Source organism: Passer montanus, unplaced genomic scaffold, assembly GCF_014805655.1.
Source record: "Passer montanus isolate IOZ18808 unplaced genomic scaffold, ASM1480565v1 scaffold29, whole genome shotgun sequence".
Classification (NCBI taxonomy): domain Eukaryota; kingdom Metazoa; phylum Chordata; class Aves; order Passeriformes; family Passeridae; genus Passer; species Passer montanus.
In genome coordinates, this window is record NW_024367596.1 from 2,207,193 (window position 1) to 2,279,281 (window position 72,089).

General features: G+C 42.2%; 1 long non-coding RNA gene across 1 annotated transcript; it reads left to right on the top strand.

Moving 5' to 3' along the window:
- Positions 1-36,275: 36,275 nt before the first annotated feature.
- On the top strand, positions 36,276-53,044 carry LOC120504338. The gene is made up of 4 exons (XR_005627996.1): positions 36,276-36,488; positions 49,414-49,516; positions 50,932-51,002; positions 51,794-53,044. It is a non-coding gene; the product is annotated as an uncharacterized LOC120504338 (long non-coding RNA).
- Positions 53,045-72,089: the final 19,045 nt, after the last annotated feature.

A 72,089-nucleotide genomic window follows, 5' to 3' on the forward strand; every position in this document is an offset into this window, starting at 1 on the left:
CCTGGGAATGGTCATCTCAGGGAGCTGGAAATGGGCCCTTGCCAGGAGAGATTAACCCTGACCTTTGCTTGGCAGATCAGCTCCATGGACAAGAGGACTTTGATCAGTTTATGCACAAGTCAGAGCCTCTCATGAGTTCACTTTGAAGCACTTCTTCAGCATGAACAGGGGAATAATCTCAATTTCTGCACTGCTCCTCCCTGTATTTTCCTCGTGTTGTGCTGCCCCTCACTGATATTTATATTTTTCCAAAAGCTCAGCTAATTGGGAATTGAACCAACAAGTTTTTTGGCATCGTCATCCTCCTCTGAGACCTCAGGGCACTCCAACATTCCCTGAGAACAGGATGGAGCCCTTCAGGTGTAGCTGTGACCCTTTTTTGCAGCTTTTTGCTGTTGATTCTTCATGCAGAGCAATTCATGAGGAAAAAACACCTTGGTTTTGATCTTTGGGGTGGTGCCCTGATTTTTGGGTTTTTTTTCCCTGTCTTTTGTGGTTTGCTGAAAAGGGATTGGTGGATGAAAGATGGAAAGGAGGACAGAAGGTGGTCAGGACAGTCATGGTTAGGATGTTTTCTTTTAAAAGATAATTTTATTATCTTTTAAATAAAAGAGGGGGAAATGACATGGCCACCACCACAAACTTCACCTAAAGCTGTGTCTCCTCTTCAGCTTCTTCTTGACCTGGGGCCTGTGAGATGTTTGGGAATGCATTTGCATCTGGCTGGAGTGGACCCGTGGACATGAGCAGGAATTATGGCATCACATGGAAGCTCAACTGATACAAAACAAACCCAACTCTTTCTTCCTCGAGCCAGAACACTGGAGAATTATGAAAATTGGTGTTTGAGACTGAAAGTCACTGGCTGAAATAAAAGGTCAGGTAAGGCTTGAATATTCATGACCCCTTTTCTACCTTGGTTCCCCATTAGGAGCTGTGGGAAACTCTTGGGATGGTTCCTAAAGGAAAAAGTGGTGAAAACCACATTTGTGCTCCTTGGGCTGCTGATTGCTGAAATATCCTCATTAAATGAGGCACACAATTACAGGGACTTCAGAAAAATGAGGCAAAACTCACCAGCAAGTCTTTGAGGGCTTTTCACTTCCTCTTGCATTCCTGTCAGTTTGGAGGGGTTTGTGCATTTTCACAGTTTTGGGGGGAATTGTTGTTAATGCTTCTTTCAAAGTGAAGATTAAATCTTCAATAATTCAGTCTTGGAATTTGAGTCTGATTGTGGTTGTTAAGGATGCTTCACCTCCTTTAAACAAGTTAAAACCATCACAAATGCATTTTTATACTGGAGTTACTAATGTTGCTAATGAAGTCATAGTGAGCATGATGAAGGTTGGGCTTGATGCTCTTTTCCAGCCTTAACAAATCCACGATTCTTTAATTATGGTTCTAGAAATCAGGCTATTCTCTGTATTCTCCTAAAACAAGGTTGTTTTGGTTTTTTTTTTTTCCTTCTAACCAGCAGTGTTTATCCCAAGATACATGTTTGGGCCTGGCAGCAAATAAAGCTGTTCCCCACCCTTTATGACCTGGGCTGGTTTTGGTTTCTCTACAGAAATCAAGTCAGATGAGGAAAGCTCTAACAAAGCCACAAAAATATGTGGAGCTCCCTCTTCCAGGAATTTCCAGGAAGATTTGGATGCCTCCAATGCTTTTGTGCCTTTGAAAACAGCACCCAAACAACTTTTAATTGAAGCAGAAATCCAGACGTTATTATCAGGGCCTTTCTCATCCTTTGTGTTCATAGGCAATAAAAGAACTTTCAACACCAAGAAAACAGCAGCAAATACTGTTTATTTTCCTGTCCTGTTCCTGTGACTTTTTCTATCAGTGGAGCTTCTAAAGTAGGGCAGAAAAATGAAAATTAGGGCCAGCATGGCTGATATTCAAAGCAACAACAGAAGACAGATTTTCTTTTCCCTTTCTTTTTTTCTTTTCTTCATACTTAGGCAATTTTTTTTTTTTTTGGAGTTGACATTGTGAGATCAGTCTGGCTAGTATGAAAGGGAATAATCCCTGCCCATGGCACAAATGAACAGCCACTGCAGGCAGATGAAGTTTTTGTGCTGGGCTGTTGGCACTGGCCTTTGTGCTCAGCCTCACCATCAAGTTGGAGCAAAGAAAGAAAGGTCTGGGGTGTGTATCCCATAAAAAAAAGAGGGAAAAGTTGAGAAGCAGGCACTCAAAAGTATTTGCTGTTTGTTTTTTCTTACCACCTCTCTGAAGAATCCTCTTTTTCATGTGAGTAAATCTGGTGGAGTTTGATTTAGTTTTTTTCTTAAATAAAAAATTCCTCATGTCATACCCATGGATAAACTCCTAATGGTGTTATGGGGAAGCACAGGAAAATTACAGTTGTGGTGTAATTATAAAGTGCATTGGGAAGGGAATAAAACAACAAGTTCAGCTTTAATTTTTGAATATTAATTTTTTTTTCAAATATTTAGTTGAGGAATAGTCTGACAGGCTAAATATTTATAATTAAACATACTGACTTTGCATTTGCAGAGCAAGGAGTGTAACGAGGACGATGTTTGGTAGATGTTGATGTGCTGGGGGTGTTTATTTGGAAAGTTCCTTTCCTGGGGAAATGGGAGAGTGAGGATTTCTCCATCAGCAAAAGGTTCTGTGTTTATGCATTATTTGTCTGTATTTCCATGAGCATGGTGAGCACAGCCCTGCTTGTTCCTTACACCATTCACAGAACAGTTCTGGGATCTCCAAACCTGTAATTAACACTCACATCATCAAAAGTAACAATTAGCTAAAGTTTCTTGAGCAATTTGTTGTTAAGGAGTTTTTTGCCACATCTTTTCATAAATGTATTTTGTAAACAAGACCAGATTAACAGTGGGCAGTTTTAGGCATTCCTGCATGTAGGTTTATGCTCATGAAATAATGTTTTTGTATTTTTAAAGATCATATTTGTCCACCTGGGATGTATCTTTAAGTTCAGAATTGACCTTTAACTCCAAAAATATAAAAATAATCAAATCTTGAGAGCTCCAGAAATGTGAATTCTCTGCTGCTGTAGGATATTTGTGTTTAGGTTTCCCACAATTTACCATGTGCCACTTGTCATGTCCCAAGGAACTGAAAGGAAGGAAGTGACAAGTTGTGGTGACAAGTCTGGAGTGAAAAGATGAGCAAACAAAAATAAATGCAGACATAGCTGCTCTTTTCTGTGCTGCTGCAGAGATGAAATCGTCAGGCTGCTGAGTTTGGGTTTGCTGGAAACCCAAATTGTGCCTCTGGATCCTGGTGGGCAGGGAGCCCTGGGGATGGGAAAGGCAGAGAGGATCTTGTTCAAGATCTTTTCAAGAGAAAAGAGGGTGGTGTAGATTTTACTGAAATTCAAAATGCCAGCAGAGCTTCTTCCCCCTCCCTCTGTGTCTTCCTCTGAAACTGGAAGTATTTGAAGAGGCAGTCGTTAGTTATTTTAACCATGATTTTATTGAAAACTTCTGTCTTCCTATGCAGAAATAACTGGAGAAAACATCAAAATATAACCTAAACTTAAACAATTGTAGTAAAAGCAGAATTTTCACAGAATCCCAGGATGATTTGGGTTGGAGAGGACCCTAAAGATCACCCAGAGCCACCCTGCCATGGCAGGGACACCTCCCACTGTGCCAGTGTCCAGCCTGGCCTTGGGCACTGCCAGGGATCCAGGGGCAGCCACAGCTGCTCCGGGAATTCCATCCCAGCCCTCCCCACCCTCCCACGGAACAATTCCTTCCTAATATCCCATCTAATATCCAATCTGTCCTCTCATTTCTGACATGAGTTTGACCTACAGTCACCTTGAAATGCATCAAATCCACCCTCACAAATGTTTAAATTTTCCTGTATAAAGTAGGATTTCAACTTAGAGGTGTAACATTTTATTAATTTATTATTAGGATTATTATTAACATTTATTATTAGGGTTCAAAGCTCCCTGCATCTACCCACAATCCCCAATGACAGAAGGAAAGAAAGCAAGAAAGGAAAAGAAAGTCAAGACAAGTGGAAGATATTTCATATAAGAGGATAGAAAAAACTGCTTAAAGCCATGTCCCAGCCTTTCTGACAAAATGAAATTAATTAAAAACAATTAATCACTTGAAGTCCAGTGTAAATTAATTGTACTTTGGGTTCAAATGACCCCAAAGTCACTCATGGGTGATGGTAAATAATGCATCCCTCAGCAGAAATCATGGATTCCTGCTTGTTCCAGGCATTTTGGGTCTATTTGGAATTATTTTGCAGCTGTGTATGTGGCACTTGCCCCTTGTGGATTTTAGTTATCCCCACCTCCTCCTAATGCAATTGTACATTACTGAAATGCTTTTTTCTTATCCAGTTCAATAGATCAGGAAGGGTAAGGTCACCTCAAGCTCTGCCTTACAATTCTTTCCAGGGTATAATTGAACATTTTGTTAAAAAATTGACATTTGAGGAAGGAGCAGCATTCATTTCACTCTCAAAACAGATACAATGTGAATTTATTTGGTTCTCAGGACTGTTCTTATCAATGCCTAATTCATTTCTCCACAATGTGGGAAGATAAAGAGAAGCTTTTTATTCTCAAGGTTCCACCTCTCCTAATTCATTCCAGCTTCCTGGCTTGAAGCAGGTCGTGTTTGCACATCCAGGGATTGATCACAATTTGTTAGAACAAGACAGAATTCCCACTCATCCCTTGCTGCTGATTTATAAATGGGTTTTATGGGCCCATCTGATCTGTGCGTGCTGTTCTTGCATTTCAAGAGGCTTTAATACATTTATTTTGACGGCAACTTTTTGTTTAATAATAATATGTCAGTCTCACATCCTGGCTTGCATAAATAATTCCTTCCAACAGCATGTTGCTCACACAAGAAAGTGTTCTTCAAATTATTCTTTTGTAAATGTCTCTAGAAATTCGTTTCACTCCACATGGAGAGCTCATCATGTGCGTGTTTTATATTTGAATTGTCTGTTAGGTGGGGAAATCATTTCATGTTCTCGTTTTGGGGCTGCTGACCTCTGATTCTGGGCACATTTGGGTCATGGAGCTTTTCTAAAAAATATAATATTGATTTTTTTCTTTCACCTGCTATTCAAACCAATTGGTCAATGGGTGTTGTCCACCTTTATTTAGGGAGCACAGAGAATTTTAGGTTATTTAGGAAACCTCCTTACCGATCCAACATTTTGACTAGACAAGGGAAAATAAACCCATGAACTGTAACACACCTGGCATCTGTAGAAGAAATGTTTCAGAAAATTCTGATCCCAGCTCTTCTGGTTTTAAGTGCAATTAAGAGTGCAAATATTTAATTACATAATTGTTATAATTTAAAACAGCTTTCAGCAATCTCCACCTTGCACTACAAGGCCATCTGAAGAGGTTGTTTTTTGTTCAGTGAATTCTTGTCTTTACTGTTTACAGGGTTTGTTATGCATAGTTCAGGGAGAATATATATTAAATAAATTTAAATACTCTGGTTACAGGGTTTATAGCTTGTGTTTTCTAAATAAACACAGAAAACCTGTAGTAGCACAGCAGAATAAGAACTTTTCTCTCTCAGAATGGCCTTTAATTTGATAACAATGAAATAATAATAATAATAATAAATCTCTCTCACTGCCATCAGTCACACTTAAATCACTGTGAATATTTTATTAAAAGGAAAGATTGCAACAAAGTAATTTTAAGGCAGTAGAATTGAAGTCAGTTCTTGTGGGAACGGACTACTGTTCTTTCCTTCAGCCTATGATTAATTTTTAAATAAATGAAACTACACAGGCATGAGACCTTAGAGGCTTCTGATTTTCTCCTCTCTGAAATGTTCTGATTAAACAGCAAGACAGAAGGATTCCAGAGATCCAGAGCTGAAAACTATTGTAAATATTGCAGTTTGTTTCACACTGGAAACGTGTGATCCAATGGGCCTGGGATGAATATTTCATTCCACGTTGGCATCAGGGCTGGGTGACGCCAGGGCCTGAAACTGGGAGGGTTTGGAGTGGGAGCTGGGGGTGAATCCAAGGTGCTGCAATACTGCAAATCTATCCCGTTTTCCTAAGGGGAATCCCAGGATCATTTAGGTTGGAAAAGCCCTCTAAGATCGAGTCCAGCCATCCATCACCCCTGCCCTGTGTCCCCAGGTGCCACATCCACACAGCTTTGAGATCCCTCCAGGCATGGGGACTCCACCACTGTCACCATGGCATTTTTATGAAAATCCTTTGCTAGGATTTTTCTCCTGTTCTAGCTGAGAAGCCTCGGAAAAGAAATGTAAACAATTAACTATCTGCTGGCTGTGGAATGTGGTCTGGACATGGTTTACCAACAGGTGCATCTTTGATTATTAAGTAAAAACAACTCACATGGACCAATCAAAAATACATCTGTTGGTAAACCATGTCCAGACTACATTCCACAGCCAGCAGATAGTTAATTGTTTACATTTCTTTTCTGAGGCTCCTCAGCTAGAACAGGAGAAAAATCCTAGTAAAGGATTTTCGTAAAAATATCTTGGTGACACACCACTGTCCTGTCTCAGCCCTTCTGCTGAATAGATTTTTCCAAATGTCCAAGCTAAACCTCTCCATGTGCAACTTGAGGCCATTTCCTCTCATCCTGTCCCTTGTTCCTTGGGACAAGAGCCTGAACCCACTCAGCTCCAGGGAGTTTTTGATGCTCACGCCCTCTCAGCCTCCTTTATACATTTCCTGGGCACATCCAGCCAGCACACCCAGCTCCAAATATCCAGAATAAACCCCTCTGCTGTTTATTAACTCGCAGAATGCAGAGCAAACTTGATGCTGTGTCTTTTTTTGCCTCCCTGTCCAGCCTCTCTCTGCTGTAGCAGGAGCTCTTTGTGCAGCACCATTCACGAGGGGGGCTCTGGGTTCATTTTTGGGGGCAGGTGAGGCTTTGATTTAAGCTCAAAGTCAAGACTTGGTGACTCACACTGGTGTCTGAGCTCTGTAAATTTAGAAAATGTAGTCCATAATCCTCAGCCCAGCAGCTGTTTACTCCATCTGATGAGAATCTCTGGTGCTTTGGCTGCAATAGAATATATAAAAAATACCTTAAGTGGCTTAGGTAATTGTGCCAAATCCTGTTTGATTAATGCACTTCGTCTCCCCGTTGCTCCACTTGCAGCTTTGGACCATTCTCAAAAAACAAATATCTCAACAGAAACTAATTTTAGTGTGGATGTGACATCTCCTGACAGTGGGTCCCTCACAGCCTCTTAAAGCTTAATTTACTTTCCTGTCTCAGAATATTTCTAAAATCTAAACCCCCAAAGTTTTCACAGAGGACTTTTTTCCCTTTTTCTCTTTCCCCCAGAAAACAATTACTGTCCATGACTAATTCACTCGTGTTGGTTTTTAAATTCTGGAGCAAATAGGTGAAGCCAAAGGGAGCAAAGCTTATTTATTTATTTATTTCTTGCCGTTGCCAACCGTCTGTGATATTTTTCATCCTTAATCATCCCTGCATGAAATCAGGAACAGAACGGGGCTGATCTGCTAAATGAGCCCAAGTGGTGCAGGGCTCCTGGCCACCAGATGAAAGTGGTGTTATGTGATAGAGCTGATCTATTTTAGCCGATTTCTGTGTGGATTAGAGACTCTAAATCTGTTCTGGGCTGGGTTTTGTTCTGTCCAATATGCTTCGCATCCAGGCTGTGTTATTCCACACACCTCCTATCCCAGATGGGATCGGACCCGTTCAGCCTAATGTGGTTTGTAGCCATTTGACCATCTATTAAGTCTAGATTTTTATTTTTTTTCTAAAGGAATCTGCCTTTTTATGGAATTAATTAGATCAGACAATGTCTATTGAATGATGGGGTGGTTTTGTGTGACTGTGATAAGAATGGAGTTGACTTAATATTAAGAAAATTTAAATATCTGCCCCTCAGGTGGTGGAAACAATACAAACTTCTGAGGGCTCCCTGCATGGATTCCCTGCTTTAGACATCTGCTCTGATAGCAGAAAATCCTGGATAAGTGATTAATGCTGTGTCAAGGATTTGCAAAGTTTTCATTCAGAGTTGAGCACTTGTGACAATGAGCCCAAAAATCTTTTTGCTAAGCTGGAAAGAGTAGAACAATCTGGGGAAAAAAAAGGATAATTCTCATGACCACCAACCTCAAAACCCCAAACTGTGATGCTTGAGAACTTACTTACAAAAAAATTGTTAATTTTGTCATCCCAGGAGCTTTGAAATGGCAGGAAATAGGTGATGGAACCACAGTTCCACCACACACAGGCAGTGAGTTCAGAGCTCCTGGTGTCTTCATGGTTTGTAGATTTTTTTATCTAGATATCTACAGAGAGTGTCAGATAAATCTCACTGTGCATTCACTGCATTATTATCAGATTAGTGACAAATGGGCAGTGCTGCACTGAGAATGGGGTTCAGGAAGGGTTGGGACAATGCCCTCAGTCACAGGGTGGGATTCTTGGGATTGTGCTGTGCAGGGCCAGGAGTTGGACATAGATCAGTCACAGGGTGGGATTCTTGGGATTGCGCTGTGCAGGGCCAGGAGTTGGACATAGACGATCCTTGTGGGTCCTTTCCAATTCAGGATATTCCAGGATTTATGAGCCCCATTTCATGAGGGAGCACAGCAGGAGGTTCTCAACCCACAGGCTGTCGGTTTCAGACATTTCCTTGTGGAACGGGGAAAATGGAATTAAGGAAGGTGTTTGAAATGGGACCCAGTGGCACCAAACTGGAGATCCACGTGTGTGTTATTGGTTGTACATCCCAGAGGCACCTGCTGCCAAAGCATCGCCTCTGTGGGATGCAGGATTGTCTCCAACCACCCCACTCATCTCCAGGCCGTGTCATTCCATAAGTACTGCTGCCATGGAATTAATTAACCATCAGCTAATGGGGAAACCAGAGAGAAAATTTGGGGTTTTTGCCTCAGAAGCCACTCACCATCAGTGAGTCTAACAGAGCTGTGGGGATGGGGGCAGCCAGGACAGGGGACACACACCTGGCTGTGTCTAGCTAAGATTTTCCAGCTGCAGTGGAGCTGTGCACCAAAACATACCTTGGGGGCAGCAACATCAAAGGATTGAAGTCATTGATGACTAAAAAAAACCCAAACCAACCCAAAACAGAAATGACTGCTTGATCAAAGCTTTTACTGTGTTTACCAGCAGCTGTTGCCCAAGCATCACCATAGAATATCCAAACCACACAGGTTATTCACAGGGACACAGAAGTGCTTTGTTGCTGGTGTGCAGTGAGTGACAAATCAAATCCAGGGATCTCCAGTTGGGAGAATCATCTGCCATCTGCTCTTCATTCACTTGGGAAGTCTTTTCATACTGGGATGGGAGAGATAAGATCCAAATGATGGGGAGGCTACAGACAGAGGAACATTGTGTGTCTTTTAATCCCCTAAGAAATCCCATAAAAAGCCTTTTACTTTGAATTTGATACAAAAGTAGATGTCAGGCTCTGCAGTAGAGCATTTCTGTTTGAGGTGATGAATCTTGAAAGGAAAAAAAAGCCATTTTTCTTCTTGGCAAAGGCTCCCGAGTTGATCAGTTGGATCCATTTAACGAGACTTGGAGGGCTGGCCTTTGACCAGCAGCGCTGGGATGGACAGCAGAGGATGGATTGCCTGGAAGGGCAGCCTGGGTGAGCCAAGGGAATTCAGTTTCACTGAGTTTGCTCCTGAAAGGGACAAGAAATTTCCTCCCTGGAACATCCCTGGAGACATCTCCCAAAGAAGCAAAAAACAGAGACAACAGAATGGAGATTTTGCACAAATCATTAATAAGCACAAAGAAACGTTACAAAATATTCATTGTCAGGCTGTTGATTTAATTCCAGTTGTGGGGAAACATCTGTTTGTCTTTGCTCGAGCTGGGGAAGCACCGTGAAGCATCAGAAATAATTCCAGAGTTGTTACATTTGCCATTTCATTGTAGCTCTGGCTTTGTTCTTTGATGAAGCACATTCAAAATCACAGCAGATGCCAGCTTTCAGCATAATTTTTGGAGGATTAAGTCTTATTCTGATCAGGTTTGAAATAAAACAGGTAAAGGGTTTCTGAACTCCTGGTAAATCCCTTCATAATTAAAAAGAGAGGAATTTGTTTCAAGCCTAATTTGAAGGATTTCTTTAGGATGATACTGCTGTAGTTCGCTACCCACCTTCATTATAATTAATAATGTAATTACAATCAAAAGGGATCTGAGTAGGAATACTGATAAGAAATGGGGATTTTGATAACATTGGGCATCATGGGAAAACTTGTTGGCATACAAAAAAATCAAGGACTTTTGTCCCTCACTTTTGACATTGTTTGACCAGACCTGCAAGGCCCAGAGGTTAAAATAAATGTCCCTTATTTTAAAATTAAAACAGTTAAAATAAATTCCCTTATTTTATAGAAACTAACAGAACCAAGAGACTTCAGAGCCCATGCCCAGCACAGAAACAAATTCAGAAGCTGTTATTTGAAGAGGCTACAGGAAATTCCATTTAAATGGATGCATATCTTCTAAGTGAGATTTGTTTTGATGATCCCTTTACCCTCACTTTCTTTTTGTTCTACCGAAATATTTGTTTGGGGTTTTGTTGTTTTGTTCTGGTTTTTTAATGGAAGGTTTCTGTTCAATGATTACTACAAGCCCTTGAAAGGACACAAATTGCCAGGTCCAAGTGTGTCTGTGGAAATCATGATTGATGGACAAGGGAATGAGCTCCAGCCTCCACCCTGGCTTAGAGATAAGCTCAAGTCTTGAGACGTGAACTGTTTGCTTGTGCACTCAGGATGGCTCCAAGACGTCAGGAGGAATATTTTTTTTTGTTTTCCCTGATTTTTATGACTCTTTTCCCTGCCTTGTTTTTGAATGTAGCTGGAGGATTTCAGGGAATTAAAGTCAAGTCTTGCTCAAGTAGTAGATTCAGCAGGAGAGAGAATTTAGTGAGGAATCACAAAATAAAATATAAAATATATAAAATATACACAATATAAAATATAAAATAACACTAAATATAAAATAAATATAAAATACCCAATACACATGCCTGACCAGGGAAGTCAGCAGAGATGGAAAGCTGCTCCTGTAGATAAAAGAATTGGGTCAGGGGAGAGAGAGCTGGCAAAGACAAAGTCTTGAGCACCTTTATCAGGAAAAAACGGAGCTGGATTGGCTGTCAGAAAGGGAGAGAAGGAGATTAGAAAATCAAATGGCAAGGCCTCTCCTGCTCCTCCTTGTCAGGGTTCAGCTGAGCATCCTCCTGAATTTCCATTGGCTTTACCTTTGGACGTGTGGAGTAACTGTAAAATGCACCTGATACTGAATTGTTGGGAAATTTCCCTAAAAATGGGGGAAATATATCCTAATTCCCAAATACAATTACTTCAGAATAATCAGGGATCTAAACCAGGCCCTAAATAGTCAAACCCACAAACTTACTGTCTTTTCTGTCCCAGGAAATGCCATCAGAACTTGTTTTAAAGTTTGCAAATGTCCTGATGTTCTAAATATCTAAATTTAAATTTTTAAAAATCTTTGCATTATTTAGCACCTCAGACTTAATTAGAATACAAAAATGAACTTCTGGGAAAGGTCTATAAATTTGTCTTGGCCACTTTTTTATTGCCTTCCCAATATGGAAAATAAATTCCATTTTATATTTGCAAAAGGTTATTTTAGGATCACCTACAACTCAAAAAAACAGGTGCTTTTTACTCTATTTAGGTTGTACTACATTTAGGGCATTTTCTTCCTGCAGGTGAATGACTGTGACAAATTTGAAACTAAAAATAGCTGCACAATGCCTGGAATAACACAAAACTAACACCAGGAGCCTGCCATGGATCTCTCTGGCCATGGCCAGTGCCTCAAATCTGTAATTGTGGGGGAAGAGCTTTCAAAGGGCTCCAGCTGCTCTGAAACTCCATGGGCATGGAAAGCTCTGGCTGTAGGGAAAGGGCAGCTGCTTTTAGCTGCAAACTTTTCTGCTTCACCTGAATTACTGCTCCATAATTTGAGATTTTGTTTAAATTCCAGCCGGATTTTTTTTGTCTGTATTTATATTTTAAAATAATGTATTTTGACTCAAGCAAAAATAAAACCACACAGGTTGAAAACTTCATAGAAGATATCAAAAGGTTGGGTTTTTTTTTTTTCTCCTGTAATCAATATCACTCACCTGCTAATATTAAATACAGATTTTTGTTCAGGAGTTCTCCCACTGAGAAATTGCTGGAGGCTTGGTGTTTATTCTACAGAATTATTTTTCTTCTAATGGAATCCATTTCTAGGACATTTTCCCAATGTTTATGGAGTAACTCTGCTTCTGGATAATTTTAGGACAATTAAATGTATGAAAATATAGAATTATGGAAATATTCAGGTTGGAAAAGAGCTTTAAGATCCTCAAACCCAACCATCAACCTGGACAAATTAACAACAAATCAAATCTTGTTCCCAGGTGCCACTTCCACAGAGAGGGGCTGGAGCCCCATCCATCCATCTGGAATTTCACTAGAAATGAAATGAAAATTGCATTGTACAGACAAGCATGGCCTCTTTTTCTGTAGGGAAGTATTTCTGCACAGTGTGAAGAGCATTTGTTTGGCAAAATTGCATCAATTCTACTCTCATTTCCAAGGGAAGGATAAGGCAAGTGGGCAAAACATTATGGGACATTCAGAAATTGGATTTTTTTCCTTCTTTCATTCAGCCTCGTTAGTGTTAAACCCTCCAGTGCCCCTCTCCAATTGCCAGATTGATTGGAAAATGCACATTTTGATAAAAATGCTGTCCATTGTTTCATCTGGCTCTTAATTTCTAATTCTTAGGAAAAAGTGGCTCTTTTTATTGCTTTGTTTGGAATGGCTCCAATTTAACCCTGGAAGGAAGAACTGGATGAAATACAGGCACTATGGACCAACAGAAACTGGGTTTTCTATAAAAATCCTCTGAAAATTCACCTTGCAATCTCTCTCCTGCACCCAGATGGCAGCAGGATGCTCTCTATAACACAGGACAGTGCTTTGGAGAGGATGTTCAACATCCCCACTCGGGTTTATTCTGATTATTTAAACCACTTTAAATAAAAAAACAAACACCACCTCCAACCTAATAATTGTAAGGCAGCTTCATGACCTTGGAAAATCTGGGTTAAATACAGCTGAGAATTCTCCCATCACAAAAATCTATACAGAAGTGGAATAAACAGCTTTGAATGTCCAATTTGGTTTTTTTTCCATTGGGTTTTTTTTGGGTTTTTTTTGGTTTTTTTTTTGTTTTGTTTTTTAAGGAGGAGGAAGGATCTGAATGTTTAGGGCTGTAATACATCCTTGTGGGATTTTGGTCCAATTATCTGCTTTTTCCTGGATTTTTTCTATCTGCCTGAGTAATTTAGCTCATATCCACACTTAGCCCAGGTCTATTTAGTTATGGAGACCTTGATTTAATGAGTGCTGAGCTGCCCAGGCAAGGACAAAGGTATTGTTGAGGCTTAGCAGTGCTGAGCATGAACTAAATACTGCTCTGGTCAATAAGATCCTGGCTTTTGGGAGGTCTTTAAGCAGTTGCTCATGGAAATCTGAAGTTCTGGGTGTTAATTTTGGAACTTAATAGCTGGGGGACAAAAGCCATGCACAGTAAGGGAAAAAGGTAAATAGAAAACAACAACAACAACAAAAAAAGGAAGCTGGTGATGGCAGAAATGCAAAGGAGGTTTCATTTCATCTTTTGCCCAGGTTTTTTGACTGAGGAACAGCAGTGAGACAAATGTAGCCTTGTCTGGAGCACAGGCAATGACTTTTCCCTCAAAAGAACCAAACCTTGTCCTTGGTGTCTGCAAGAAAATCCAGGAGCAGGCAGAGCTCTGGTCTTGCACCAGTCCAGAACCACGAGGATTTGCCCTGGGAATGCACCATTCCTGCCCAAACTGGAGCAGGATCCCCTGCTCTTGGCTCCTCAGCAATGGGAAACTGCTTTATAAACCACATCCAGAGCTGGGTGTTGGCTGCAGGGTCAACCCTTAATTTTATGTGCTCATAAATTCCCTGAAGATAAAAAGTCCTCTCTTTTCGGAGCCAGTTTGAGCCCAACTGCACGTTGACCAATCCTCTAAAATTCAGCTGTGTTTGTGGGTTTTTATAGGAATAAATCACACTGAGTCCATTTTCTTCATGGTGGGAAAAGGCCATTCTTTATTCACATTTTATCCAGTTTTACAGACCAGTGTGTGACTCCCATTGCTCAGCAGCTTTCTTGCCAATCACTTTATTAGTCAGTACCAAGTTGTTATTCTGTATTTATTGGTCACTCCAACCCCGGTGTGCACGTGCTGAAAAGTTGTTTGTGAGAGATAGTTTTCATTTTTCTAAGGGTGTAAAAACAGTTTATACAGGTGCTGGTTGTTTTAACCCTGGAATAGATTGTTATGTTAATGAACTGCTCACACCAGGATTGCTTTCACATGGGAATTGCAGAGGGATGCCTTGACAAGGCCAGCCACTGATTCCAGGAGAGCACGCTTGATTTTCTGAAGCCTTTCTTTATGATTTTTCTACCTTACTGCAACAGGTTTTAATACATTTGTAGAGCATAAAGAAATGGGTGCTGTTCCCTGCTGGGGTTTGTGATTGACAGTGGTCGCTTCAGGTAAGCACAAATGTATTCTCAACCTCCTCAGAAAATCATTGGATATTGTGCTAGTACAGTTGGAATTTTTGAAAGTGCAGTATGAGATTTTTCTCTTATGCATGTTCAGCACCAAACCCAGCAAAATTCAGATTTTTTTAAAATCTGAAAGGCTGGGAGAATTGGGATTGTTCAGCCTGGAGAAGAAGAGTTTTGGGGTGACCTCATTGTGACCTTCCAGTGCCTTCCTCACAAGGAGCTGCAGAAAAGATGGAGAGAGAGGATTTACAAGGGATGGAGTGACTAGAAAAGGGGGAATGGTTTCAAACTGACAAAGATGGGATATTGGGAAAGAATTGTTCCCTGGAACGGTGGGGAGGCCCTGGAATGGAATTCCCAGAGAACCTGTGGCTGTCCCATCCTTGGCAGTGTCCAAGGCCAGGCTGGACAGGGCTTGGAGCAGCCTGGGACAGTGGAAGATGTCCCTGGGGGTAGAACTGGATGAGCTTTAAGGTCCCTCCCAACCCAAACCAGTCCGTGATTCTGTGATTTTGGTACAATAATTCCTATTTTTCATGCTTACTTTATTTGTTTCTCCCCTTCTCATCTACCCTTTGTCCCACTGTATTATTTTTCTAGGATTTAAAAGTAGGAGTGACAAGGAGATGGACAAGGGGATTGAGAGATTTAGTTTGTGCTGTAGTGTCTAACTGGATGAGCTTTAAGGTCCCTCCCAACCCAAACCAGTCCGTGATTCTGTGATTTTGATACAATAATTCCTATTTTGCATGCTTACTTTATTTGTTTCTCCCCTTCTTATCAACACTTTGTCCCACTGCATAATTTTTCTAGGATTTAAAAGTAGGAATGACAAGGAGATGAACAAGACAATTGAGAGATTTAGTTTGTCTTGTAGTGTAGAACTTTTGCAAGGGAAAATTGTCTTTATGGGATGGTGGCAGTGCCTGGTGCAGGCAGTGTGGGAGAGCTGGGAGAGCAAGGACAGGCAGCTTCATTCCCTCACCTGGAAGATCATCATCTTGGGAAAAAAGCCACTCCATCATGCAGTGAATTATCTCAGCTGCTAAAGGTTTCAAAGTTTCAAGGCCACTCTTCCAAAGCTGTGAGAGAGGCACATTTGGGGAGCAGCACGGGGATGATCCATCACTGCTGACAAATCCAAGTTTTCCTGTTAGGATGTGCAGGAGTGCATGGCAGACATCTGTTCCCTGTGCCACAGCAGCAGCCACCACTTGTTTTCCCAGCTCTTAAAAAGAGTAATCTGCCAGAACCTGAGCTGAATTACCTGATGTGGTCACTTTAATGCACATAATCTGGGGAAGAATGGATTTCTGAACAGATGAATTCATAAATGATGGCTTTTTGACATTTAGATTCATCACAGGAAAATATAAACCAGGCTCTTTTGAAAGTACAGTGCATGCAGAACACTCTCCCACCTTGCAGATGTGATTAAACCAACCTGTGCTCTGCTGCTCCAGTGAATCCCAAAATTCCAACCTGCCCACACTGCTTTTATCAGCCTTTAACTTCCAGCAGTCTCACACTTCCATGTACCCACCTGAGCTGCTGCTGTGTCACTGAATGTTTTACTACTTAATTCTTTTTATAAACCAGCTTCCCTGGTTAAGTCTTCTATTTTCAGATACTTAAATTCAGTGTATATTTAGAAAATTCTCTCTATACAATCTATACATAGTTTATTTTATATATATATCTATCCTTACAGTTTATAAGTTTATAAATATACATATATCCACCAAAATAGTTTAGATAGTTATTCTCTCTTTATAGAAACTATTTTTATAGTTTACATAGAAATTCTGTCTTTATAGAAACTATTTCTACAGATAGTTTACACAGATATCCTCTGTTTATATAAATTATTTAATATAGAGAATATGACCTCTATTTAAAGAGTTCTATGTGCCATGTGTAGAAATAGGTGATATTATACAGATGATACGTTTTATTTTATTCTTATTCTTTTTTAAATTTTTATTTTTTGTTTTTAAAATTTATTTTTATTTTAAATGTATTTTTATTTTTAAAATTATTATTATAGTTTTAAAATACTTTTATTTTTGGTGTTTTTAAAATTTTTTAATTATATTTTAAGATTATTTTTATTTTTGGTTTTTTTAAGATTATTTTTATTTTCATTTTTGGGATGTTCTGGCTCTCAGGAAGTTTGGGATTGGCTCCAGGGCAGGAGCTTTGGACGGCCCCTGTGACCCACAGCTGAGATCCATCCCCTCCTCGAAATTTGGTGTCCCCACCAAAGCCCAGCCCGGTCCTGGAGAGGCTCCCAAGCAGCTCAGGATTTTGCAGAGTTTTCACGAAAGGTCTGAGGGCAGCGGGGATTTGATTTCCCTTTCCACAGCCATCTGGAGGACAGGGGGAACAGGTGCTCCTGCAGCAGGTGCCAGCTCCCAGATTTCCTGGGAGAGGAGCTAACGAGGTTTTCGGAGGTCTGGCTGTCAGATCAGGATTGCCATTGGATGTTTCTGGTTTTGCTCTATTAAGCAGGCACTGTGGTTGTTAAAAATCAGGGGTTAAACACCTGGAATAAAATCTCTCCCTTGCAGATTGTGTAGAGACTGGGGATGGTCACAGAGAAGAACCTGCATGGGAAATCTGTGTGCTAAAGGCAGGTTCTGATCATGTTTCAGAGTTTAGTCATAATTTAATCTGGGGAAGCAGGGGAAGAGCGAAGTGGAGAGATAAAAACAGATAAATATGAATGAGCCACGGGTCTGAAAGGCAAGGAAGCAGCTCTGGTGCAGAAAACCATGGGCAAGTCTCAGCTGCCAGGGTAGAACCCAGAGCAGGCATGAAATGTGTCTTCAGGCTGGTTCAGAAATCCCTGTTTATGGGAAGAATGAACAAATTCTGGAGCCCAATTTCCAGTGCTTAGACTGGAAGAGCCTTGTTGGATGACCTGGGCTTGGTCCAGCTTCTGATGCTCCTCAGTGGCTGAAGACCTCAGTCCAAATATCCTCTTGATTATTATTTTTTTTAAATTAATTTTCTGGTGCTTTGCTTTTATTTATCCAAGAAGTCAGTATTTTATTTATGCCCTCTTTTCTTTTGTAAAGACAAACTTTTCACAGCTTTCTCTAATTTATGGAATTATTTCATTTGTCTTCCAGGTTCCAGGGATCACCCTGAGCATTCAGACCATAACCAGGTGACTGAGGTAATTGATTGCCACTAATCAACCCTCTAGATTATAGAGGCCAAAGACAACACTGTAAAATAGAATATTTTATCTCCAACACTTACCCAGACTCAAATGAACTAAAATATTTCACTCAGAGAACCAATGAGCTGATGATTTCACAGTTAATGCAGTGCCCCATTACAGAATGTAATTAAATCAAAGGAAGTTCTTGTTTTCATTCCCACATTTTTCACTTATAATGACAATAAATACATTAATTTGTTATCATCCTCATTCACTGAATTGTCACATCCTTTCATTAGGTCAAATCAAAGATACAGCACTGAAAAGAACAGATCTGTCAAAATTTGACATTTTGGTTTTGTTGATCTTCTGAGAAATATTTATCTGGTAAACATTGATGAACGTTCTGTCTATTTTAATCATCATTCTCAGCTATCTTGGACAAATATTTCAGAGACTTCTGTGGTTGAAATGCAGATAAAAACCCCAAATAATTTCTCTGAGGGTGTTCATAACCCCATCACTCAGGGCTTGGAACCATCACATTGAGCTTTTTTCAGTCCCATGACAGAAATCACTCAAGGCTGAAGGTCTGGATCAAATAATTCACAAATTCCACTGGTGTTTTATTATGCAAATTGCAAGAGTTTCTCAGAATATTTTAATTTTAGACATTAGGGCTAATTTCTCTCAGAGTCCACTTATAAAATGATGTTAGAAATAGTTGTAACACAATATTTGATACTGAGAGTTGCCTGGAGGCTTGGAAATGATTCAGTGGAGGGAGGCATTTCCCAAAAGAAAAGAAGCTTTTTTTTTCCCCCAATAGAATCTAAAGGTCAGCCCATTTCAGAAATATTTTAGTTATTAGTGGAGATGCTTAAAAGCTTGAAGGAAGAATGAGAATGTGTCATTCCCAGTTTAGAGTTGCCCTCCAGCTCATTTAATTTTAAGATGATCTGACTTTCATGGTATTGTACAGAAGATCTGAAGATAGAAATGTCACAACCAAAGGAATTCATTATCTCTGTCCTTAAATTTGGGTGGAATTCCATGCATTTTTGCATCCTGACTAGGGATTATTTGAATACTGCTCCATCTGGTGACAGTCGAACCAGCAAATCTGAGACCAAGCACAGCTTTTGGCAAAACCAATTTATACCCCAGATCAGCACCGGATTTTTACAACTCCTGCTGCAGTGTTGTGATGCTCGAAGTCCTTGTTTTCCCAGAATCAGTATGCAATTCAGCAGAGCACTAATTCCATGTGCCTGAATCTGTTTTTTCCCACAGCTGTTGCTCCATAACTCCTTTTTATCTGGAGGCTTTGGAAATGATGCTGTTCTGGAGGCTGAATTAAAGACTCTCCAGGGAATAGAGACATTTTATCTGGGAGTCAAAGGAGAGGATGGGGAGGAACAAAAGTCTAAGGCAGGTTCTTGAGCTCACTGAGCTGTGCTTAAGAAGAATTAATTTCTTAAGAAATAATACCTGAAAAGCAATGCAAACAAACAACTTATTGAAAAAAAAAATACTTTACCTGTGATGAGAATTATATCTGCTTCAGTGAACCTGAGCAGGTTTCTTTGTTATTAATGCCTCCTGACTAATTTAGTTGCTAATACCTGCTAATTCCATTTTTATCAGCTCGGAAGAAAAACCAAACCCCGTCATGAAAACGCTGCCTGTAGCCAAATAAACTCTCTGGTGACACATTTAAAACAGGTTACATGAAACTTCAAGCTTGGTGGAGATTAAAAGGAAGTGGGGAAATTCTCTGAGAGTTACAAAAGGTCTCAGTGCTTAACAGCACTCATGGAAACAAAACTTTTGGGTTCTGAAATAGATAAAGGACAGAGGATGATGTGTCAGTGCCTTCCCATCCTCACATCCAAGAATTCCTTCCCATTATCCCATTTATCCCTGCTCCTCACAGCCAAGAATTCCTTCCCAAAATTCCATCTATCCCTCCCCTCTGGTAGTTTGAAACAATCCCCCTTGTCCCAAGGTTTCTCTCTATCTTAAAGTTCCTCCCCAACCTTAATTCTGTTATTTTTGGGATTTTAATCCTACTCTAATTCGTTCTTGGAGGTGTAAGAGAAATCTTTATCCACATGAATATCTGAAATTGAAGAATTCACTGCCTTTCCAAAGACTCTACAGAGGCAGAATTTTTAAATCAGCTCTGATCCCCTCTGTTTCTCGAGGTGGATCACACAAGCCATGGAATTTTGTCTTGGAAAGGGATGACCAGACCACAGAGATCTCGTCATTTAACAGTTTTTTATAATTGCTTTTTATTTACAGAAAAAACATGCAGCCTTGGTATTGACCCACCCTGGACAGGATTCTGCTGGATTTCAGGTAAATGCTGCAATAGAAATTCAGGGTTTATATATTTTTTTCCCACTTCATTGATCTGCTCTGTCAAATCCAGGGAATTGCAATCACCTGCAGGAAGCACAGGGCTGCGATGTTTTCTGGTGATCCAATGCAATCTTCTTTCTTTTCTTTTTCTGCTAATGGCAGGAGCTGAACCAAAGCTGGCTCCTTCTAAAAGCAGTGCCTGAATTCTTACCCACGTGCCATAATCTCAAAATCCCAAAGGAAGGGACGGTATTACCACATCCCACTTTTGTCCTTTTCAAGCTCTGTGGAAATTCCTTTGGCATTTCCACAGCTGGGCAAGCTCTGCTGGTCTCAAACTGAGCTGAAGAAAGACCTTGAGCTGCCTCTTGCAGCAGAACACCCAATATCTGCTATGGATGGGACTTGGCAGAAGGAAAAACTCCCACAGAATGGTGGGATTTTCCTACAGGAAGGCTTGAGACCACCAGGACTGAGGGTTGAGGGGGGAAAACCTCCCTGGTATTGGCAGGAAGGTGAGAGTGAGGTTTTGCTGGAATCACAGCAAAACTGGAGGTGATTTTTCCCACTGTAGGTGATTCTCTTCTGTGCCTTGATTGGCAAGGAGCAAAAAATGGGAAGTGGGAAACGTAAGGAAGGCTGTGAGGAAGATGGGGAGAGACAATTTCTGAGAGAATGGGGGGACAGGACACAGGGAACGGCTTCACATGACAGAGAACAGGGATAGCTGGGATATTGGGAAGGAATTCCTGGCTGGGAGGGTAGGGAGGAGCTGGAATGGAATTCCCAGAGCAGCTGTGGCTGCCCCTGGATCCCTGGCAGTGCCCAGGCCAGGCTGGCTTGGGATTGGAGCACCTGGGATAGTGGGAGGTGTCCCTGCCCATGGCAGGAATGGGACAAAATGATCATCAATGTTCTTTTCAACCCAAACCATTCTGATCAAAGAAAAAAAGATGTGGGGAAGAGCTCAGGCCTTTCCTGACTTCCTCACACCCATTCAGATCCACCACAGTTCATCTCCTAGAAAATAAATTTATCACCAGTCAGAGCTGGCAGCTCTGTTTATAGCCTGCAATTCCTCCAGGCCCCATAAATGTGGATGGAATTAAGTGTTAATGTCTGTCTGTACGAGGAGAGCAACAGCACATCAGCTCTGAGTGTTGTTGTATGAAGGTAATTATTGACACAAGTCTTCAGCTGGATCCTAATGTATTTATGAATAATTCTGTTACAAGCGCTGTTGCTCTCCCATTATTGTGATTTTATTCTTTGTTCAGCTGCTAGATGATAACCTTGGAGAAGATACTTGTAATAATAAACTTTGGCCATTGCTTTTAAATGTGGAATATGTATTTAAAACATAAATTATTAAGCCTAGCATTCATCAGCATTGATTTTTCCAGGAAATAGAATTTCCCTCATCTAATAGGAATGAAAGAGGACGGGCACAGGAATAAAAGAGGACTGAAGAATTTTTTAGACACCTCTCACTCAACAAATTATTATATTATTACATTCTTTCACCCCTTCTAATCAGAAATGAAAGTTTCAAGTAACAACAGAGGTTGTTAACACCCAAGTAGTAAAGGTTACAATAATTTCTTTGGAAGTTTGACTTGGAATAAAAGGATTTGGGCTCAGATAAACACTCAACACGAGCTAAATTAAGTCTTTTTGAGCTAAATTAAGTCTTTTTGCTGGATATCAGAGCCAAGGAAGCAAATATCACAGAGTAAACTTCCCACAGTCAATAAACCATAAGTAACCTGTCAAATGTAAGTAAAAGGGGGGGAAATTAGGCAATGTTGGGAACTACAACCTGGAGCAATGAGGCAGAAGAGTGAGAAAATTAATGCCAACACCTCACAGACGTTACCTGTGGCTTCAGCTGAGGCTCTCACAAGTAAATGTCAGCTGAGCCAGAGGCAGCAAACACCTCTGGAACATGAATATTGAAATTACTTTGAAGGCAAATACCTCAAATACAGGGAGAAAGGTGCCAGACTTGGAAATTGAGTCAAGCATTAATGAGCAAGAGCTGAGGAGAGGCAAAGCAAGCCCTGGACTCTCTGTGCTGAGGTTCCACCCCTGGGTGAAATCACTGTCATTTTGGGCAAGATTTCATTTTCAGCTGGGCAATTTCAATTGAATTTTGCCCAGTTTTCAGTTTGGGCAAGATTTAATGTAACTTCTCTGTTGACACAAACATATCCTCACCAGGAATCCTTTGGAATTCCTATCTTGTTAAAGCAAGCTAGGACCCACAAAAAGCATTTTCCCCTATTTCATCTGCTCAATAGAAATGTTTTAAAATGCATTTCTGTATTTTCATCTGCATCATCCATATTTTCTCCCAAAAAATATATTTTCCCTGGAAAATTCACGTCAGGAATATTCCCAAACCCTGTTGAGACCTAAGCCGAGACATGATTGAGACAATCTGTAGCCAGAAAGTTACAGAGTGCTGGAACTGTTTGTTCACCATTGAAATTCTTCTCCCCAGTCTCAGTCCTACTCAAACCCTTCTCTTTAATTCCCTTTTTCTTTTTCTTTTCCAGGTTTTGTCCATTTTGCTGGATGAATCCAAAAGGGAAGGGGTCAAACAGCACCTCCTATCCTCACTCTGCTCTTTGCTTGCAGGTAGGATTGGCTGGGTGTGTGGGAAAGAGAAAACTGGGATTTTCCCACTGCCACAAAAGACTGAGATTGAGTTTTTTTCCACTTAAAGACTGTTTTAATTAGGAGTTGAGTGGCAGAAATGTCTTTAAAATTATCCTAAACAAACAATAAGGACCTGTTTTAATCCCACATCTACAGCAGGGTGAGTTAGAAGCCCAGTTTAATATTAATTCCTACATTACTGTGCCTTTAATTATCATGGCCCAGCATCATTCCCACAATAATCAATCCAAATTGGAAATACAACACAAATTAACCTGCTGTAGTGGCTTTTCCCTTGTATTTCAGAGTTTATATAACACAACTCTCATAATACCTTCAAGGAAATAAAAGAAAAAAAAAAAAGAAATAGCCAGCAAGAAATAGATGTCTTGGTCTTTCATCTAAATTTAATGAGAAAAAGAGTTGCAATGAAATTAGAGATGTGCTGAACTATCCATAGGAGATTCCAAGCCATTATTAGCCTGCTCACCCTGCTACTTATCTTCAAATGCACACACCAGCAGCAGAAAGGATTTAGGTTACATTTTAGTAATCCAAATCTTGTAGGTACTGGGGTTTAGTGAAACTGGAGCACTCGTTACTATAATTTTGCTACAAAAAAAATCAGCATTTAGTGAAGTGAGAGGTCTGGCTTTAATGCACAAAAGGAAGGAGTTTGGGGCTGTGGCAGAGAGGTTGGAGTGTCAGTCTGGATTGCCAGCCCTAAAGCTGAATTTCCTTGGGTTTGGGGATTTGTCAAGTATTTAAGAGTGTTGAAATGTAAACTTTCTTCTTGATGATAGTCAAACCTTTGTAAAACAGCCTTTAAAGGAGAAAATACAGGAGGAAGAAGCAAAATCAGCAAGGCTGGGGTGGCTGTGGTGAGGAATAAATCCTTGTTTTGTGTGGCCAGGGTGGGAATTGACACCTGAGTTCCCTCCTGGCCATGGATGAGGAGGAGCTGGGATCTCCCAGGAGAATTTCTGCCTCTCTCTGCCTCAATTTCCTGGACCAGCAACTGGAGAAGCCTCTTTTTCTTCTGGTAAAACTGCAATTTCACTGAAATGCAGCCTTATGAATAATATGATAATATGGCCCTGGGTGTCTGGATCTAATTGATCAAAAGTAATAACTGTGATGGAAAAATTAATTGGAAAAATCATTATCAGAGGTATAAAACCTACATCTATTTCTCTATTAATCTAAAACCTCTATTCCTCAGAAATTCAACTGGTTCTCACTGCAATCCCTCTGTTAATGGTGCAGTGTGGAAGGAGGAAGCATCACTGCGTAGAACACAAATGTGTTATAAAAATAATGTTTCAAGGCATGTGGAAATGTTGAGGATTGGGTTTAAATCTGCAATTTTCAACAAATTCTGGACAACAGCACATTTTAACAGTTCCTCCATTATCCGTGCCCCCTTGGCAGTTTCTAACAACCCAAAAATACTCAAAATTCCATTTATGGGAGCTGCTCAGCCACTGATTAACCCAGATTACCACAGGGGTCTCTCAATTAATAAAAATCAGGGTTCAGTCAGACTCGGGGCTGCATTTCTGATGGCAAATTCATGACTTGGAGCTCTCCCAGGTGCTGCTCTCCCTGTTCCATCTCTCCTGCTTGCTGGGCTGGGCTGGGGGGACACAGTTCACTCCTTGGTGAAATAAATTACTCTCATTGGATTCCAAATGGGTGTCAGCCCTTTATTCATCTTCATCTAAATCCAGGTGAATATGCAATTACAAGGGCTTTGTTACCTGGAAAATAAATCCTCCATTGCCTCTAGATTCCTGACCCTGCCAGGCAATGTTTGGAGCATGAGGGAATGTGAGAAATAATCACTGAGGGTGGGCAGGCAGGAATTGTTACAGAGGAGGGGAAAAAGGCCAAGGGTTTAAAATCAACTCTCTGGGAAGGTTTGGAATGGGTTCATGCATGGTGGGAATGCTCAGAGGCTTTAGAGCTGTAGGCAAAATTCTCACCAAGCCATCAGGTCCTGGCTGGTGGAAATTGCTGTGGTCTGTAATACTGTAATCCTGGAAAGTTCATTATAATTAAGGCTGTGTCTAATTAAGCCAAACATTCAGTTTGTCCCCTGTTCAGTTGGTTTTAAACCCAAGGTTTTGCTTGGAAGCTCTTGGTGATATCTGAATATTTCTCCTCATGTCTCTGCCTATATTTATCTGATCCTCTGGTAAATCCTTCAGGGCTGAATCTCCTGAATCCATTATCCAGGCTGCACTCGTGGAATCCAATTCAATAATTCAATACTACTCCAAAAAAAAAAAAATTAAACCTATTTTTAGAAGCTCGGCTCCTCATTCAGATTTTTCTGTACAACCAAGTGCAGCTGGGGATCATTTTTCATATTTCCCTATCAGTGTTTTATCAGCTTTTTCAGTTTGGGATGTTAATTGAACTGAATTAATTCTTACCAACTCACTGTGAGGAAAATGTTACACCCAGAGCTTTATAAATGGCACCTCTCTAATTATTGACATTTTAATGGATTTACATTCTAGATACAATATTTGACCTCCAACCTAAAAAGTGGGGATTGATGTGGCACAAGAAGATAGAATTTCATGATACAGCAGCAAAATGAGACTGATACTTTGTTAGAAGTGTTTGCACATGAAATGTGCTGTGAAAGTTAATTTTATTACTAAATTGGTATACAAAGCTGAATCCCCAAAAGGGAGCTCAGCTGTCAATTCTTCAAGCACAATGCTACAACTAAAAATAAAAAATTCAATGTTCACATGAAATTTCTTGGCTTGAAGCGTGCAGAGCAGATTGTACAGCTCTTCTTGCTCCTGAATACTAATTTTACATGTAAACATTTCCTTGCTCTGGAAATGTTCTTCGTTTGCCTCTCACAATCCCTGTAAAACTGGAAAATAGGAAATGATTTCCCTTACAAAGGGAGGCTGGAAATGGAATAGATGTGAAACTACAGATGAAAGGGTCTTAGAAGCAAATTGTGTGTCCAGTGGTGCCTCTCAGCCTCCCTGTGCCAGTGATTCCTGCTCCCATTGCTGTGCTCCCTGCAGCCACCCAAAGTCCTGCAGAAAGTGAATTTGGGGTGAATTGGGCCCAGGAGGTGAAATATTAGAAGTTCATCTGTGTTTTGCATCCATTTAAACATAAAAATTCCTGTGCAATTAGTGAGATGTAACAAGGTGATGGCCGGGGCAGAAGGGGAAGATCAGGCTTTAGCTAAGGCTGGTCTCCTCTACCAACAGGTGACAGGATGAAAATTAATTTGTATCTGAGATTTGGGGGACAGCAAAAATAGGGTTTTTTATTAATTTAGTGCCTCTAGCACAGTGTCCTTCCCATGGAAAAAAACCAACAATTTTCTCTTGGAATAATGTCCAAGGCCAGGTTGGACAAGGCTTGGAGCAACCTGGTCTAGTGGGAGATGTCCCTGCCCATGGCAAGGGGTGAAAAATAAGATTCCATTTGTCACTCTGCACCTACAAACTGAGTTTGCTTTAGTCCCCTGTTCCTAATTTAGGTTTTCCTGCTGTATCACATTCTGGGGGCACCCCTGGGCCATACAAGCCTTGTTTTCCTGTCACAGGAGTGCTGTGATTCCTAGCCAGGTGTGGATACACTCCCTGCATTATTTATCCTTCCAGGAGCATGGAAATCCCTGCAGTTCGTAGCTGCTTCAGGCTGAGACCTGATTTAGATTGGCACAGAGAGACTTTTTGTTGCTGTTTCCCTCTGCAAATAATCCCATCTTCCTGCAGACATTCCTTTATTAATTCAGTTCTTCCCCAAAGTCACCTCCTCTGCTCTGCTGGCTGGGTTCTTCCACTACAAAAAGTGGTGGGGGATCATTCCTTGATAAATGCACATCATTAATGAAGGCTGGAAAGAGGATAGAAGAGAATAGAATGTGGTGGAGGAAAGGAGTTAAATAAGAAATTGTTTTTATTGCAGGTTTTGGGGAGGGGAATGAAAGCCTTTTATATTTCCAATTTGAAAGTGTTGTGAGTTTGTAATTTGTGGTTGGTTTTGTGTGGCTGCGTTTTAGTGTCTTGGAGGGGTGGCCAGGACACTAAATGTGTGTTAGATCCCAAACCAGGGGAGCTGGGCTGTGTTCTTGATGATCTTGGGGGTCTTTCCCAGCCTTGATGATTCTGTCATTGCCTCATCCCCCACCTGCTAGCTCAACCCTTCTGCCTTGCCCTGAACACCCACCTGGTACGTGCAAAATTGGTTTTTCAGGTGGGATTTTGGGCTTTGAAAGGTGCAGGAAGACTGCTGAGCACACAGCCATTTTTTAGATGAACTGAAGAGTCTCTTCTCCAGCTTTGATAAGAATAATTCAGTTCCATCAGTGTTTGGCTTTTCCATCTGACCCCAAAATCAGGGGAATCCTTCCTGAGGGAAGGAGCAGGTGCTGCATGTCCCAACACCATCCCAGCAGCAGAATGTTCCTCCCTGGTGCTTTAAGCTCTCCTCTGACAGCTTCTCAGGCACCACGAGCTGAGCACTGGAGCATTTTAAAGGCAGCATTTTAATAGGAGAAGCAGCATCTTTGCACGGTGTCATTAGGAGATGACATTTCCAAACGAGAGTCAAAGACTTATTAAAATTTGATGTGAGCTTCAGGAGCCTCTCTAAAGTGAATCATCCCCCCTTCCAGCCAGGCTTTGTGCTGACTCCCCCCAATCCTCTGAATTTCGGGAGCTTTATGAATTCCCCATTACAGAGTGTCAGGAATTCAAGGACCAGCTTGCCACAGAGCACGATTTGGATGGGAGCATTAAAAATTCCTGCCTGGAAATGTTCTGGCCCACCAGTGGGAGCAGAGCTGCTGGTTGCTGGTGGAGGGGAAAGCAATTAGAGGAGAGGCTGCTGCTCAGAGCTCCTGCTCCTGGTTGTTGCAGGTTGCAAACATGCTGAGAGCTGTTTATTTGAGCAGAGACTTACTAAAGGGAGTGATATTCATACATTTGGGTCAGTGACAATTTTATGTAGAGCTGTGAAGTGCCGCCCTTCCAAAATATTCTGGGACTGTTTGATTTGGTGGCCTCTTCTTTTCTCCTGTTTTATTTGTTTTTTGTTTTTTTCCTCCCTGGGAACATGGGCTGTAGCAAAATCAAATTGCTGCAAACAGAAGCAGCTGCCAGAGAGGTCAAAGAGTAATTTCTGTGGCCAGATATGATCAACTGGTGTTGAGAAAGAGGTGGATAAGGGAGGAAATTGTGCAGTGCCTTTGTTTCCAGAAGAGGAGCTGATTAAGATGTCAGCTTGTTCTGCTTCCATCTTCATTTATTCAATTGTCAGCCTCTATCTGTCCCACGGGGTCTTCCTGTAGTGAATCTTCTCTACAGAGGGAGATTTCTGGAGCTGGGTTTGATATTTCAGACTCAGCTTCCCATTGAAACTGTACTAATTTCAGGGCCTTAAAGATGGAGATAAAAAGCAGCATATTTGATCTCAGCTTTTGTCATTCATCACACAGGATTTTTTTGGCCAAAGCTTCGGGATCAATCCTTTGGTTTCACATTCCATCAGTGTCCTGTAAAATGCATCTCTCGACTTCCAAGTGACTTTGGCTTCCCTTCAGGCACTTCAGGCTGACCCAGGACCCTGAATGGAAGAAGTTTTGGCTGTCACTGGAGCCTTTCCTCCTTCTCCAGGCTGACCTGGAGCCACTCTTGGAGGTGTGAGGTCATCACAAGTTGGACTTGATGATCTCAAAGATCATTTCCAACCCAGTTCATTCTGTGATTGGTTCTGTGATTCTCTTTGTCCACTGATTCTCCCAGCCCATTTTGCCCTAAATCAGCCTCGCTGTGTCCTCGTGGTGCATCCTGTGACAATTTTCCGTGCACAGATCAGAAATGAATTATCAGACAGCTATCAAACACCAAATCCTTGAGTCCTGCTGCATTACAGGTGCCAACAACACCACGTGGCCTGAAGGGGAGATCCTTTGGCTTCCTTTTAGCTGATTATTCCTCCCAAGGTGGGATCACACCAAGAGCATGTAAAGCCTACTGAAAACAGCACCTGGATCTGTGAAAAAGTGCAAGAGCTCATTGAGCTGATTGAAGAGTGTTCAGTTTGCAAACACCTTCATTGCACTCAACACAGGCCTCGCCCAGGCCCACCCTCTGGGAATAAAAACCCTAATTTGTGTTCCCTGCCCCCAGTGGAACCTGGCTGGTGCCAGAGGCTTCCCAGAGCTGCAGCAGAGCCTCCCAGAACGTGCTCAAAGTCACAGCATCCTTGAGCTTTCACTGCCTCCCCGTTATTATTGCTGCTGTTATTAGACTTTGTAATGCTCTCAGCTCCCAAGTGCTCCCTGCTATTGCTGAGATTACACAATCCTTCAAGGAATTTTAAAGACAGCTGTTTTGTGCATGCTCCAAAGGAGCAGGGAGGGGGAGAAGCTGCTTTTTGCACTGCCAGGCAGCGTTGCTGTGCAGAACTGAAGTGCAGGTGATGGAGAAAAGTCCTACAAGCAGGAGAAGGGAGGGGCAGCTCCCAGCAATCCTGTCCTGCATGGCTCAACTGGGACTTTGAGAGACGTGCAATGAGGTTTTTATTTGGCTCAGTAACCAGGGTGGAGAGTCCAGAGCACACAAATGTGGCCAAGAAGGTCTCAAAAGTCAAGTGGTCCATGGTGGTCCCATCTCACCACAGAGCCACACACAAAACTTCACAGAATGAGAGAATCATGAAGGCTGGAAAAGAACAAGATCGTCAAATCCAACCATTCCTTGATAAATGCACATCATTAGTGGAGGTTGGAAAGGGAATGGAATGGAATGGAATGGAATGGAATGGAATGGAATGGAATGGAATAGAATAGAATAGAATAGAATAGAATAGAATAGAATAGAATAGAATAGAATAGAATAGAATATGATGGAGGAAAGGAATTAAGTAAGAAATTGTTTTAGCTACAGGTTTTGGAGAGGAGGGAAAGAAACACTTTTATATTTGCAAAGCTCCTTTGCATTTTAGAAATGTGCTGTAACTGAATTGTGCAACAGGATGTATCATTGATAGGACTGTTAATGCTTTTTGATTGATTTTTATTCCTAGGGACAGGGAGTTTATAATATCTGAATGTTCCCTTTCTGACTCAAGCAGTACGTCCCTAATTTCTTGCAGGAGTTTTCCCTGAGGTTGAGTCTAGGATACTTTTCCTGCATTTGCTTCTGGAAGAGATTTAACAGAACAACATCCGAAATTTCTGTGCATTCATGAAGTCTAAAGGTTCGGAATTATTTTCACAGCTGAGATATTCCAAGAAGAGTTGAGGTGAGCAGAAAAAAACCCAAACAAACCCCATAATAGAAACATTAAATAGAAACATTAAAATTTAGCTTTATAGCAGGAGGAAAAAAAATTCCACCTTGACAGAAATTTATTGGGCAGTGGGATGGCTCTGGAAAGGAAGTGAGATCTGGTTTGGGAAACTAAAAAATTCACTGAGTAATCAATGATTACTACAGTAAATTATAGTAGTAATTTACCAGTAATTAAAAGGGTAAAATAAGATTTACTAGAATGTAAGAGTTTCACTCTTTTCATGGTTCAGGGAAAGGGGGGTTCTCAAACTGCAAAGTTCTGCAGGAAAGTTACAGAACCTCCTGGAACTGTGGTGAGGGTGGAGAAAGGATGGACCCAGTGCTGTGACAAGAGGTGACAGCCAGAGGTAAACCACAAGAATTGTGCCTCACTATGACAAGAGATGACAGCCAGAGGTAGAACACAGGAATTTAAATTGGAATCATTCTAGGAATTATTTTTTTCATCATGAGCGTGGTCAGACATGAGATGATGTTGTGGGCTCACCTCTTATGAAGGGGTTAAGGAAATCCAGAGGGGCTGGATCACGTTGGTTTGGCAGTGCTGGTGGAATAAGTTAAATTGTTTTATTGGGCCTGAAGTCTGAAGGCAATCAGAGAGAGAAAGAAACCAAACCCATCCCTCTGGCTCGCTGCCAAACAACCTGAATGCTGCCAGAGCAGGATAATAACACCAATTGGCTCATTGTCTTTTCTCAAAAGCCATTTCCATTCATTCTGTTCCCTAATTGTTCTCCCAGCCAGCTCCCGTTGCTGTGTTTGGGCTGCACAGCTGAATTCTGTGCTGCTCCTGCCTCCAGCTCCTGCTTGGAATCTCAGCCTGCAGCACCTGGGGGTCAAAGCAGCCCTGGAACAGCACAGCAGCAGGGGATGGCTTTGTAAGCAGGGCTTTGTTCACGAGGGAACCTGCAGCAAAATATGAAAGGGAGGACACCAGGTCATGATTGGAGGTGAGGTTCAAACAGGGATGATCCAAGGAGCACAGGGTGGGGGTGAGGAACTGGGCAAAACTCCATTTTCCCCTCCTAAAAGTTGCCTTGGAGCTGCTGCTGCTGTTTAGAGGATGCTCAAACCCTCAGATCATCTTTTGCCTGAATGACAAGAACAGGAACAGCAAAATGTGTGATGAGGGGATTCTGATGAGACCCCTCTCACTTTTGAAGATGGAGTATTAATTTTTGCAGCCTTTCCAGCCTGAGATTCGATTTCACTTCTTGTGCTTTGCCAGAATCGATAGTTATTCTTTAGATGTTGAGTAGAAAATAATTGTCTGGGTGTTGTTTGAAATTGCTGGGTGTATGCAGTGATCAGGAGTGACCCCTGGAGAGTCACTTCAGGAAGGTTTGAATCACCCACTTTGAATCACCACCCTCTGTGCCACCTGCAGAGATAAATAAGGCTTATCTTACATCTTAAATATTTACAGTAAAGATGAAACCATCCCTAATGTCTTCACCTAACAGCTTTTGACACAGTGAAATCAAAGCTGGCTGTGAAATCAGGGTTACGTGGTTGCTTAAACCCCAGCAAACCCACTATTAAATGTTATTGCACCCAGAATGGATGTCTGGGACTAGAATGGATCTTTTGGTCAAATTTGGCTTCAGGACTGCTAAATACAGCTAATAACACATAGATGAATTAATCTGAATCTGCTGTTTTTCACAGAATTTAGCAGTGCTTGACTATTCCTGCATTGCTCTGATGCTTATGCTCCCCTCCAGTCTGCAAATAGCCATTAATAAATTTGGGATATGGAATGACTCAGTTCATTATTAAAGGATACTGAACCTCAGAGACTGCAGATAATTACTTTTGCATACTATTAAAAGTGTTCGTAAAAATTGACATTATTTTAAGGCTCAACGAGAGGTACAAGACTAAAATAGCATTAAAATTTTATTTTTTTTCCCCTCTCTGCAAATCCAATGACATTTAAAATATGACATTTGGAAGGCAGAACCTCTAATATCCAATAATGCCAGCGTGTGTGGCCGTATTTCTTTGCTGGCTGCAGACAAATGCTTGTCAATGTCACCTTCAGCACCTGCCGTCACTTGTTAGCAGCTCTGAAATCCTGCTCGGGAAAGTTTGGGAGCATTTTATAGCCACCAGGAAAGTCAATTAATTAGGCTGCGCTGCCACACGAGCAATGCAATTATTTCGCCTTTCCCTTTGATTTTCTGTTGACCACAAATTTTCAGGCAAATCCTGGAGGCCAATTAAGAAGTTGGGGGATTGCACATGAGTGCAGATCCCATTCCTGTGGACTTTGGGCTCGGAATTTGCCGTGTGTAACTTTGATTTGTTCGTCTGCTTTGTTCCTGCTCTCGTTGCTGCCATCTGCATTGCTCTTCAAGGAAATCCCTTCTTTTGAGAGCTCTTCCTTTCAAATTTAGCACACAAAGTTGGAGACACAGAAAGCAATTTGGGAAGTGAGTGGATTCAGAATCAAACCTTGCTGAGTTCTTAGTATAAAATTACTTCTCCTAAATATCCAGCTGTAAAAATTCAGATTTTACTGTGTTTAGCCTTTTTTACCTCCTTCCATCAGATATCTGCAATCATGGAATGAGTGGACGTGGCACTTTCTGATGTGGTTCAGTGGACAGGGTCATATTTGGTCAAAGGTTGAACTTGATGATCTTGGCGACCTTTTCCCACTTTAACCATTCCAAGATTCTCTAATCACACCCCAGACCAAACTCTAAAATTCTAGTTAGCATTTAGTCAGGGTCCCATTCAACAAAATTGCATTCCATGACACAGATTATTCAAACAACATTAATTTTAACCTCTTCCAGAGATTGAACTCCTAAAGGATGCCAAAATAATAATTATAATAATAAAAATATTAAAATAATTATAAATTAAATATAATAAATAATATTTTAAAATATTTAAAAAATAATAATTTTTTAAAATACCCACAGCAAAGGCTGTGTAGATATTGCCACATGGTAGAAAACTGTTCCAACTTCTTGGAGTTTTTGTTTTCACCACTCTGTCCGACAGAGTTAAGTGCAAATGGTTCAGAGAGGGAATTCTTGAGAGACAAGTAAAAGATAAGAATTTCTAGGCTTGAATTTCCACTGAATAGCAAATGAATTTGGGGACTGGATAAGATGGGGCAGGGAACTGGTCTCCATCTGCACTGAATGACCCAAATTAGCTCAGAAATCAGTGGGCTGTCAGGAGTGAATCACACTGGAGGTACCTAATAATAAACTGAGTCCTGACAGGCAGAGGGGGAGAGGGTTTTGATGCCTTTTTTCCTGGGCTACCTAAACCAGAGGGCAGCCAGAGTGCAGGGAATAAAAAGCAGTTCTGTTTATTGCAGGCCCTTCAGGTACATCCAGGGCAGACCAAGCCCCCCAGGGCTGCACCCAAAATGCTCCACGGCTCACGGGTTTCACACTTGGATAAGTTTGGGCCATTTGCATTTTGGGGCTTCATCCTCCAGTCCCAGCTTCAGCTCATGCAGTCACTGACCCCCAGTTTGCTCCCCCAGCTCACTTTTGTTTCCATCTCTGGCCCTGAGGCAGGGAGGTGTCCTTGGCTGCCAGGCCTGGGGAGGAATTGTTGTGTCTGCCCTGGATGGGAAAGGAGCAGCTGGCACTGGGTGTGGAGCTCAGAGTTACACACTGAAGAGCTGCAGGGGTACACATACATGGAAATGGAGTCACTCAAACCCTAAAGCATCAATTTCAGATGTGAAATGCTCAAAGGACACGGGAAAGGAGGGAGATCATCACACAGAGACTGTTCTGAGGAGCTGAAATCGGCCTAAGGACAGGACTGGCATTCCTGTTAAAGGATTTCCCAGATTTTAGACCTTGTGTGGCTGAATGCTGCTAACTTTTGATTTGATTTTCAGTTGAGTTCATTCTCCAATCCAGGTTTTAAGGACATTCCAGCAGTGTGCAAGATGAATACTCCCCAGGCAGCAGCCACGGGCATCAGTGGGATCCATCCAGAAGCTCCAGGGACAAATCCCATGGAAGAAACACCATTGCTCCTGTGAGATGACAGCCTTCACTCCATGGATTTACCACATTCCCCCTCCTCTGTGCCTGCTCCATCCCTCTGGATCCAGCAGCACCACACACTCTGGCCTGCTTTGCCAAGTGTTCAGTTACTGTTAAACCACCTCTCTGAAGGCTTGGATTGTTTAAAAATCCCCCTCAGATGGGGTCCTAGCCATCAACTCCTCTGCTATTCCCAATCCCTGTATCCCCTGCCACACAAATCCAATGGGAACAGCCTGCTGCAAAGCTCCCAGGAGGGAATTCCTGCTCACCAGGAGCAAACAGGCTGGATTATTTCAGTGCTGTTGTCAATAGGTGGCAATAATCTCCTTCCCTGCAGCTCCTTCATAAATGTTTACACTTTTCCACCGCCCCGCTTGGAAATTTTCTCTCAGAGTCTCCAGTTATTTATATCTGCAAAGTTCTGCTTTTCCCCCATTATAATTTTTCATGTCACCACAGGCCAGCGACGGGGGAGGCCTGGCATGACACTGCTTTATTAAAGCCGACACCCTGCCTTGGATCCATCGAGTTCTCATCTGCTGCATTTGCAGCCAGGAGTCATTAGCATTCCACTTCTGTCCTGCCATCAACCAACGTGCTCCCAAATATTTGCAGGAAATCAGATTTATAAAGTGGTCAGAGAGCTCCAAGGAAGGGAATTCACAGAATTCCCAGAATCACTGGGTTGGAAGAGACCTTCAAGCTCATCGAGTCCAACCCAGCCCCAACACCTCAGCTAAACCCTGGCCTCCAGTGCCACATCCAGGCTTTGTTAAACACACCCAGGGATGGTGACTGCACCACCTCCCCACGCAGCCATTCCAGAGCTTTATCACTCTTTCTGTGAAAAACTTTTTCCTAAAATGTGATGCTCCAGGCTCACTGAGGAGTTCAGAGTGTGGCGGAGTCACAGCAGCATCACCAGGGACACCCAGGATTTGCTTTCCTGTCATTGTTCCCTCCTCTGCTCCTGATTTATCTGGAATGAATCCCAAGCCTTTACAAACACGCGTTTTTCAGTTCCCCCTCTGCTCCTGATTTATTCAGGATCAATCCCAAGCCTTTATGAACACGTGTTTTTCTCCTGCTTTATCAGAAAGGGGTGATGACATTCAGCCTCCTTTCAAATTTGTCACCTTTGAAGTTCATGGAGTGAGAACGCATCTTTGGAATTGCTGAATGTGTTGAAACCCTCTCACACCAAACAGGAGTCTGGAAATCATTCAGGCAAATCTCAGAATGAACCAGGGTGGCCACTGCCAAGTGCTTTTTGCACTGGTTAATCTGCTTTTCCTCAGGCTGGGTTTTTTAATCTCTTAAAAGATGAGAACATGATTTTCCTGCCATTTATGTCCTGTTTCATCTTGACAGCTGTGGCTGTGCAATATTAGCAGTTACTCATGAAACACTTCCCTACGCAGGGTTTGGGAGCATTTTAATGTCACGTTCACATCACACTCACAAAGGTTCAGCTGCTAAAGTTGGTACACCACAGTCACTGATATTTTCCTGAAGTTTTTTTTGATGTGAAAAACCAGGATGTTGCTCACACAGGAATTTATATTTATATTAGAGAATTATAGAATCATTCAGATTGAAAAAACTCTCTGAGATCATCAAGAAGTTGAGACCATAAATATATAAATAATACAAATACAAAGATTAAAGTTACCTTGAGATTTGGGATCCTGAAATTTGGGAATGGGGACCAAGGCCAAGGTCCCATTAAAAAATGCACATCACACTGGCTGTGGTTCTTATGTTTTTATTAATTTTGCTTGATTTCCATCCCAGCCCCTCCCTACCCTCACAGGGAGGAATTCCTTCCTCACATCCAACCTCATTACTTCCAGCTCAGCTCATTCATCATCATCAATCATCTTTCTAACTTCCAATCTGAACTATTTTATTTTCCCCACCCCAGGCACCCACCACTGCTCCTGCTGGAGGTGACCTGGAGCAGATGTCCCCAATCAACCCACGGGCTCACAGTTAATATTTTAACAAAGTAGATCCAGGGTCTCCCTCCCTGAGCAGCTGGAAATGGTTGGAGGAGGGAAACCACTCAGGGGGAAGCAGCTGCTGGGGTTTATAAAAGCAGGAAGAGCAGCAGAGGTTGGGGTTTTCCTTGTCCCAAAGGTGCTTCCTGCTAGGAGTGAGGAATCCAACTGTTCATCTTCTCTTCTCCAGCCCCTGCAACTGCTGGAACCAAGGAGAGCAATTTTCTGTCCACTGTCCAAGAGGTAAGACTTGTCCCAAGGATGCTCTTTGGGTATATACAGCTTATGTTGGAAAATTCTAGAAAAATATTGGAGACTATAAGAAAAATTTACTTATTTTGCCTTTATTTAAAGAGGGTATAAACAACTCATTGAAGTTGAGGCTTTTGTTGTTTGGCTGTTAACTGTTGCAAATCTTTGACTTCTTAAAACTCTTGCTTTTATGATGTGTGTCTGTTGGAGAGCTGATGTTAGAAATCTGACACATAAATTGTCTTGCAAGTGTTTTTATTCAGGCTTTGAAAAATCTAATCCACCCTCTTTTTTATTTTTTTTTTCCTCATTTAATTCATCCTCTTCTCTTGTCAGGCCTGCCAATATTTAATTCTTAGAGTTCTAAATAATTTCAGGGTGCAACTTTTGCCTCTAAGTAAACATGAGCATAACAAACTCCCAGAATGAGGTAGGCACAGGCAATGAGCAATTACCAGGCAAGGCAGAGCAACTTTTGCCTCTAAGTAAACATGAGCATAACAAACTCCCAGAATGAGGCAGGCACAGGCCATGAGCAATTACCAGACAATTACAGATGCTGCATTTGGTTCCTGAAGAATTTTCTCCAGCAACAAAATGCTCCTTTCTTTCCTGCCCAGGCCCCAAAACTCTGCTGCTCAGAGGTTGCACAGCTCTCAAGGCTCTGGGTTCATCCTTTTCTCTCCTCCTTTTGACTCTGGCTGCAGGAGCAGCGGAAGGAAGTTCCAATTATCCCACTCAAATCACACCTCCCTGGCAAGGACAAAGGAAAGAGGCTCTAAATGGGGAGAGCTGGGCAGAAGAAAGCCCCAAAAGCAGGGAATTCACCCTCCTTCTGCTCCCTCAGCTGCAGCTCTCTGAGCAATCCTGAGGAGATTGTTTATCCCAGTACTTGTTTGGGAGGTGCCTCCTTCTGAAGATAAATTCATGATTATTCAAGTGGGCTGGTTTGTGTTACTGATATCCAAATATCTTCCGAAATGGGTCAGATCTATTTATGTGCTGTAGCAAAAACCCACATCCATGGGACAGACAGCACTTGTAGAACTACTCTCAAGCCAACCAGAAGCTTTATTAATTTATTTCTTTTCCTCTGGAGGCATTCATGTAGCTTTCTTTATATTTTTCTGCTCGGTGAAAGAGAATTTTAAAATCACACAATTTCACCAACTAATCAGAAATGTAGGGTTTTTCTTTGCTTTGAACTGTTAAAGGAAAATATTGACTCAACAAAACATTGCCTCTTACCACCTTGTTTATTAGGAGTATATGGCCTTCCATAGAACAATTAATTAATTTAATAAATTAAATTTATTTTCCTCAAAACTTCGAGCCCCTCTGTGGGAGGGGGCAATAACCAGGAGCTGGGAGATGGATGGGGTGCTCTCCAAGAATTCCTGGAGCGCAGGGAATTTTAAAATCACACAATTTCACCAACTAATCAGAAATGTAGGGTTTTTCTTTGCTTTGAACTGTTAAAGGAAAATATTGACTCAACAAAACATTGCCTCTTACCACCTTGTTTATTAGGAGTATATGGCCTTCCATAGAACAATTAATTAATTTAATAAATTAAATTTATTTTCCTCAAAACTTCGAGCCCCTCTGTGGGAGGGGGCAATAACCAGGAGCTGGGAGATGGATGGGGTGCTCTCCAAGAATTCCTGGGAGCGCAGGGAATGAGCAGTGAGAGCTGCCAGCCCTGGAATCCAGAAAGGAGCAGGAACCCACACTTTGTTAGGCACTGCCTTTCCCAGGACATGACCCCTCTTTATTCCAAATCAGACTGGGATCTTTGAAGGTTCAGCTATTTAAATGCTTCATTCAGGCAGGTTTTTTCTTTTCCCACCCACTATTATTGTGGTTTAAAGAGAATGTGTATTTTGATCAATGGAAACTGCAGCCCTTATAGCAACAGATCAAATGTAGGAACTTCTTGAGCATTGTTCCATGTAACTTCAATTTAAATATTGATTATGAAGCTATTGGAGCACAAAACCCCACAAAACTTGGATATAAGCCGAGCACATCCACCACTAAGAATAAGGGGATTGGAAAGCAGAGCTCTTAACAACCTATAAAAAATCAATTATTACACTAATTTAATCCTTATATTTAGCAAAATATTCTGCACCAGGGAGGCCCAGCCCTGTGCTGAAGTGTTCTGATAAACAAGTGTGATGCTGCTGAGGGTGCTTTTGGTGTGTAACCGAGTTTATTTCCCATTTCAAAATGTCTTTCCCAAGATGTGCTGCAGGACTGGGGTTTGGTGGAGCTGAAATAATGCACACCACGAGGAGCTGCAGCGAGAGAACTGGGGGGAAAAACATCCCACCTTCCCTGGGGGTTTGGGATGCAATTTCTGACTCTTCTGTCTCGGAAAGAAAACCCTGCTGTGTGAAACCAGGAGGGGTCATCCCTTTTCTTCCAGGCCAGCAGCTCCCTGTGCCTGAATGATCTCTTGGGCAGCACAAGCAGTTCCCTTGGACTGCTGTTTATCCCTCTGGGATTTTACCTCCTGGGCACTGGAGCAGGGTATAACTCTGTTAATTTCCCTTAATTGGCTCGTTAAATTGAGAGTGGATCCCAGGTCTGAGGCTGTCAGCACAGGCAGGTCTTGGTGTCTCCATCCTCTAATTATATTTGCTTACCCCAGATGAATCCATAAAGATGATCCCAGTGTCTTGACAAGCCTGGATTTTGGAGTCTGCCAAGGCCAGCTGCAATCTTTAGGTCTTTATTATTCCACAGCCACATCTGGGTGGACAGAACAGACTCTCTGTACATGTTTCACTTCGTGTTTTACAAGGTGCAGCCAATTATTCACTGCAGGAACCACCGGCACTCGCTGGAGAGGAGAAAATGAAATATAGACTTTGCAACCCACCTGGCATTGCTCATTCCCTGTGCCTTGGACACGTTTTTATCGGGAATAGACAGCCCCAGCCACACTGTTTGGATCTTTTAAACCAGGAGTTAAGATTAATGTGCTAAATAAATAGGAATACCTTTATGCAGGGACATCTTCCACAGTCCCACTCCAAGCCTTATCCACCTTCTCCCTGAATATTTTCAGGGATGGGGCAGCCACAGCTTCTCCCTGCTCCCCGGGAAGGATAATGTCTGGGAAGAGAGCAGGATGGACAATTAAGAGAAGGAACAGCAGATCCTACAAAATAATTAATAGTGCAGGGAACTTTATCAGCTGCTCCTGCTGATGCCTTTGGATGGGAACATGGAATTTAATGGAAAGGGAACATGGAAGGAGCTGCAAGAGTTATCCCACACAAGGTGCAATTAACACCTGGGAGCTTTGCAGTGGCAGATAACTTTAAAACCAAGTGCTCAGGAGGATGAAAAGGGGATTATATGATATTCATGATGATAATGAGAAGATCAGGATTTATTACTGAAAATCACAACACAGAGGAGAAATCATCCTGGTTTTAGGATTGAAACTGCCAGGATCACCAAACATGAGCTGACAGCAGCAGGTAGGAACTGCCCCGAGGGCAGGGTGTTCACCGTTAATTTAAAAAAGGTTTTTTTACACCCTTTTTGAAAGTTCTTATGGCTACAGTGTTACCACTGCCCCAGGTAGGATTTCAGATTGAGAATTTTTGAATCCCTGGCAGCTTTTAAGAGCAAAGAGTTGTTCTGGGCACAGGTTTGGAAGTGTTTACAACATTGGCAAGGCTTTTTGAAGTCTTTTAAACGTGCAGTAAAATTGAGGGGCAACCTTTTAAGGATGGAAAATACATCTTTTGGGGAGGTTTGGGTTTTTCTACGAAAGTTATTGGGCTCACTCCTGGCATGGAAATGTGGGAATGTGTCTGAGCACTTTGGCTCCTAAACACCAGATAACTGCCACAGTTTTACACTATTTTGGAGTTTTTTTAGTAGTGGATAATTATTATTCATCTTAATATCCTTCAGAATTATATCTAAACATTGTTATGTATATTAACATCAAGAATAAGTGAAAGCACAGTGAAGTCTGGAGGGGAAAAAAAAGTGGAATTTTTACCTTGTGCATCACTACCAAGAGTGGAAAAAGGGGAGAAATATCCCAGAAACCAAAGATTTTATAAGGAACTGATATAAGCATGACCCTCCAAGTCCAGTTAGTTTATTTTAGAGTTCTGATTCTGGGATTCTGAGGTAGAGCAATAACAAAATGCAGAGTTAATTAGTGAGCAGGGAGTATTTGCTTTTAGTCCTGTTTTTTGCCAGTTGAAACACACAGTCTTAAGTAATGAACAAATAGTCATCTTTTCAATGATTTAGCTCTGTTTATTTCCTTCAGTATTCAGTTGTCATGGGAGGCAATGGATGAAGTTGGGGAGACACTGTGCAGCATGGTGTGAAATGATATTTGTACCCCAATCACAGCAGATAGATCTGGGCACATCATAAATTCCCTGCTCCCTTTAATCCACTCCTTTCATTATTCCTTGCATATTGCTTTTTGCAAGAAAAGCTAATTTCAAAATACATCAGGAATTTTGCTGCTAGAATGGCAAGATCAAGGTTTGAAGCAGCAAACACTGAATTATGGTTGTCATTCACTTGTTAAGCTTTCTCTGGCCTGATTTAGCTGGCAGCAGATTCCAACAGAGTTAAGAAGGACAATTGGTAAAAAAATAAAATGATAAACTGTGAGAGGCTAAACTGAACACCAGTTTAGCTCAATAAAGCTCTTTATGGATAAATAACAGCAAAGAGCCACTGATTCTTGCTCTGGGCTATTATTGACTTGGAGAGAAGTCTCCCATATATCAATCAATAGGGAGGTTGGCTGGGAGAGTTTTACTACAAAGGGAAATGGACTGAAAAAGTGACCTGAAAAAAAGAGAAACTGAAGTTCAGTGTCTCAACGTGGAATGCTTCAGAAAGTTCTGTTTCAATGAGAGACTGCAGCTGCAATAAAAATGGAAGTTTTCTTCAGACTTGAGACAAAAACAGGCAGGCAAATATTTGGGGGTTGTTTGGGCAGTGCAGCTTGGCTGTGCAGGTTGTGTTGCTGCTGATGCTCCTGGCCTGGGCAGAGCAAATTAATAGAGATCCTATTAATGGGCAGAACAAATTAATAGAGATCCCATTTATAGGAAAAGATTTCCCTGGCAGTGCCCAAGGCCGGGCTGGATGGGGTTTGCAGCCCCTGAGGTGGTGGGAGGTGTCCCTGCCATGGCAGGGGTGGCACTGGATGGGCTTTAAGGTCCCTTCCGACCCAAACCTTTCTATGACAGATAAAAAAAGGCTCATTGAGGTTTCCAGGGTGAGAATGAGAACAGAGAGCAGGTAAAAACTCCAGAGCTGGAGGTGGAAAGGGAAGCAGGAGCGATGGTGGATGATTTCCAAGCCCTGACTGAGCAGTGTCTTTGTTACAGAACACAAACATGGGTTTATTTTAGGGTTTATTTTGCAACAGATCAAGGCCTTGCTGGAGATGCTGAGAATGCCTGAAAATCCATGCAGTGATTCCCACAGCTTCCCCGTGGCACAGCTGGAATCTGATTGTTTCCAGATCCCAATCCCTTGTGTCCCTCACTACGAGAATGGGACAGTGGTGGCTCTGCTGCCAAGGCTGGCTTTGTGCTCCTCAGAGCTGCTCAAACCACAAGGAACAAAAATCCTCCCCTTTCTCTTCTAGCAGCAAGAAGCTGGCTCCAATCTAGTCAGTTCTGGCTCTTCTTGAGCTAAAGGTTAATTCTGAGTACTTCAGTTTCCAGCAGGAGTTCTGGGCTCTGTTTATTTTCACTTTAGCAGAGCAAACTCTCCTCTGTGAGAGAGCTCCAAAGGGCCTGGTCATAAAACACTGCTGGTGTTAAACACCTTTAAATAAAGAGAGCTGAAACAATTTGCAATGTCAGTTTTAAAGTTTCTACCTACTAGAAGGAGTAAATCAGTCCAGCAGAGGAGAATGTTCCAGAAAAACACCAAGATCCAGCTGCTGCAGAGGGTCAGGGCAGCTGCCACCTTCTAGAAAAGATATTAGAAACTGCTTTTGGGGTTCTGGGCATTCTTGAAAATTTCAGGCCATCCAGAGATGTTGAAAAGGAGATTTTAAAGCTAAGCCAGCTGCATGTAACTATGTAAAAAATGAGCTTATTTTAAAGGGTTGAAGAGTGCCTGATTCAAGGTGATGTTAAATTCTGTTTGTTTTTGTGTCATGCAGTAGCTCACATATTAAAATATTGTCTGGTTTATTGATAACAACATTCAATACAGAAAAAAATCCTGATTTTTTTCTTTCCAAAGAGAAAAGGGGCCTTGCCTCCTGTGTCATCTCTGCTGGTTTTGGGAGCCCAGGTGAAGAAGGCTCAGCCTGAGCCATGAACTCCTGTGCAAATCAAACCTTTGCAGTGCCCAAAGAACACACCATGAGGGAGAAAACTGTGGTTGAGGGCTGCTGTCAGATCTCTGAGGGTGCTGATAGATGTGGAAATGCTGGAAATGTCTGCTCCTGTCCATGCATGAGAAGGGCAAGGGCCAGCCAGGGAGGTTTTTCTCCTTGCATTGATCCCACAGCTGGGAGTCAGCAGGAAAATAATAAACATCTCCTCTGCCAGTCTCTCCTGAGCCCTGCTATAGGTCAGGCCATGCTTCAGTCCCAAACAGCAGCAGAATATTTATGGACACTCGTGGAAAGAATGGATAATTATTTCTCAGTCCTGCTGTAGTATTTATAGGCCCTTCTCCAGGAAATGTAGTGAAAATGGAGAAAAATGTTACCACAAAGCAGATGTGAAATCCCATTTGCAGTTGTAGCTGCCCAGAATTTTTGCTTGATGATTCTGTTCCAGAGCAGCCTCTTCTGCACCCTGAGTGGTGACCTTTCTCTTCAGCATGAACTTTACAGTGCTCATTTCCCTGCAAATGTAAGAAGGAGATAGATACCAAAGCCCCCTGCTTGTAAATTCCTTCTGCATTCCTGTTTTATCCTCTGTCCTCAGAAATGACATTTCACCATCCACATTAGGGGAAAGATCTTAATTTTCTAACACATTTGGGGATGGAATTGTGTTTTTCAGGTGTGTTGGTACAGACATGCTCAAGACCAGAAAAAAAAAATGTAGTGTTGATTTGTGTTTGTGCCTTGTGCTAACATAAGAGAGAAGTTTCCCATGTAAAGCGTCCTGTTGACCTCTGGAATTTGCTGTCAAGGCACTAATGAACCATCTCAAGGCTGCACCTCGAGTGCTGTGTCCAGTCCTGGCCCCTCAGCTTGGGAAGGACTTCGAGATGCTGGAACGTGTCCAGAGGGGGCAACGAGGTGGAGAGGGAACACAAACCCTGTAGGCTGCACCTCGAGTGCTGTGTCCAGTCCTGGCCCCTCAGTTTGGGGAGGACTTTGAGATGCTGGAACGTGTCCAGAGGCGGCAACGAGGTGGAGAGGGAACACAAACTCTGTGAGGAACCCCTGAGGGAGCTGGGGGTGCTCAGCCTGGAGAAAAGGAGACTCAGGGGTGCCCTCATCGCTCTGCACAGCTCCTGAAAGGTGCCTGTGCTCAGCTGGGGCTGGGCTCTGTCTGCAGGCACTGACACACCCAGAGCACACAGCCTGCAGCTGCACCAAGGGAAATACAGGCTGGATATTAGGAAAAAGTTTTGCACAGAAAGAGTGATAAAGTTCTGGAATGGCTGCCCAGGGAGGTGGTGGGGTCACCATCCCTGGGTGTGTTTAACAAAGCCTGCATGTGGCACTGGGTGCCAGGGTTGAGTTGAGCTGTTGGGGCTGGGCTGGACTTGATGGTCTTTATGTTCTCTTCCAACCCAGTGAATCTGTGAATTCTTTGAATCTGAAAGGGTGGAAATTCCCCACTCAGGTTTTGAATGCCTGAAGGGTACTGCAGCTTTGGGGGAATCATCTCTGAGTGTGCCCCAATTTCCACACAGAGCCAGAAATTTGTTTTCTCCAAATTCCACTGGAATACCAGACTCTTAGGAATCCTTTCCATGCAGTTCCATCATTTTCCCAGCAATCAGGGCACAAGTGGGAAGGCCTGAGAAGGTGTCTCTGGTTGCCATGGGAGGTGTGGCAGCTCTGCTCCCAAATTGAGATTATCCATCACAATTTAGTCATTATGGGCTTGCAGGAAAATCCTGGCCTGCAAATATTTGCTGTTTTTCCAGCAAAGCACTGATGATCTCCGTCACTTCAGAGTTTGGAAACATTGGGTAATTTTTATTTTATTTTTTTTTAGGGTTAGTAGGAGTGTTTGGACTATTTGCCTTTCCAGGGAATTTTTAATAGGATGTTTCCTTGCTGGGGTCATATGAAGACACAGGAAAATGTCCTTTATTTTACAAAGTCTTTTGGAATGAGGGAATTCTGCAGCTGGGGCAGAAGGTGAAAATTTAAAGGGAGATAGGAAGTGTTTTAGCAAACTGATTGTCTTCATATCGAGAGCCCTCTGGTTCCACATGTTTGGAACCCGCAGAGCTCAGCAAATCCCATTTTAAATTGTGACTTTCCAGTAGGAAGTGCCTGGGGACACAGGCTGGTTACAGTAGGGACTTTACTAATGGCTAATTAATTGTCTAAACACATTAACTGTTGATAGGCAGAGGGAGAGAGTGTCTGGCATGAATAACAATGAAAGGTAAATTATCAGCCACAGCTCTGAGCATCCCCAAATTGAGAAACGCTGATTTAATCTCTCCTCAGAGGCACCTGGGCACAGCCTGCCCTGCAAAACTGCTGGGGAAACTTCTGTGCTGCCAAATTAAGGAACAATTCCAAGCTGGGTATTGTTGGGTATGTCCTGTTTTTTCTTATAATCCTTGTTTTAAAACTAAAGCAAAACCCCCGTCACTATCAGTTATCTTGCCACAGGAAGATGTTTGATTATCACACATCCCTCATGTTTATTTTGCTCAATAAACAACACAAAGGCAGCTTGTAGGAAATGAATCCTCCCTGCATTATCGTGTTATCTGTATTTCCTCTGGAAGAAACAGTGCTGGAATTATTGTGTTTGCATTTTGAATTATAATATAAATCAGCTTGCAAGGGGAAAATAAGTGGCTTCCCCACGCACCAGACTCAAACCTTTCCAGGTTCTGTGTATAGGCTGCACTATTCAGGACAAATACTGAACTTCCTTGATATTAAAAGCTGACTTTATGGGCAGATGAGATATTCAGTTAGCTGGGAATTTATCAGCTCTTTCAGGAATAGAATCACATCTTGAAGAATAGAGTAGTAGAAATGTCCATGTGAAGCTTCCCCTGCTGGAAGAAGGCGCTGCTGTCACTTTTTTTTTGATTTGGCTCATTGCTAAGCAAAACACCAAAGTCCTCTCAGTAGCAAAGCCACCAAGGGTGGCAGTGGTGGAGAGAAATCTTCACACCACAGCAGGATGAGCACTTTGTCCTTTGAAAAATGCCTCCATTTCCTCAAACCTTGACGTTCTTTAGAGAAGAAAGTGATGGGCAAACACTGAAATGATCCCATCCCTGGCTGGGGGCAGTGCTGTTGAGAGGAGCGTGGAGGAGATGAGCTGAGAGCTGCAGCTTGGATCTTGCCAGTGAAGGACAGTGTTGATTTGGGAGGGTTTATTGGTTTCTCGGGGAGATGGGCTAAGACAAACATTTTCTGTAAGAAAAAATGCTCTGGGAAGTCATTTAAGGCTTTATTTTTGAAGTAGAAGCACTTACTGTGGCTTTTGGAGATTTGACAGTAAAACACCAACTCTCTTTTTATTGCTGAACCTGAGGGGATGAAGAACTTTGGGTTCTTAAGCCTTTGCCTTGGTAGGGAAGCTGAAAGCACATTCCAGGCCCTTTTCCTAAGTCCCTCTCCAGCTCTCTCAGAGCCCTTTTAAGCACTGGAAGGGGCTCTAAAGTCTCCTTGGAACCTTCTCTTCCCCAGGTAAACATCCCAGCTCTCCCAGAGCAGAGGTAGGACAGAAACTGAACCAGTTCCTCAAGACTCAGCACTTATTAATTAGAAGATGAAGTCAGTAATTGCTGCAGTGTGAAGGTTTGGATGTAGATAAACGTGTAAAAGTGCCAAGAACAAACTAATTGAAACAGAATTACATCAAACATTTGCCTCATATCAAGGGGGCTCAGTGTTTGTTTTGTGAGCCCTGGCAGAGGGGATGTTTAATATCTGAGCAACTGCTTGCAGGGAAACATTGGGACCAATAAAGAATCTGAGCCTCCAAGTGCCTTAGCACTTGAAAATGTCATTAAAAGTCACTCCACAAGATAAAGACTAAATATATATTCTGGCTCTCCACGCCAGCTTGCTGTGGGATGTGCATGGAGCTGTGCATTTATAATATCCTGCATCTCAGATCAGGGGATTAAGGAATATCCTGAGCTGCAAGGGACCCACAAGGACCATGGAGGGCAACTCCAGGCCCTGCACAGACACCCCAACAACCCCACCCTGAGAGCTTTATCCAAATGTTCCTTGAGCTGTGGCATCCTTGGTGCCTGATTCATTCCCAATTTTTAGGAAAGCATGTGGTTTTTTTTAACCATTTCCCAAGCTGTGCCCAGCTGTTTCCAAGTGCAGGGGGGGTTTTAGCACTGCAAAGTAACCCTGCAGGACCTTGGGATTGTCCTTCCTGGCTGACAAGACTGAAGTTCAGCTTTGATCCTTATCTGCAAAGTGGATTTAATCTTTCAGCTTTGACTGGGAAGACAGGCAGCAGAGGCCTGAAACTCCAGATGTTTGTGGCAACAGCTCTAATTTTGTATGTAAATTCCTGTTTATGCAGAGATTATCCTGCTGGATTCATGCTCTGAAGATCTGATTTATCTGAACACACAGGGCTCTAATTTTGTATGTAAATTCCTGTTTATGCAGAGATTATCCTGCTGGATTCATGCTCTGCAGATCTGGTTTTTCAGATCACACAGGAGTGGAGGCTGTGGGTCAGTTGGGCAGGGGTGAAGCACCCCTGAGTGAGGTCTGTCCTTGGGGCTCCTCTCCTGAGTGCCAGTAATGCCTTAAATTGTAGCTTTTCTATGTTTCAGGTTCTGTGCTGCTTTAGTGTGCAGTTCTGAGCTTCACGTCAGGGCATGGGGAGCTCTGTGCACAGAGCAGGGAGACAAAACAATTCCTGCTCCAGCTGGGCACCAAGGACAAATGATCCCAATCTCAGCCCAGGAGCACAAAGCCCGTGGGCTGCAGAGAGAAAAACAAGCAGGGTGGGACTGCAGGGGCTGCAGCTGGAACTGGACACTGAACTGCAATGTGCACATGGAGCAGAGCTGAGCCCAGGGAGAGACCCCGGCAGCGCTCGTGCATTTTGGGGCCATTTGGGTTCATCTTGGGTGCAGCCCTGGCTGGGCTCTGGTGCTGCCCAAAGTGCATCCATGGAGCAGATCCTTTCAATCAATCCCTGCTTTATTCTTTAACTCTGTCTAATCTCTAGGGCAGCCTGCACAAGGCATCACCAGGGTGGTGGTGCCATTGGTCTTGGTGTTGGTCTTGCCTTTTGACTTTAGTCAAAGTTGGGGCAGTGCAAAGGAGACTCCTCCATCTTTTCCTTAAAATTCATTCATCCATTCACTTAAAATCAGACTGCTCAGAAAATATTCCCATTACCAAGAAAACCAAGCCCAGGTTGGCTTTGCAGCTGTGGGGATTTCACCGGGAGCTGCTCAGCAGAAAGAAGGAAAGAGCTGCTGCTGGAATATGAAATTGCACTAAGCTGTGATTAAAAATTAATCCAACTTCTAATTGGAAATACTCGGAAATTAATGGTGAAATCCTTATAGGAATATATTAAAAGGTTACCACTGTCAATTTTTCATGGATTAAGTTTCGTTATCAGATAAAGCCATAAAACCAACAGGCTTTCAAGAGGTAAATTTCCACCTTCCAGGATTTTCCCCACCTTGTTTGTTCCTTCAGCTTTTATGTTGATGACTCCAATAATTCAAAGATTTATGCTGCATTTGCATAAATCTTTGAAGCTGCATTTTCCCCTGCCTTTTTCCCAGTCCTTTTCCTTGCATGCTTTCCTGTACCTTTTTCCCTCATTTTCCTTTTTGCTCATTTTCCTCCCTAAATTTTCACTTCCTCAGATGCCATTTTTTAGGCATTTGCTCTGATTTTTCTAGGCCTTTATTTAAGCTGTTCATAGTCCCTCATACCCTTTCCTGGAGCCAAATATTTTGATTTTATATTTATATTTTATCTGACCAAACACTAAACCTATATAATACTAAATATTATTTTAATCTCTTCTTTCGTCTTTGTCTGTGTTGATGTTTTGAAGATTAGGTGAGAGATCTTCAGGTTTGATAAAGAATACACTTTAAAATATGAATTTTTAACATGAAACATTTAATCAGAGACAGGTTTTTATTGCATTGTTCTCTTAATCCCTGTTATTGTTATGTCCTCCTGCATATGTTGAAAAATGTTCATTTTTATAACTGTTTCCCAATGTCCTTGTGACTCTTCAGATTCTGTGTTCATGCAAAAACCAACTCACTATTCTCTTCTTTTTTTAGTTCATTTTAAATTTATTTTTTAGCATATTTATTAAACATTTAAAAAAACATAAGGAGAGCCCTTGAAATAAATAGCTGAGCCTCACCAAAATATTTTTTTATTATTAATGAGATACACGAAATGCAGAGATATGCTGTGCTATGAATCTTGAAAAGTGCTTATAATCATAATATTTATCTCAAGATTTCTCCTGAATCAGTGTTTTATGGTAATTAACAGTGAGTAATGGTGACTTGCTGAGTTATCTTTCAAATTTTGGATCCCCTAAACCTAAATTTTAGTTATTAATATTTTTTTTCTCATGAGCTGTTTCCATGTGCATTCCCAGTGTTATCCCAAATTCCTGCTGGTGCTTTGGAAAGGATGTGGCCCCCTCAGTTGGGAACAGTGCTGTCAGAAATGAAATTAAAATAGAATTTTTTTACTTTTAAGGTATTTAATAATCTGAACCCAGCCGGTGGGGGAAGAAGCATTTCATTGTTTGCTGAGGCTCCTGCTCGGGTTTTGGCCTCCTTCAATGTGAGGGAATTTGAAGGTATTTGAGATGGGACTTATGAATCGTTTTTCATGAAGTAGTTTATTTTTCTTATCTTCTACATAAGTGAGAAGGGTGAGTTCAGCTCACATCTTTATAGCACAGTTTAGAAAGTCACAAAACCCTTAGTTACATGACCTTTGAAGGAGTATTGACTAATAAAATACTGCTAACAAAAATATTTATGTTTTTAACCTAATCTTTAAATATTTTTTCTTACAGACTTATGTTACAGTGTAAGCTTTCTTAGTTAATCATGTTATGACACACAAACTTACAGTACTATATTCCAAATTTCTTATTTACTTTTATAACTACTTTTATTTTTTCATATCTTAAACTCTAAAACTCTAAACTTTCTTTTACCTTATTTAACATGCCTCTACTTTAAACTATAAATCCACATTCTCACTTCTAACACTTAAGTTTAGAAACCTTTCCTACACTCTTAAATCAAATCTTATGTTTAATTTTAAACTTTAGCCTAGCCCAAAATTTTAGGAGTTGCTTACATATCAAATTCCAGCACTTGAAGGCTTAATTCACTGAGAGTCAAACGCTGCTCTTTGAAGTTGTCATTTTAATGAGTTTTGTGAATTTCGTGTTGTTGCAGTTAGGATCTGTTTATTAAAAAAAACCCTCATAAAACATCTTAAATTTAGTCTTGCTTATTGAACCGTGGCTAAAATCATCACCATGCAGCATTCGGGGTCATGTTGAAGGTTCTTCTGAGCTCTGAGGGAAATTTCTGACCCATAAACCAGAACACATCTGATTTTTACTAGTTACATTTGCACTGCAATAAAATTTAGTGACAAACGAGGAGAGGACAGATCTGTAAATGAGTAAATGTGGGAGCTCAGAGAGAGGTGGGGCAGGATTTGTCTCATTTCATATTTCCATTTTTCCCTTTTGCAATTCCATGGCCCTTCTGTCAAGCCTGGCAGATCCTGATGGTTCTCCAGGAGATTTAAACTTTGATTTTCACTCATATTTACCAAGTTTTTTTGTTTCTTTAACCCTCTCCCAATGTCTTGATCTCCTTGCTAGCGAAGCAATGACTGATGCTGCCCTTAATTAATTTTCCATCTCCAACCCTCAGACTGCAAAAATATCATTCTGTTAGATTACTTTTCTAATGAACATATCTAGTTCTGTGTCAGTAAATATCTATTTTCACTGCTGTGCTGAATAATCACTGCTGCCAGCTTGTTTGGAGAGGAATCAAAGTGATGTTCCTCCAAATAACACAAATCATCAGTGCTTCAAACCCACAACGTTGAATTTCTACCAACAACTTGCTTCTTGTGTCTCCTGAAATATTTCCCATCCCATAAATCAAATATTAGCACAACACCAATTTGTGGCAGCCCCAGCAACTCCTTAAGATGAAACAAAAAGCAATTTTTTTGCAGAAGCTTCCAAGTGTGAGACAAATCTCGTGGCTGAGATGGTTCAAAGGAGGCTGAGGAAAAGAAGCACTCAGGTGGGAGCAAATTCTAAACATTAGAGTGCTTTAATATTAATAATTCTTTGTTTTAAGGAGCTGACCAACCATGTGTAGACCCAAAAAAAAGTTTGGATACTCTGTGGTCGCCCGATTTTTACCAAGGAACAGTTTGTACCCTAAGCAGTGCTTGTCTTAAAAGATGCAGAGCATAAATCCCCACTCAGTGCCATCCTTTATTACCCTGTGCTAATAAAAGGAATCCTGAATTCCTCAGTGTTGCTGTAAATGTTTCCAAGCAAAATGATGTTTATCCTCATTTTTTACTGCTGTCACGAGCTCTGCGTGCAGAACCCATCACACAACTCTGGGAATCAACTGAAAACTTGATTTCTGTGGCCCAGCCTTTTGGGTTTTGGCTCATTTAGCTGAGCCTGGTGCCCTTTTGCTGGCAGAGCCTGGTGTTTGCTGCCCCAGCTCAGAATATTCCATCAGTCAGTGCTCATCGCTCCAGCACATCCACATTTACATTCCCTTCTTCCCATTACAGTGCTTCCAATCATTTTTTTTTTCCAACGCTATGTTATTTTGAAGCATTTGAGTTCATTCTCATCCACATCTCTAATGTCTCTATGTGCTGTATTTGATTTCCTAATTTCATTTGGGCAAAATTCGCTGATTTTTCTTCTTCTTCTTTTTCTTTTTTTTTTCTTTCTTTTTCTTTTTCCATATCATTACTGAAGATAAGAAACATTTATCTCTCTGGGGGAATATATTGCAGTAGTTGTGTCAGTGATATTATAGAAGTGATTTTTTTTTCTCCCTTTTAGGGTCCAGGGAAGGTAAAACTATCAGAAGAAAACCCCTAGAGATTAATTTGGAATTTGTGGGCTGAAGAATGAGGATTTGAGTCACAGCTGACCACATGTCTTCAGAATCAGAGAATCATTAAGGCTGGAAAAGACTTTCAAGATCATTAAGCCCAACCTTTGTATTTGCAGTTAACAAGGTGAATTCTGACTAAAATATCCAAGGTGGTAGAGATCCATTAAAAAAATCCATTTTTTGCCATTGTTAGATGTAATTGCATTCCTTCTTTACTGCATGTAATTGTCTTTTGGGTACATATTTTTATTAGTGATCAGGAAAACACCAGTAGCAGCCTAAAATATGAAATATTTAATGTAAAATATGAAAACCTCATAGCCTTAGTGGAAAAAACTTAAATATAGGTTAAAATAGCACAGAAGTTTGGGATTGCAATGGGATTGCAATGATAAATATAATTTTTTGTTCTAGAACTCTGTGTTTGGCATAGAAAATATAAAAAAGAGGAAAAGTGCCACAAGAGAAATCTGAGTTTTGCTTAGAGAGGATAAAAAAAGGTGCCTGTATGGAGATTTAGATTGTACATGCAATGCATTTAAGGAGTTGTTGAATCCAGAGTTAAATTGTTAATTTGTTCTATGTTATCTTTTAAAACTCATGAATAGCAAAGATAATTCTCTCTAGTTTACTACAGAGCAGGTACTTGAGGTCATGAGTCTCCTCTGCTTTAGTTACAAGGTACAGGAATTCTTGATCACAGCCTTCAAATCTGATTTTCTTCACTTTCTCCTTCTGTCTTTCCTTTTCTCCCCCCCAACAGAATTGCAGTTTTCTCAGTATTCTCTCGTCCTCAAATGTCACTGTAAATCAGCCCTCCAGCTGTCTCCATTCCTCTTTCCTCTGGCTCCTTCCACAGTGCACTTATTAAATATAACAATAACAATAAATTATCTCCGCTCCTCTGTTTAAATCACAAACATTTCTTTTGGTCAGGTTGTGCCAGCAAATCCTGCAGCCTCTTCTCTCCTGCTCTCCAAAATTTCAGTGCTGGCTGCTCTCTCCCATCTCCTTTTCCACCACTCCATCCCTGCTCCAATCTCTCCCTACCACTCCTTTTCCTTCTTCACAATATTCATCCCTCAGTATTTCAGCGTGACTTTTCTACAGGAAAAATCCTCTTAAAATTCAGATATTCCCGCTTAAGATGGCTCTGCTCTTGAAAAATCTTCTGGTGACATCAAGGCAAAATATTTGTGCAGGCTGGAATATGGGGAAAGTTTCTCTCTTGTTAGTTGTTGTTGTAAGTTCTGAGTAACTGTGATTAAATTTTAAGAACGATAAATTGGATCAGCTCAAGGATTTTTTGTTATTTCAACAGAGCCAAAACCCAAAGAAGTGACAGCAACCCAGGCTAACAAATAAAAACAATGGCTTTAATTAGAATAATTCATTAGAAGCAGAAATCCAATGTGCATTTTGTATGAAGACAGGAACAAAGTCCAAGGCGCTGCTGTTTGCATTCAGAGATAAATGCAAAAAACCCAAGCAATGTATAAAATTTAAATCACAACATTCTTACAGAACTCCAGAAACACAAGTTCCTGCAGGGCTCTGTGTGTGTTACAAAGGATGCCTCATTACATCTCCTAGTTTGAGGCAGGTATTTGTTAGGCTGTTTTTGATGCTGATGTTGGGGCTTTCATTTGAATCCAGGCTGCAGCTCTGGAAGCACCACCCCGAGTCTCCCCGTGGCTTCTGCAGAAGGAGCTCTGGCTCCATCACCAGTGAGAAAAATCTGCATTTTCACTTCTTTTCCCAGGCCTATTTTGACATATCTTTGGCTTCTGGGTTGAAAACCACCCCCAGACTCCCAGTCCCCACATTTTTTTCCTTGCTTGCCTCTTGTCTTTCACATTTGGGCCCATCCATTCTTTCCAAGCAGCATCTGGGAGGGATAGGACAGGCAGCCTGAGCCTCCCAAGGCTGTGTCCTGTCCATCCTCATTCCTCATTTCATCAGAAGCTCCCACCACGAAGAGGAGCCCCATGGATGAATCTGCTCCATCAATAGGAATCTGTCCTGTTTTCATCAGGGCCCAGCTGGGGGTTGGTGTTTCCTTGTCAGGGTTGGAGACATCTGTGGCTCTTCTTCACCTGGCCCTGGGCACTGCCAAGATGAATTTCACCACTTAATGGCCAAAAGGTGGGCACTGGATTTTGGGCTTCCCCATGAGGGGATGGAGCAGGGAAAGGGGCTGGAGAATCCTGCAGGAGCTGGGAAGGGGCTCAGCTTGGACAAAAGGGGGATCAGGGGGAACTTCTGCCTCTGTACAGCTCCTGACAGGAGGGGAGAGCTGGGGCGATTTGGGATCTTATCCCAGGGAACAGGGACAGGAGGAGAGGGAACGGCCTCAGGCTGGGTCAGGGCAGGCTCAGGGTGGATTTTAGGGAAAATTTCTCCCCTTAAAAAGATGATCAGGCACTGGCACAGCTGCCAGGGCAGTGGTTGCCATCCCTGAAGTGCCCCAAAGGCTGGCTGTGGCACGTGGGGCCCTGGTTCTGTGGCAGCGCTGGGTTGATGCTTGGGCTTGATGGCCTCAGAGATGTTTTCCAACCTTTACAATTCCAGCATGGGGGCAGCTGGGTGGCCATGGACAGCAGGCAGCCTGTGACCTCCAGCCAGTAAGCAGGTCTGTACAGTCCCTTTAGTTGTCCCTGTTTCAGTGCAGGGCAGATTCACCCATCACACCTCTAATTAATGCACCCCTGCATTATTGAGTTGGATCAGGTGATGGACAGGCCAAGGCACTGTTGGGGTATCAGGGAAGATGAACTATGAATGAACCACATGAGATTCCATTTTCTTCATGGTGGAAAAAGCCTCTTCTTTATTCACATAACTTATTTTTGTACAGTTTTACAGACCTCGTGTGTGGCTCCAATTGGTTAGCAGCTTTTTTGCCAATCACTTTATTGGTTAGTAAAAGGTATTTTACTTGTCCATCAAATCTCTCTACTCTTAAATAGTTTACCTATTTTCTTCACTGATAGATGTAATGTTTATGTAAGTGCTAGTTGTTATTTTTACCCAGGAATAGATTGTTGTGTTAACAAACTGTTCACACCGGGATTGCTTTCACATGGGAACTTGCAAAGTGCTACCTTGACAGGCCAGCCACTGATCTAACAGAACAGGCCTGATTTTATGAGGTCTTTCTGTTATACTTTTATATAATTTTTCTACCTTACTGCAACAATGAACCACTCCACAAAACCAGGCATGGAGGATTTCCAGCGTGGCCTGCAAGTTAAAAACTCCCTCAGAAAGCCCCGTGCTCTCCTGAGCGATCCCAGCAGAGAATGCAGCCCAGACATGCTATTAGCTATTTACTTTGCATCTTTCACCAGGTCTTAAAGCTAAAACCAGTGGATTTAAGAAGAAAATGGCCCTTAGAAGGGCTAGGAATTAAGAATTTCTATTTAATTAGTTAAAAGGAAAGGATTTCTTCCCCACTGGTTTGCATTTTTGTGGCTTTTTAGACCAAGAGCATTGCAGAGCACTGTGTATAAAATACTTCAGAATGAAGGTACTGATGTTTAATTCCTCCTCGTGCTGATGTGAATTATCCTTCAGAGCTAAGGTGATGAAGTAGCCACCTGTGAATTATCAAGAGAGGAGGATGCAAAGCTCTTTTCAGCGTGGGTATTTCTCCAGGCCAGATTGCTGTTGTGTCTGACACTCTCGTCAGGTTTTTTCGTGTCTCTCCCACAGCACAGATGGGACCTGAGGTACCATGAGGTTAAATGACTTCCCTGATGTGACACGAGCAATCTGGAGCAAAACCAAGAGCTGAACTGAACTAATTTTCCCCTCAGTTTAGTGCCTCAGTCCCAAAATCATCCTGTAAAATACGAGCCAGGAAAATTGGAAGAAGTATTAAATGCTTTTTGTTGTTGTTCTTGTTGAAATGATTCGATTTTTGGGAACTAGAAGGAGAAATTGGCCAGAGCAATATATGTGAATGTGTGTTTGCATCCTTCCCAGGGCTCCCTGAGGTCCTGGGTGCATAAAATCCTACTCTCACATGCTCAGTCAGATAATTGAAAGTACAAGCAGGTAATTAAGTTCCAGCTTATCCCATTAGTAAGTGCATATCCAGGATCAGATCTATATTCCTGCCTGCCCAAGGCTCAGAGGCTGCCCTGTAGGAACATCTGACTGCATCACACACTAAATAAAGCTGCTGCCACAGCTTTTGCCAACATTTAACTTCCCACTCTCTGTTTGAACCACAACTCTATAGGGCAGCAAAAATATTGTACATTAATGCCACAGAAATCTATGCCAAAATATTATCTCTATTATATATGTAAATACATGCATTTAAGTGACCCTTTAGAGCAACAGCACTTAAAAGAAATCATGTTTAAATGCTCCCAAATGGAGACATTAATATTTCTATCCTCCTTGTGCTGCTGATTTCCCCTTTAGCACTGATACTAATGAAGAATTAACCCATGGAGAGTGAGTAGGATGGAAGCAGAAAACCTCTTTTCAGCGCTTGTATTTTTGCCATTTTAAAGTTAAAATTCTGGTTAAAAATAGAAATCCCAGATCTGTCATTTTTTATGCTGAAGGAAGGAGCTGTAGCCAGAAGTAAAAATGCTTCAAGTTCATAGTTCATTGGAACAGGCTCAATCAATTATGTTATTTTAATGGATGAGCCAACAGGATATTTAAAGTATCCTAAAGTCATTTTAAGAACTTCTATTGTATATTGTACAGCAGCTACTTATTTCCAAGCTGCTGTAAAATATACAGTAGGAGTTCTTTCCTCTTGCTCCACCTTCCCTTGAACCCAGCCCAGGCAGCCCTTCCTCCCAGGGCTGATTTCAGATTCCCATTCCACAGGAGGATTCCTTCCCCATTCTCCCAGGGTGGCGTGTTGGGGTTTTCACTGACAGGACAGGACTGCTGGGATGTGTTCTTGGAGCCTCATTGCAGGATCAGCCTCATTGCAGGGCTGAGACCACAGGAAGATGGCAAAGCTCACGTCCTGCCAGCAGCAGGTAAAGATTTCTTTGTTCCAGAGCATTTAAAAAAACTTTCTAGCCAATGGCACGTTGCTAAAGCTCACAGACATTTGTTCCAGCCAACCACTAAAAGCACACAAACACCTGCTGCACACAATGCTTGTTTGCTCTCTGTTAGAAATACACAATGCTCCATTATTAAGCTTAAAACCTTCTCCCATCTTGCTGAGCATATTTTTCTGCTGTCTTAAGGTCTGTCTCAACCAAGCCTAAAACTTTCAAAGTCTGAAAGTAGAAAAGTTAAAATAATACAGAAAGCAAGGTTCATGTCCTTGCTTTCTGTGTTTTTGTAACTTTTTTACTTTCAGACTTTGCAGCTAGTTCTAAGTTTTCTGTTCTTTCTGCTCCTGAGGCCTGCTTTTACAGCTGTCTAGAAACCTCCTTTCCTTTGCTATTTCCCACAGGTGATTCCATGGGATGATCCATGGCTGGTGACCCTTCCAGGCTCAGGGAGTTGGGGATGCCCAGTCTGGGGAAGAGGAGGTTGTGTGGAAACCTCAGAGCAGCACTGGAAGCTGAAGAGGGACTGTGGTGATAAAACAATGAGGGATGGCTTCAAAAAATGAGAGAAAATGGGTTGAGATGGGATTTGGGGAAGGAATTGTTCCCTGGGGGGGGGGGGGGGGCCTGGCACAGATTCCCAGAGCAGCTGTGGCTGCCCTGGATCCCTAGAAGTGTCCAAGGCCAGGCTGGATTGGGATTGGACACCCTGGGATGGTGGAAGGTGTCCCCTCTGCTATTTATGTGCTGTCATGTCATTATTTTGTATTAAACCAAAGATATATATTTTTTTTAGAAGGCAGGTTTGGCAAAATGGCAAGAAAATTCTGTTTTCTTGGTGGCTTATGAAAGTATTGTAAAGCCATAGTAAGTTTAAAACTGCTGCTCCAATAGATCATGCAGTTCAAATTTGAAAATTCAGCTTGAATTGTACAAACAAAATGAGGACCAGGCAGAGAAGAAAAGCTCATTCCTGAGATACTGAAAAAGGGACTTAATCTTTCAATGACCTGGGCCAAGCTAAGATGATTTAGAGCCCAAATTTTCACCTCTTTTCTGAAAAGCTCTGATTTTTGTTTGGCAAAGTTGTGCCATGATACTTTAAAAGGCATTAATCACTTCTTTCAATGAGAAAGAAAATACTTGTATTTTGAAAAAAATACTTGTTTCTATATTTATTTTTTATTCATTAATTTGCCAGGTAGAACGTGTTACCTGCCCTCACTCTAGGCTGGCCTTTTAATTTAATTTATTTCTCTCTCTCTGTCTTTGGACCTTGTAAAATGGGGTTCTTACCCCAGTTAAACTTTTATTGCTGTAACACTGAGCAAGCAGTACCTGTTTGGAATTAAAGATACTTTTGAATGAGGCAGAATCTAACTTTTAATTGGGACTACCTTAATTGTGGAGCTTCCAATAACATGAAAATTAAGAATAAAAAATAGCTCTGTGCTGGCTGAAAGTCATTTTTGAACGTAGTTCTTGTCAGGCCACAGTGTAAAACATCACAATGGCAATGAGTAATCTTCATTAATAATGCAAATTTGTGTGTGGTTTTCTGAAATGCTATTAATTCCAGGGAGCAGTTTATGCAACTGTGAGCTAACATGCCACGTTTCTTCTTGTGACATTTGGAAAAACCAGGAATTGAATCCCAATAACAGCTGTCTCCTGGAAAACAAGCAGCTGCTTGGCACAAACCGAGGCTCCAGACCCATCTATTATGGATAATAAATATCCCAATTGTGCACAACTGGCTGACTCCTGCAATTAGCACTCAGGTGGATAATTGCATTGTCCTCCTCGGGATTGCAACAGGACTACCAGATGAAAATCCAGCTGCTTCCAATCTTTTTAAGGAGAGAAACACAAACCTTCAGCCTTACTCCCACTTCTGCACTTGTGGCCAGGTTTCCAGGAGGGGTTTAATATCCAGAATGGTAAAAACTCTTTATTTACTCATTTAACCCAGGGCACCAAGGCATGATGAGCAGGTCTGCTGACACTGAACCCAAATCCACAATTCCTGAAAATCCTTTAAAGCTTCCCAAGGTGCTGCCTGAGGATTTGGCTTTTCTCACTGAGGAGCTGAACCCAGTTTTAGATAAAGCCTGGTGGGCACTGAAAAGCTGTGAGAAATTAATCATTGTTTGTAGATTGGATATTAAGGAAAAATTCTTCACTGGAAGGGTGTAAAACATGTAAAAAGAGGTTTCCAGAGCAAGGATGGAGTCACCATCACTGGAAGTGTTCAAAAATGTGTGGATGTGCTGCTTGGGAAAATGGTTTGGTGGCCTTCTATGAAGGCTTTCCTACCTTTAATGATTCCATGTTTATATGGGATAGGGCTGCTTTAGGGTGTGGATTCTGACCCTTTTTCCATATTATTTGTGATCTGACAAGAAGCAGAAATCATTTGATCACAATATTGCATCAAACTTGCAGGAAAAAAGGGAAATATTCTATATTTCCTTCCATCTGCCCAGCCCTTCTTTTTACAGAATATTCCTGAGGTGTTCCCCAAGCAAAATTCAGTGTTCAGTTGCACTGTATTTGAAGCTGGAAGGGAATGAGACAGAGGAAAGTGTATTGGAACCAATCCTAGGCCAGCCTAGAGACAAAACAATTTAGAATTTGGGACCATGGTGTGAAAGAGTCTTCCCTGGGAGCTCCTCATCCCGACCTGGACACTGGAAGGAAGATCTCAGGGTGAGTGGTGAGGTCTGCAGCTGGCACAGCTGGAGCTGGGAAAGGGCTTGGAGCAACTGAAAAAAATGTCAGGAGAAGTGAACTTCCAGGAAGAATTCCTTCCCAATATCCCACCTGGCCCTCCCCTCTGGCAGTGGAAGGCATTCCCTGTGTCCTGTCCCTCCATCCCCTTCCCAAAGTCCTTCTCCAGCTCTCCTGGAGCCTCTTTAGGATCCAGAAAGGGCTCTCAGATCTCCATGGAGCCTTCTCTTCTTCAGAACAAATAACCCAAATATTCTCAGCCTATTCTCAGCCCCCTGATCACCTTCTCAGCCTCTTCTGGCCTCAGTCCAGCAGCTCCTTGTCCTGATCTTGGGTTCCAGAGCTGAGCACAGGTGCCCTCTCTCCCCTTGGTCAGTGTCCACAGTGCCACTGACGGCTGTGTGAAGGGTGGTGGTATGAGCTGAATTAGCAGAAATGGTTTAGAACCCTTGGCTAGCCCAGCCAGGGTGGACTGAAACATCTTGGAGATCCCTGGAACCACCAGGAGATGCTGGGCTCTTCAGCTGGGGAGGGAGGTGGTGACAGCAGCCCAGCACTGCTGGGCACAGGGTCTGGAGAAGAAGCACAAAAGGACAGAAAGATCATTCCTCCTTCCCTTTAAAACACACCCCAGACCAAGTCCAGTGTCCAGAGCTTTCCTCTCCCAGTTCCTGTGATGCTCAGGCAGTGCTTGGTGTCACTTCACCTGTCCACGAGATCTTCTGTCATTAACTGCTGCTCACAGGGATTAAAAACCCCTTCCAGAGCCACAGCAGGAGTCTGAAAAGACAGAAACACCACTTCAAAGCTGCTGCTGGAACGGGCCAGATGGAAATCTGAGCAGCAGTCATTTAAATAATGACCAAGGTCATTATGTTTGGAAAAAGTCACAGAGCTAACGCAAAGTGCTCCAGGCAGACTGCACATCCCAAGAGTTTGGCGTGATGGAATCTCTCAGTGCAACAACTGTTTGTGCCCACGGGATCTCTTCTGCTGGCACATTTATGGATGGTGGTATAAAATGGGCCCCTGACATTATTTACACAGGCTGGAGCCCCTAGCAACCTACAAATGGGAATAACATCATGGCTAAATTTTTCATCAGGAAGAAAATTGGGGAAAATTGGAACTTCTATGGAAATTCCATAGGTATTTTGGTAGAGGAGATTCCATGATCTTTTGCTGAAGGAGCTGTGATGTAAAACAGATCTTGAAGGGATTTGGGGTGATATTAAACTTTTGGTTACTCCAAGCCCTGCCCAACTTGGCAGGTTCCCATTGCAGCCCCTGCCCCTCCCGGGGTCTCGCCTGCAGAGCGGTGAATAAAAAGAACATTTGTTCATGTGAGAAGGACAAACGAGGGGAAAGCTCTCTAAGGAGGCCTGAGTGGGAAGATGTTTGAGGTATTCTCTGGCTGGCTGGGCTCCCTCCCACGGGTGTCGGGCAAGGGGTGCACAAAAAGCCACCAAAACCCCCCCAAACAGGAGGGGCTGGCACTGCCATGCTGGTCCCAGTCAGGAAACTCAACCCTGATTTAGAAACCCCAATCCACGGAATAAATCACCGCGGTGTGAGAACGAGCCAGGGCTCGTTATTCACGGGGATTGTTCCTGAAGGATATGCTGATGTCAATGAGCTGCTCACTAAACGAGCTGGGAAGAACGAGCTCGTGTTAATATGGAGCTGCCCAAGAGAGGTGATCAAGGAGGATAAAGCTATCATTAGTGTTCTGCTTAATAATTTAAACTACATCATGCACCAGGGTGTGAAGAGGTACATGCTGGACTTGGGCTGAAGTTTTGCCTTTCCCTAGAAACTCACAAAAATATTGATGTTTTACCTTTCTCCCGATGTTTGGTTGTTTGTTAGTGTATGTGGTAGGGTTTGTGGAGGTTTTTTTGGGTGGTTTTTTGCGTTCAGGTGAAAAGAATGCCTGGAAGGCGGGTTGGGAAAGTGAATTCCTCAGGGAAAAAGCTTGGATTTCCTTGGATTTCCTGGGTTCTTGGAGAAATCTAAATCTGCAGTCTGACATGGTGCTGTGTCCATGTGGTGAGGTGGCAGCTGTAGCTGCAGAGGACAGCTTTCATTTTTGTGGTTTTTTTGCATCTCCTCCCTCTCAACTTCTGCATATTTTCTACCATTTTACCAAAGGGGTGGAAATTATGGAATATCCCAAGTTGAAGGGACCTTTCAGAATTTCTCCTGTCCTTTGAAAAATGCTTTGAACTCCTCTTTCCTCTCTTACTTGACTTTTTAAAATGCAACTTTCCAGACCTTTGGGCGTCCCCCCCCCAGACTGCTGGACGCTCAGAAAATGAGACCTGCTTAGACTTTATTGTTCAGCAATTCCCTGGGGATTTCCAGCTTTTCAGAGGTGTTGGGATCTCTGCTGTTGCGAGCGGTTTAAGCCGCGCTTTACGCGCTCACTGACTGGGGCTCAGGTGCTAAATGCGCCTGACCCATCACCTCGGCTTTCGCGCAGAAAAGCAGCGAAGAAATCCCTGCACTTGGAGCAGGTTTAGCAGCCTAAGGCGGATGTGCAGAGTATTTCTGATGTCCCCCAAATCCTCTTAAGTTCCGCAGAGGTGTCCTTTGCAATGCTGATTCGAACAACAGCAAAGCACGGGAAAGAGGATGAAAGCGCACCTTGGAATAAAAGTGTGTATTTGTATTTTAGAGGCTGGGAGGGTCTGGAGGTTACCTTTAATCTCAACCACCGCTGTTAAAACGCTCTCACGGCGGCTGGATTTTGGTGTTTATTTTTTTCTTTATTTCTCCTGTGTGGAGGCAGACTAATGAATAAGCTGACGACTTCTCCGCTGACAACTGGCTGCTGGCTCCATAAATCTGCTGGGCTTCTACAGCTCCTTTCCTGGGTTTAGGAGGTTTTTTCCTGTTCTCCTGCAAGGGACAGCCTGTGAATTTGAGTACAATGTTGGAAGAGAAGCTGGAGGCCATCTCGCTGATTTATGGCTGTATGAGCACATGCGAGTGTTGGTATTTCTCTCCTGAGCTGTCGAGATTTGTCCTTTATGCTGCTTGAGGCACAAGTCTCCATTTATTCCTGAAACCTTTGCGAGCAGCTCGGTAGATCTGCATGACAAAGCAGCCAGGTGGGTTTTAGAGGAGGGGGTTTTAGAGGTTTTTAGGATCCCTGCGTTCTGAAATAATTTGGAGTATTGAACTGAGGGGGTTTCAGGAAGGTTGTGGCTGGGAGGTGGTGGTAAAGCTCATCGCGTTGCCGTCGGAATTATTTACTCAATTTTAACCATGCTTTAACGATGGTAATTGTGAGGTTAATCATAAGTCACAGGTGTCTTTAGGATGCTGAGGTTTTCCTTCTTGTAGTTCTGTGCTGCTGCAAGTGAGGAGGGAATTACAAAGCGCTCTTGAGAAACTCACTGAGTGCTTTACAGTGAAGCAATTGAAATGCTCAATAGTCAACAGTTGAAATAATAGGAATGTTTTCGTTTCTTCTGAACGGAAGAATGGTTTGGCCTTTCCATATGTCAGCTGTGGAACTTGCTTCCTGCTGAGGGGTATAATGATGGGATGCTTTGAGCTCCCGTTGTCTCAAGGTTATGTTCAGGACATATTAACCAGCCATCAGTGTCTCATAGCAAGTCATCCATCAGTGGTCACTGAAATGAACTGGCTTATGACTGTCAAATAATTCAAATATAAGTATCATTTACTTAGGGATGATTGTAAAAATTGGCTGGAAATTAAACCTGGCTTTTCCCTCAGTGCTGTGAGAGCTGAGAATGTCCCACTGCAGGTGTTTGAGGATGGGTGTTGGGAGAAATGCAGCCCACTCTCCTTACAGTTTTAAGAGTTTAATAAGGGATAGGTACACATAAAGCAAAAAGTACAGGCCTGGGTGCCCGGCAAAGCCAGCACACAGCACACCTCTCCTTCAAAAAATAAAGCCCTGATATATTCTGTTCAATTGTTTTACTGTTTTTGGGGGTTTTTTTTGTGATTTGAATTACAGCAAAGGCCTGGTTTGTGTTCCTGCTGTCCCCACCAGCCCTGTGACCCTTGCTCAGGCCAACATCCCTCTGCCCGAACAACATCCTGCTGATTCTCAGCATTGCAGTACCCAAAAAAACTCTTCCCTGCTGTCACAGGCTGTGCCAGCAGCAATAAAAAGCTTGTGATCCAGAGTTAGGAAGGAATATTTCAGCTTGTGAGCAGCCATGGAGTGTCTAAGTAGCATTTGGCATATTTACACCAACAGGCAATTTCCTTCATGGCTCAAGTGGGAGTGTCTTTGGCCAAGAGCTGCAGCCTTTGGGGAAAACACTTTTTCAGTCAGTTCATTATCCCATTGCTTCCTTTGGACAGGAGGAAAATGTGGTTTGTGTTTTTCCCCCTGCTATTCCGAGCCTATTATGAAAAATGGTTTTAAATTGATATTGAGGAGAAAGAAATGCACTTTGTGCAAAGGCTCGATTTCTGGATGATGAGGAGAGGAGAGGTTTGAAAACAGGGAAAGAGCAAAAAGATGGAAGGGCTGGAGTTCTTCCTCCAGCCTTCTGTGCTGCCTGTCATATCACCCCCAAAATGCTTCTGAAAATTGGATTGCAGGCTTTCTTCTGGTTATCCACAGCTCCACAAAGGAATGGAAAGCCCTGAGCCCCTGCAGTGGGCTCAGCAGTGAGTGCTGACAGCAGAGTGTTCCTGATGCCTGGAAAGCTCTCCCAAGTTCAGCTGAGCTCCATCCTGGAACTCTGACTTGAAACAGAGTCAAGTTTGGGAAATAGGATGAAAGAGCACTTGAACAATAAGAAGTATCTGTCTCAGCACACTTTTTTTTTCGCTCCTTCAGAAATCACTTTAAGTGCAGTTTGCTTTTTTTCCCCTCCTCGTTGCTCCAGTGAGTGAGTTTTGAGTGGTTTTATTTTTTAAAATGAAACCAGTGAGTGGTTGGGGGGCAGCTGTGGTTCACAGATGTTACAGATGAATTTTTTTTAGGTTCTGGTGCTGCTGTGGCAACAAAAAACCCTGCAGAAGTGAGAGATAAAGGCTGAGAGGTAGACAGCTGTCTGAAGTGTTTTTTCTTCCCTGGTAACATAGGATTACTCTTAAACGCCTTATATTGAATTCTTGAGAGTTTACCTGCAGATAGTTTATGTCCATGCAATTTGCCACATTATCCTCTAAGAAAAAAAATAAATGCTAATATAATTTTGTGTGTGTGTGTGTATGTTAAAGAATATTTAGACAAGTGGAAAACATCCCTGAGGACTGTGTGTGTTTGTGGGTTTTGCTGTTTTCCCCTTGCTGTAAATTGCTGTCTTTACTGGAAGAGGAAAGTTTTAATCTGTTTTTGAGGGACTTATTGATAACAGAAGTGAAAGGAGATGTTGGATTAACAGGACAACACAGTAATAAAGGGTTAGCAGCCTTTATTCCAGTTGTTGTGGATTTCTTCAGCTCAGAGGAGTGCCATGATGTTGTGCCTTAAAGCAGAAGAATTCTGCAATTTTAGAATGTTTAAACTCACCTTCAATGTACAGAAATACTGGAAATGTGGATTTTTTTGGCTTCTTGATATCCAACAGTCAGTGCTGTATTTGTGACCTCTTGAAGTTTTCAATCAGAGTTGCAGAGGAAGTGCTTTTATTTCAGAATGCTCTCTGAAGAGTGGGTGCCACAGCTGCGCTCTGGGCTGCTGTTCTGCAGCTGGGGAGAGAATTTGGACCAGCAGCGTTCCCGGGGGGCCTGGAAGGCAGAGGGATCCTGGGGTGTGGTGGGGAGAGCACAGCACGCAGGTCAGGGAGTGATCCTGCCCCTCTGCCCAGCACATCTGGAGTGATCCTGCCCCTCTGCCCAGCCCTGGGGGCACACCTGGAATGCTGTGTCCAGCTCTGGGCTCCTCAGGACAGGAGGGACAGGAGCTCCTGGAGCAGCTGCAGATACAAGGAAGGGCCTGGAGCATCTCCATGCCCAGGAGAGGCTGGGGGAGCTGGGGCTGCTCTGCCTGGAGAGGAGCCCCAGCTGAGAGGAGCCTCAGCCCCAGGTGTCCCCAGGTGTCCCTGTCTGTGCTGGGGTGTCCCTGAGTGTCCCTGTGAACGGCAGGGACAGATCCTGGGAATTCCCTCTGCTCAAGGGGCAGATTTTGCTGTGAGCACTGGGACAGACCCCAGAGTGTCTCTGGAGTCTCCTCCTTGGGGATTTTCCAGCCCCATCTGGCCCCAGTGCTGTGACCCTGCTGGAGCAGGTGCCCCACTGTGAACCCTTCCAGCCTTATCCACTCTGTGATCCTGTGCTTTTTGCCAAGTGCATAATTGCAGGCAAATCCCCTTGTCCAAGAGCCCTGGCAAAGCTGAGCTCTGGTTCAGGGCTTCCAGGGAGTGTTTCAGACTGGCTGGCCATCCCTGCCATCCACCATTCCTGCGCTGGGAATGTCTCAGTGTGTTCTGGATATAATAATAGCTACAAAAAAAGATGGAGGTTTTAGGGTGGAGGCTGGTCCTTCTTCACAGGTTTAATTAGTATTGTGTAATTGGATTAAAAAGTCCACATTGTGGAACACAGGTAGGTAGCTATTAGGTTAAAAATAAAAATAATTCAAGTGTAATTTTTTATTTGCCAGTTTATCCTCAAAAAGCCTTGTAGAAAGACAAATATGGCTCAATTTTTAGTTTGTTAGAGTCACCCACTGCAGAACTGGTGACTTGTGAGACTGTAATATAAATAAGAATTAACAAACATCTAAGTCCAAACAGGAAACACCATCTCACACATTTAATTCTGACCTAACAAAAAAGAAACAAAAAATCTATTATCAGTGCACACAAACCCACCCAGGGAATTTGCAACAGGAGTGCCCAGACAGCTTTGCTGCCTTACAGAGAAGATAACTCATGGTGAAAATATCTTTACAAAGCCTTTGTTTCCTTCAGTATTTTCCCACCTGCTCTCAGATGGGGTTCATCCTCATGGAGCACCACAAGGCTCCCAGACCTGGCATTGTGAAATGCTCAGACTGAAGGAGCACCAGTCACCAAAACCAGCTGAAAATTCACATTTCCTCTCCATCACGATCCAGTAAGAAAAGCAGAAATCTGAGTATCAGCAGGATTCTTGTGCCAGGCAGCTCCCACTCTGCCCAGGGGCAGAGCGCAGGGGAGGAAGCAGATATCCAGGAGAAAATTCACCTTTTTCTGTTATTTATTTGTTTTGTTGTGAACGAACGATAAAAATTCTGTAAGGGGGAATATATGGCAAAGTTAGAACTCCCTCTAGAGTCTGCACTCGTTTATCCAGCTCTGCAGAGAAGTTTCCCCTCAGTGCAGCTGCATTTCTGGAGTTCTGCAGCAGTGCAGGAAGTTTTCCCCAGCGCTCTGAGGTGTGAGAAGCCACAACCTGAACCCACAAATCCTGCAATGAGGCAGACAATTTTTAGTTGTTTTTATACTTCAAATAAACAATTATTTTAAATATTTACAATCCTATCTGTTTCCCTGAAAACAGTTATATATAGAAGATTAAATTGTTGGAAGCATAATTAATCTCCTTGAAATATTTGAACTTGTCTGGTATCCTGTGCAGAGAAGAGGGGAAAATATTTCTGTGGTTTTCCCATATCAATTCTAACTTTTTTTTGACTTCACAGATGACAATGTGTAATTTTTGAGTGGTCTGACTGAAAGCAGCAGGGACACTTTTCCAAGTGGTGATGTGACTATTATTTCAAAATTATCATTACTATTATTTAAAAGGTTTTAAATAATCTTAAATCATAAAGAAATAGTCCTGTGAACCTCTAAATATTCAGAACTAATGATTTTTAAAAAATCTTTTTGCTTTTAGTATCTCTTTTCCCTCCTTCCTAACATCTTCATTACAAAGCCAAGTTGCTTTCTGGCAGCCTCTGCTGACTTGGGAGAAAAAGGTCATGAAGTTAAACCAGAAAAATGGTGGATTATTGGTGCAAAGCCAGGAATAGATTTTTTTCCAAGCCTGGCCTTGCCCTTGTGAACTTGGTTTACACAAGAAAAGTTCATTGCTTGCTGGAAAAGTACCAGATAGACAAAGCAAATCCTGATGCCTAAAATTTTCCAGCTTAGTGAAGTGCAGCTTAGTCCTGCATCCAGCAGAAATTCAAACTCTGGAAAGAATTTTTGACTTAAACTTTGCAGCTCGCTTTGCTCCATCGAACTTGGCTTTATTCACAGAAGAGCTGCAACTTTTTATGTTTGTGTGACTTTGTGAGAAGTTCCTTTGCTCTGAGGTTTTTTTATAAAATAGGATTGGGCAGGTGCAGATAATTTTTCTTGCTGTCTTTGACACCTTTATGGCCAAACAGTGAACGTAGAGAAACGCAAAAATGTCAAGTTTCATATATCAGGGTGCAGAATCCAAACCTCTGATGGCAGAAAGATTGGTTGGAAGTGAATTCTAAAAGGTCTGGAATGACAGAACCCCAGAGTGGGTCAGGGTGGAAGGGACACCAGGAGCTCCAGCAGGCCCAGCCCAGAGCATCACAGTAAAAAGGGTGAAGGGTGTGAAATTATTGAGTGTTTTTGAAAAAGAAACTTGGAATAAACATTAAATATCTGAATTTCCCATGAGATGCTGCCCTGAGGCAGCCACTGGAGTTGTGTGGGGTGGCAGGAGGGACCAGGTACCTGGGGATGTTCCCATTCTGCATCTCTTGTGCTCTTTTCCCTTTTTCCTGCTGCTGCTGTGAGACTTTTTCAGCTGCCCAGGTGAAGTGACAGAAGGGCTCTTGGCTGTGCAATTGCTTCTGTTCCCTCAGCAACTCAGCTTTGTTTTCCAGCTCACAATTCCAGTCCAGAGGCCTGAAGGAATGGAGCCTTGGCAATGAGGTGGGTTTGGGGTTTTTTTCATCCCCTGATAATCTCTGGGTAGTGTGTTCTGTACAAAAAAAGGACTCAAAGCAAGACTGTGACATCTGTAACCTCTTAAGACACAACTTCTTCCATCTAATCAAATCTGATCTGGCAGAAATGTTACTCATAATTTATTTTCTGTATTTCTTTATCAGAGAGCAGATCCTCTCAGTCCAGCCTGGGGAATGCAGCCATTATTTCCTTTTGTTAATTCATAGTATCATAGATAAAGTTCCTCCTTTAATTGGCTTCATCTCAGGGGCTCACAAAGCTCTTTTGCTCTTGGTGTGGCACAGTTTGGGTATTATTTATTACACTGAGTATCCCAAACGTGCTGCACATAGGATTAAATAAGCAGTGGAAGCGGAGAGGAAGGTTTGGGGTTGTTAAAAGCAAGGAAAGATTCCAGGAGAGGTGGAGGGAGAGAGGCTGCAGCTGTATTAAATCAGCACCAGCTGAGGAGAGAAGGCTGTCAACAGAGATTTGCAGTTGGCAAACAGAGGGAGTCAAGAGAAAACTGAATTATGGGCTTTTATCTTGGTGTTCTGCTACCAGAATTCATGCAAGCCCATAAAACACAACCTGAAGAAGGGAATGGATGCTCAGTGTTTTAAATAAACCTTCTCTGCCCTCATTTTATGTATGTGCAGCTTTGCTGGAATGGGCTGATGGGTGAAAGAGGAGAAGAAAATCATAATTACCTTCTGAATTAGGAGAGGTGATATGTGAGCCATTTCTGGTTTTATATTTGTGTTTGCTGCCTGACATGTTTGTGTGGAATAAACTTCTGCTGGCCTTAATGGTTCAGGAATGTCAGGAAAGGATCACCCTCAGCTCAATCCCCTTGCAAAGATTTGGACATCTTGGATTGCTCCTTGCTGGTGCCTCCTTGGGAGAACAGGAGGGGTTTTTTGGGATCAAGTCTCTCCCTCTGACTTACTGTTTGTGCTCCTGGTGGTTTCCTCCCAGCCTCTTTATGTGCATATTTTAGTGTCTCCCAGCTGAATCTTGGTTAAATTCAGCTGGCTGGGGCTTTTTGAGCTTTTTGGGGGAGCTTCTAGTTTTGGTTGGTTGGTCAGGGTTATTTTTGGTCTGGAATTCTGCACTATTTGGAATCAGAGCTGGGCAGAGTTAGGAGCATGAATCTGATCAATATTTTGGCCTCAAGTCACACTGGGGGGATATCAGGATGGATATTAGGAAGAATTTCTTCAGTGAAGGAGTGGTTAAACACTGGAAGGGGCTGGTGGGAGTGGAAGTGTTTAAACCATTCCTGGAAGTGTTCAAACAACGTGCAAATTTGGCTTTTTGGGATATGATTTAGGGGGTTGGAGGGTATTCAGTTGAATGTTGGACTTGGTGATCCTGAAGGTCCCTGGAGAACCCTTGAGGATTCCATGATTCCTGGTCTTGAAGAGCCCTGGAAGATTCCATGATTTGCTGCCACAATCAGCCACAGTTATGTTGAATTGTGTTCTCTGTGCTCTTAGCACTGAGTTTTACTCTTTTTCTTGTATTTTTGCACTAAAAGCAGAGTTGCACACTCTTTTCCAGCAATCCTTTTCTGCCTCTATTTATAATTCCAGGCTTTCCTCAGGAATCACTTCAGAAGCCCCATTGTTGTCTTTTGTCTTCTGAGCTTAATGAAAACTCTCTTTTCTGAGGGCAAGGAAAGGAGCTCAGCTCCTGAATCTGTGGGTGAGAAGTGCAGCTCCAGAGGTGCCTCCCCACTGCTGCTGTGTTGGTAAATAACCCTAATCAAGATTGATGCTCAGGAACCTCTTGTAAAGCTGCTGCTTTGTAAACATTTTGATCAAAGCATGCTCTGAAGAGCGCTTTGAAAGTTGTTTTTTGAAGCCCTGTGTGATCATGGTGTTTTATCACCATGCTTTACAGATGACAAATCACCTCAGCTGCTCACAACTGACAGAAATCTGATGCCCTTTTTATTTTATTTTTTTTTTACAGAAAAGTTGGAATGTTGTGGTAAGATTTCTGGTTTTTTATTTTAATCACTCACCTGGGAAAATGCTGTAAAAAAGCCTCATTTGAAGGGAAGCACAAATATTTTTCTGCTGATAGAATAAATGTGCATTGATAAAAATCTTTATAGACTGGGAATATTCCCAGGGGCATCCAAATCCTTCTGGTCACAACTGACCTGAGCTGTTTGATCAAGAAACTCAGCCAAAGCTGCCTCAAACTTGTTGTTTCTCACCTGGACGTGGCAGAAATGATGCAATTAGTGATTGTTTGGTTGTCTTCCCCATCTGTTTCCAGATAATATCTGGATAGGAGGAGGAGGGATTTAGAATAAATTACTTGCTCAGCTGCAGTGCTTTAGGGTTGGCTGTTTCCAGGTGCTGAGTGGATTTTGAGTGGATTTCACAGAACCACAGGATCACTGAGGTTGGAAAAGACCTGCAAGATCATCAAGTCCAACATTTGATCAACACCAGTTCCACCAGACCAGAGTCCAGGCATTCCTTGGACAGCTCCAGGGATGGGGACTCCAAAACTCCCTTCCAATGCCTGACCACCCTTTCTGGGAAGAAATCAATCCAGGTTTTTTGGTTTTGTTTTTTTTTTTTTTATTAACAAAAAAAGTTGTTTGTTATAGCGAGGTTTCTAAACACCAGAGCTTTACTTTTTGAGATCCTTAAAATGATGAAAATCTTGGAAGAAGTGAATTGCTATTGATGATTTCAGACAAGAATTGAAGCAAAATTGGTACTAAAGATATTTTTTCCCAATGATAGAATTAGAAGGTCCATGTTCCTTACAGGACTCAGGAATCTCTGCCAAGGGAGAAAGTAGCATTAAGGAAAACCAAAAAAAGCAGGGCGTGCCCCATTTTTTATGAATAATGACGTCTAAAACAATTATTTTTCTCATTACATGTGTGATTAATCATTTTAATTTCAGGACATTGACCTGTCTGAAGAAAAGCAGAGGTCAGAGTTACCTGCATCTCCTTTGGAAATACCCAGCAACATCCTCCCCATCCCTCTGCACTCCCAAGTTACCAAATGGAACAAAAAAAAACTTTTAAATGTGAATAAATAATCAGGGAAAGATTAATGCACTAATTGGAATATAAAATGCAGACAATGTTTCCCTGCAAAGGTGGCTCAGTGGGGGATACAGCTGTGAAAAATCAAAAGCAGGGTATTTCATGTTTTGCTTGTTTTGATCTAATTTTGAAAAGCTCAATGAGTTGGGATTTTTGGAATATTTTCTTTCTACTGAGACTTAGCCTAATTATTTTTTTCTTCTTTTTCAAAATGTCCAATTGGGTATTATTTGGTGTTGTGGTTTCTGCATCTATGAATTAACAGGAAGCTGAATATACAGGTTTTTATTACGATTCTTTCTTTGCTTCATAGACCACAAATCAGCTTTCTGGTTTATGTTACCAGGCACTTGTATTTTATTCTAATATACAAAAATCCATCAACTCCTTTTTTCTCATCACCCCAGTCCTCAAACCCTTCTAGAAGTTGGAGGAATTTTTCTCTGCATCATTTTAAAGAATTTGTGGCATCTAAAGAGACATCCCCAAGTGTTTTGCAGAGGACAACTGGAAATTCATCCCCACTCTCCTCCCCTTC